This window comes from Zingiber officinale, chromosome 4B, assembly GCF_018446385.1.
Source record: "Zingiber officinale cultivar Zhangliang chromosome 4B, Zo_v1.1, whole genome shotgun sequence".
In the NCBI taxonomy this organism is placed as follows: Eukaryota; Viridiplantae; Streptophyta; class Magnoliopsida; order Zingiberales; family Zingiberaceae; genus Zingiber; species Zingiber officinale.
In genome coordinates this window covers 110,901,899-110,973,987 of record NC_055993.1, presented here as the reverse complement: position 1 = coordinate 110,973,987, position 72,089 = coordinate 110,901,899, and the positions used below count along the sequence as shown (strand labels likewise).

Here is a 72,089-nt window from a genome sequence, read left to right as displayed (position 1 = left end):
GGTCCCCAAACCGATCAACCAACTCTCTGTGAGAGTTGGCTTCGAAGCCTGATCGGTCTATGGACCGATCAGGCTATAGGTGGATCGATCCACAGACCGATCCCCCTACCTTTTTCTGCCTCCTGATCGTTTCCTGATCGGTCTGGTGACCGATCAGATACCTTACAGTGAGCCACTGTTTGGTTACTGATCGGTCACCAGACCGATCAGATAACCCATAGTATCACTGGATCGGTCTGCAGACCGATCTAATTTCCCAGCCTTAAACCTAAAGCCTTCCCGGTCTAGAGAACGAGCTACCGAGCCCTCTCTGATCTAGTCCGGAGAACGAGCTACCGAGCCCTCTTCGACTTCCTCATCCGGTCCAGAGAATGAGCTACCGAGCCCTCTCTGACCTAGTCCGGAGAACGAGCTATCGAGCCCTCTCCAACTCTGTCTGGTCCAGAGAACGAGCTCCCGAGCCCTCTCTGACCTAGTCCGGAGAACGAGCTACCGAGCCCTCTCCGACTTCGTCCGGTCCAGAGAACGAGCTCCCGAGCCCTCTCTGACCTAGTCCGGAGAACGAGCTACCGAGCCCTCTCCGACTTCCACGTCCGGTCCAGAGAACGAGCTCCCGAGCCCTCTCTGACCTAGTCCGGAGAACGAGCTAACGAGCCCTCTCCGACTTCGTCCGGTCCAGAGAACGAGCTCCCGAGCCCTCTCTGACCTAGTCTGGAGAACGAGCTACCGAGCCCTCTCCGACTTCGTCCGGTCCAGAGAACGAGCTCCCGAGCCCTCTCTGACCTAGTCCGGAGAACGAGCTACCGAGCCCTCTCCGACTCCATCCAGTTCAGAGAACGAGCTACTGAGCCCTCTCTGACTTCCCATGCCAAGCTTCCATACTTGGACTTTTCCCCGTGCCAAGCTCCCTGCTTGGTCTTTTCTCGTGCCAAGCTCCCTGCTTAGACTTTTCCGTGCCAAGTCTCCATACTTGGACTTTTCCCATGCCAAGCTCCTGCTTGGACTTTTTCGTGCCAAGTCTCCATACTTGGACTTTTCCGTGCCAAGTCTCCATACTTAGACTTTTCCCGTGCCAAGTCTCCATACTTGGACTTTTCCCGAATCAGGTCAACTCAAGTCGGGTCAACCAGGTCAACCTTAACCAAAGGTTGCACTCACACTCCCAAGTTCCTATTCTTGTCAAACATCAAAATAAAACTTCTCTATTCTTGTCAAACATCAAAATATACCTCGAGTCAGGTCAACTCGAGTCGGGTCAACCAGGTCAACCTTGACCTAAGGTTGCACCAACAGGGAAGATATTACATATCAACAAGAGGAAGTTGTAAATATATTTCAGACTGAAATATATATTATTCAAACATTACAAGATCCTAGCGGAATAGTGATAAATATGGATGCAAGTAACATTCATGAGAATGATGATGATGAGGAGAAGGATGAGGAGGAGATGACGACAAGGATGAAGATGAGAATGACAATTATAGGACCATTGAGAACGAGAAAGGAGGGTTGAATCTCGTTGCTTTAAATCTGTAAGTACCCCGTGGTAGTTTTGATGTTATCAACCAAGTCAAGTTAGGTCATGTTGTATTTTAATCCTTGTGTCTAAGTGTGCAGAAACTTAGGAGCACAAGAAGTCGATCGAAAGATGTAGTTAGCGAGAAGGATAGCATGGAAGAGAGTCAACGGGCTCTGTGCGTCCGAGGAATGAGGTGCTGCGGAAGAGTATGCTGGCGGACGAGAAGGAGGCATGCGGCGTTTCTGAGCGATGAGAAGCCAGAGCAGAAGACTGCTCGAAGGTCGGAAAATGGGTTCACCTAAGTGAACGAAGCTAGAAAAGGCCCTATTCCGGACGATCAAAATCACCTAAGCGAACGAAGCTGGAGCGGAAGATTCAGACCCAAGTGAGCGGAACCGGAGCGGAATACCCGGATCTGGTCCGGGCGCCCAGACTCCGGGCCCTCGGAACCCCTTCGAGCGCCCAGACCTGAAAATTTAGCCAAACGCGATGTGACATATTCTGTTGTGATGGGGATAAAATTTTATCCCCCTCCAGGTGCCTGAACCCTTCCAGGCAGCTCGACCAGGGCTATAAATACAACCATGGTCCTGGTAGCTTAAATCAACACTTGTAAATGCTTCTAATTTAGTTTAGCTTTATAGTTGTTAGATTTGACTGCTGTAAGAAGCTTCTCTGCCTGAAGGAAATTGTTTAGTGAGCTTCAACTTCCTTGGATTAGCAATCCCCTGATTGCAAACCAAGTAACCATTTTGTGCATCTTCACTCTTTAATTAATTTGTATTACTTTTTATGCAAGTGTTAATAAAGTTAGTAAAGTTCGAGAAAGGAAATTTTGTTTGTTTTTATTGTGCAGGCTATTCACCTCCCTCTAACCAGTCGCTAAGGGGCCAACAATTGGTATCAGAGCCCAACAACTTCAGGAGGACTAACAGTTGAACGAAGTACAAGAGATGACCGGACCGAGCATCAACCCTCCGAAGTTCGAGGGGGATTTCGTGAGCTGAAAGTAAAAGATGGAGGTATTCTTTAAGATAGATTTTGATTTACTATTAATCATGAAATTTAGTTTTGTAGCACTAGAGGGAAAAGAAGAATACCAATGAATGAAGAAGGAGCAAGCTGACTTCGTGGCAAATGGTAAAGTAGAGTTTCATCTACTGAGCATCTTATCACCACAAGAAGTCAACCAGATCGGAGCCTACGAGTCAGCTAAGGAACTCTAGGAGAAATTCCTGGAACTACACGAAGGGACCTTGGAGGCAAAACTCGTGAGATGGGATCTGCTCAGGAACCAGATCAGTAATATCAAATTAGAAGAAGGTGAAATCGTTGCACATCTTCACTCAAGAATAAAGGAACTCATCACCGGACTCACGAATCTCGGAAAAAAGGTAGCCAACCAAGATTCGCTAAGGTACGCGCTTAACGCATTTCCTAGGACTATTGAATGAGCATCATTAGTATATACTTATTATATCTCTAAGGATCTAGAAGTAAGTACTTTAGAAGAGTTATTTTCAACTTTTAAAGTTCATGAAACGAGATGTGCAGATCTGAAAAGGAGCCCAAGCGCAGCATTACCTTAAAGGAAAAAATGGACAAACCAGATTCTGGAACTTCTCTCGATGATGATGAAACGACGTTCATGGTAAGAAAATTTAAAAAGTTATTTAAAACTAATAAATTTAATCAAGTGCAGCATAAAAGAAGAAGAAGAAAGATAAGATACTATCACTGCAATGAAGAAGGGCATGTGAAAGACAACTGCCCTAAATTGAAGAGCAAGGACAATAACAGGGACAAGAGCAAGGACAAAAGATCAGTCTAGACAAAGCATCAAAATCTAAAGGCGACGTGAACATCGTCCGAATCGGAGATCGAAGCTATCGCCGAACTTGTGTTAGTGGCAAGTCACCAAGAAGAAGAAGATAAAGCAAGCTCATCCTCAATGCGTATTGAGAGCATCGATGAAGGGGGAGCATCGTCAGATGAAACAACACTACAGGGGGAGCATAAAAAATCGACAAGTTAAGCCAGGTACGACCCCTACCTCCTGACCAATTATTTAAATTTACAAAAATGCTATTGAAGAGTTCCTATAAATTAGAGATAGAAAATAAAAAATTATTAAAAGAAAATGAAGAGTTAAAATTAACCTTAGCAATATCTTGTCGACTAGAAGATTTTGACAAGATAAAAATAGAAAATGAAACTTTAAAAGAACAAATTTAAAATTTAAAAAATTATGCATGCTTAACTTTTATTCCTTCGAATTTTAGAAATAATTCAGGACTTAACTAGTATCTCATATATCATAAAGGCCAAGTTAGAAAGTTGTCACCAAAATATATGCCTATAAAATTTTTGATTAATCCAGTAGGAAGGAATCTATTTTGAGTTCCAAAGTCATGTTTAAATTAAAATTATCTTTTTATTCATTTTTTTTTTGAAAGTTAGACCTTGGGTTTTTAGAAAGAAATTAAATATTTAATTTCTTTAAGAGACTTTGTCTAGAAGTGGTTATTGTTCTAATAATCAAGAAGGCTTAGTACATCGCCACAGCTTGGAAGCCAATTAATGAAATAAATGTTTAATTGACTACCTGTTAAAGCATTTAACTGTTATAAAATTATCTAATACTTTCAAATAAATTATTCTACATCATTTCTGTTAGAAATTAATCAAAATTAATTTTTTTGAGAAATAAAATTTCCTTACTCATCTATAGATTTTTTTTCTCATTGTATTATTTTTTATTCTTAATTTAAAAATATCTTTCACTATTATTTTTTGAAAAAATTATTATTATTTTTCTGTAGAACTTTATCATTTTCTCTATCTAATAGAAACTTAAAAAAAAAAACGGTTCATAAATTGAAAAATCTAGATTTTCAAAACTTAATACTTCTTGATTTTATTCCTTAGACTTTGCATACATTATCCCATTTTAATGTGATCAAAGGAGGAGAATTAGAGATTAGGTTTAGGGGGAGATAGATTTTTATTTATTTATATTTGCATATTTTGTACTTACAAAATTCATTACCTTACTGTTAGTTTTGTTTGGTTTACCCTAACTTAACTTGGGTTGCTCATATCAAAAAGGGAGAGATGTAAGTACCTCGTGGTAGTTTTGATGTGATCAACCAAGTCAAGTTCGGTCTTGTTGTGTTTTAACATTTGTGTCTAAGTTGCAGGAACTTAGGAGCACAGGAAGTCGAGTGAAAGACGTAGCTAGCGAGAAGGATGACACGGAAGAGAGTCGACGGATTTGGTGTATCCGAGGGATGAGGTGCTGCGGAAGAGTACACTGATGGACGAGAAGGAGACGCGCGATATTTTAGAGTGATGAACTTTCTGTGAGAAGTTCGAAGAAGAAAAGAGACGAAAAAGAAGAGGTGGCGTTGTAAAGAATCTGGAATATTATTCAGATTATGTTTTGTTGTACATGCCAACATATATATATACCATAGGTATATAACAATACACGTGGCAATTTAAATAAATAAAACAAAAGAATAAAAACTAATATAAGACTTATTCTATATTTTATCAATATAAGACTTATTCTATGTTTTATCAATATAAGACTTATTATATACTTTATCACGGAGGGACAAGAAACCGGAGCGGAAAATTGCTCAAAGGCCAGAAAATGGGGTTAGGTGAGCCCTATTTCGGGTGGTCAAAATCATCCAAGTGAGCGGATCCAGAGCGAAAGATCAGAGACTCAAGTGGGCGGAACCGGAGCGGAAGACCCAAAATAAAAAGTCAACTGGATAACGACGGGGATAAAGTTTTATCCCCCTCTAGGCGCCTAGAATCCTTCCAGGCGCCCTGACCAGGGCTATGAATATAGCTCTAGTCCCAGTAGCTTAAATCAACACTTGTAAATGCTTCTAATTCAGTTTAACTTTGTAGTTATGAGATTTGAGTGTTGTAAGAGGCTTCTTCGCCTGAAGGAGATTGTTTAGTGAGCTTCAACTTCCTTAAATTAATAATCCCTTGATTGCAAACCAAGTAACTCTTTTATGCCTCTTCTTTCTTAAATTAATTTGTATTACTTTTTATGCAAGTGTTAATAAAGCTGTAAAGTTCGAGAAAGGGGATTTTGTTTGTTTTTATTGTGCAGACTATTCACCCCCTTTAGTCGATCGCCAAGGGACCAACAAAAATTTATCTTTTCTTTTCAAAAATCTTTCGAAAAACTCGAGTATGCAGTGGAATAGAAATAAGGAAAAATAAAAAGAGAAAATACAATTGAGTTTTTTCTTGGTTCAGAGCTCAGCCGACTCCTACTCTAAGACCCACGATCCTTTGAACCTTATACATTGGAAAATTCACTATAATCTCCTTTAAAACTTCAAAAGGAGATATCGAATACAAAATGGAAGAGATAGTAACAATTTTTTACTACTCCTTGATTATATAATAAAAATACAGTTTACCAACAATAGTAGAGTGGTGATTGAAGCTTGTTGTCGGCGTTGCTCATGACGTGAAGGTTTGCACAAAGATGATCTTAGCGCAGAGAATGAGAGAACGGAGTACAAGAGTTGGTTCATAAAAAAATCAGTGATGAGCCTCTAACCTCGAGGCTTCTTATATAGCTAAGCCACCACCTGATTAGATCACGCTGATTCAACAAACATTTCAAAATTTTGTCTATTCCGTTGATTGATCCTTCTAATCAGTCCACGAAACCTAATGTATCTTCCCGGGTTCACATCCTGCTTCTTGATCACGAAATCAGGTTGATCTGTTGACTGTTCAACTTTATCTATCAACTGATCTCATTTTTTCCTTTTTGCAATCTGGCAGATCGAATCTGATCTTGGTGGAATCTGATGATTCATATTTAGTTTTAGAAGTAACTTTGTCTAAGTGTTCACGTGTGTTTAAGATGTACATTACATTTATACTTTAAAGTAAGGTGTTTTATTTTGTATTTTATTTATTGTAATTCTATTTTGGATGTAGCATGCCATGTTAATAGCTTCAGTCCAAAAATAGTTGGGTAAGTTAATTCATTTAATATTGTCCTAGTAGCTTCTTGAAGCGTGTAATTTTTTCCTTTCTACTGTGCCATTTTGTTGAGGTAATTTGGGACATGAGAATTCTCAATGATAACCGTTTTCTAAATAAAAGTTATTAAACCTATGATTTTTGAATTATCCTCTGTTGTTACTCCTAATTCTTTGAATTTTTTTTTTGACCTTTTTCATTTTCTACTTGTTGAGAAATTTTTTCAAACATTTCAAAGGTTTCGTCTTTATGTTTTAAGAATTTTATCCATGTATATCTAGAGTAATCATCTATATAACTAACAATATAAGTTTCCATTTATAGATTTAATTCCATGTGATCGAAGAGGTCTAGATATAGCAGTTCAAGTATATTATTGGGTTGATTTTGGTTAGTTAGTTTATGTATAGATTTAGTTTATTTTCTTTGTTGACAAGCATTACAGAATTTATCTTCTAAGTTAGTTACTTTTGATAACCCTCTAACTAATCCAGTGAGTTTTGTTTTGTTCCTAAGATGAGTGTGCAATAGTCTCCTATGCAACAGTCAGGGTTTCTCTTATTGTGTCAAGCGACACTTGATTAAGGATTTTGATAAGTCTATTGTATAAATATTGTTATGTCTGAAACCCTTAAGTTTTATGTTAGAGTTTTTAGTATGGTTTATCGAACATTCAGAGGATGAAAACTTGATTTCATAATTAGCATCACACAATTAGCGAATGAATAGTAAGTTAAAATCAAAGTTTTGAACAAGTAACACTTCACGAATAACAAAATTTGATTCAAGTTCAATATTATCTGAACCGATTACCTTAAGTTAGCCATTATTTCCAAAGGCAATCAATCCTAAGCTCTTGAGTTTAAGTTTGATGAATTTGGTGTGATCTCCGGTCATGTGTATAAAGTAACCACTATCTATAATTTACTTGGATTCCTACACATAAAGTAGGAATTGATAATTAGTTTAAGATTTGTGATTTGATTTGATTTAAGTTTAATTTTAATTTAATTTTAATTATAATTTAAGTTTTAATTTAATTTTATTTTATTTTATTCATCTCACCCGGCCTAAGTTTTAAACCAAGGTAATCCTATAGTTTTTATGAGATGAGTTGTATTAATTATCAGTTGTTTTTAACTTGTATGCGATTTAAGTGTAGTTTTGGATTCTCTAAGCAAACTTCCTTTGAATAAGCTTCTAGACTATGATGAATCACTTGTGCATCATTAGAGTAACCACGTGTCTTAGACAAAGTTTTTCAATTGGTCTCACCCAAGGAACTTAGTGCTAAACTTTGATCTTAATAAGTTAGAACTGACCCTGACTTATCTAGTCCTAGGTACCTAATTGGACAGGTTTTATTTTTGAGGTTCCAATTATTTTGGTGCCTACCCCTGAATCATATATTCTTAGTTTTGTATTTATATAATAAATTTTATTTTTAGGTACATAATATTGGCTTATCCCTACTTGATTTGTTAGGTAAGCTTTCGGAACCCATGCTTTGATGTGTTTCTTATTTTAGTTAACAAGTGATAAGTAGGATTTGTTTGTTGATTTTGATTGATATATGAGACCGAACTTTTTGTACACGACCCTCTGTAATCTGAGCATCATGTCAAGATTCTTGGATCCCAAAGTAAACCTTTCTAGCATTCCCTTGAGTCTCTCAATTTCTCCTTTTAATATGGAATTCTCCTCCTCAAGTCTTGCAACTTGATTTGGGTTTCCATTTTGAACTTGGTTAGTTGAGAGTTTAGGGTTAACTTGCTCCTTATGATCTTTTATTTCTTAAGGAGCAATTCCACTTGTTTCTCAGATTTAAACTTCCTATTTAAGAATGTGATAATTTTAAAGAATTTAACTTCAAAATTAGATGTTACCTTATGGGAACATTCGAAAATGACTTGATTCATCGTTAGAGTTGGATTTGTCTACTTGGCTCGACTTTGACTGGTATTCGAACTCAAATTCGTCAGGTTACTTTCTTGCCATTAGTGCCAAGAAGTTCTTTCATCTTGGTTTGTCTATGTTTGATTCCTCTGATGACGACTCATCCCAAATTGCCTTTAATACTTTCCTTCTTCTTGATTTGGGGTTTCCTTCTTTAATATTTGATCAATTAGACTTGTAGTGCCCTTTTTTGTTGCATCCATAACATGTCACTTCGGATATGGATTTGGTTGGTGTAGATTGCATCACCTTTTTAAGATCGTCTTTTGAAAATCTTTTCTTCTTCTTGGTAAACATCTTCCTTAGCATACTTATTAGTTGTTCTTCGGTTGAATCAAAGTCGGACTCATCTTCGAACTCATTCTTGAATAGGGCTTTTGATTTTGGCTCCTTACTTTGTTCTACAACAAGGGCAATACCTTTCTCAGTTTGACTCAAGTTAGACTACTCGTCTAGTTCAAGTTCACAAAAAAGTTCATCTAATCGCATTTTAGAAAGGTCCCTTGAGACTTTATAAGCATCTACCATAGATACCCATAAAAAAATTTGAGGGAATGAGTTAAGAGTACATATACCTGATTATGTCACGATTCTCAAGTTGGTGGTCGATGAAATGTTGTCTGTTGAGAATATTTTTTTTATCCTTGTGTGTAGTTGGTTTGCTGACTCTCCATTTAACATTTTAATATTTAATAAAGAATTCAATAGAAGGTCACATTTATTACCTTTGCATCGTTTGCCCCTTCATGTAGTTCAACTAGTTTGTTCCATAATTCTTTTGTGTTGTTGAAGGGGCTAACTCGGTTGAGTTCCTCTTTTGTTAAGCCGCATTGTAGTGTGTTGAGTGCCTTCGAGTTGGTTTGTACTTTTTTCTTCATTTCATCTGTCATTTTTCTGGGTCAAAAATTTCTCCAATTTCATTGGTCAATGTTGTGTAGCCATGATGAATATCAAGCCATTGGTCAATGTTAGTCTTGAGGAAAACTTTCATTCTTCTTTTTCAATATGAGAAATCATTGCCATTGAAGAGGGGAGGTTGGATGGTGCTAAAACCCTTTTTTTGAGACATTTTTCTTGCAAAGACAATTTTATTAACAGAAAAATTTCTAAGACATAATCTTAGGGCAAGTTATACGATAGAAGGAAAAATGAATAATAACTTTGAAAAGAAAAAGAAATTCTTGATTGGTGGTTGCACCAAATTCAAAAGCCCTTAGCTCTAATACAAATTGTAAGACCGTTGAGAGTGAGAGAGGGGGGGTGAATCTCGTCGCTTTAAAACTTATCTTTTCTTTTTGAAAATCTTTCAAAAAACTTGAGTACACAGTAGAATAGAAATAAGGAAAAAAGAAAAAGAAAAAGAGAAAACATAATTGATTTTTTACTTGGTTCGGAGCCTAGCCAACTCTACTCCAAGCCCATAACCCTTTAGACTATATATGTTGGCCAATTCACTATAATCTCTTTCAAAACTTCCAAAGGCGAGATTGAATACAAAATAGAAGATAGTAACAATTTTAATACTCTTTAATTATGCAATAAAAATAAAGTTTACCAATAGTAGTAGAGTGATGATTGAAGCATGTTGTCAACATTGCTCACGGCGTGAAGGATTGCTCAAAGATGATCTTAGTGCAAAGAATGAGCACAGAGTAGAAGTGTTGGTTCTTAAATAAAAAATCAATGATGAGCCTTTGACCTTGAGGCTTCTTATATAGCTGAGCAACCACCTGATCAGATCCCACTAATTCAGCGAATATTCTAAAATTTTCACTGTTTCGTCGATTTATCTTTCTGATCAGTTGATGAAACATAATGTATCTTCTCGGGTTCACATCCTGCTTCTTGATCGTGAATCAAGTTGATCTATCGACTAATCTCATTTTTCCTTTTTACGATCTGGTGGATCGAATATGATCCGGGTGAAATTCGATGATTCATCGACTGAACATACTTATCAACAGATGGAATGCATCTTCCTTCCTGAGTCATGATAGACTTCTATTCATCGATTGATCCCTCTTTTTTGTTGATGGAAAAAACTTAGGATCCGTTGACTAATCCTATTTTTCAGTCGACGAAACACCTATAAAATAGAGTTAGAGCATTTTACCCTAACAAGGTTAGAACAAATATAACATTTACCTTACAAAACAAAGTTTATATGCATGATAAAATCCTAACTAGGATTTTAGTTTGATCCAACTTAGACTTCCAAATTTGCTAAGTTGGATCAATGTCTAAGTCTCAATAGAGACTCATCCTCACTGGTTCTCTCTACTCCAGTAACTTATCTTACTTACCATATGCTTGACATCTGATATACCGAAGTTTCGGTATGAATTTTTGGTATATTAAATTTTCAGTATGGTATCCTAGTCGCTAGGACATGGATGAGATACGTTTCCGAATACATTTAGGTTCAATTACAAAAAATTAAAAATTACAAGGGTTAAATTGATTGATGTAATATGATTTTCTATTCTAGGATTTTTAATTTTTAATACTAAAGTTCACATAAAAAACTATGTTGTAGCAGCTACTGGTTAATAGCTACTATAACATAGAAAATTGTGTTGCAGTAGATATTGGTTAGCAGCTGATACAATATATTTTCTGAGTAAATTTGGAAGAGTCATAACTTTTGACTTAGATTGAATCATGAGACACAAAATATATCAAATTGAAACTCATTCAGAGATCTTCGATTTAATATATTATGCATTATATTGTTCATCTAAAATCAAAATTTACGACCTCTCAAAATTTACTCGATAAACATATTGTAGCAACTACTAACCAGTAACTGCTACAATACAATTTTCTCTGTTGTAGCAGCTATTAACTAGTAGCTATTACAACATAATTTTTCTTGTGTTGTTGTAGCATCTACAAGTCAGTAGCTGCTACAACATGAGAAAATTATTTTGTAGCAGCTACTAGTTAGTAGTTACTACAACGTGTTTGTTGAGTGAACTTTGAAATGTCATAATTTTTTACTCGGGTTGAACCATAAGAGACACAATATATCATAAGATGCAAAATATAATATCATCCTATTAAAGCCCAAAACCCTAATTAACAATAAATAAATAAATTATAAAATAATTTATTCAGTATTTTGGTATATATCGAAATGCCAAAAAATAATAAATTTTATACGGATATCGATACTGAAAATTTTGATATGAATGGTATATATCGGTATAGTATGTATGGTATACTAAAATTTTCAGTATTTTTCTCACCCCTATATACTAGCACTCAACACCCACAAAAGATCTCTGATGGAGCGAGTTTAGGGTATATCCCTTTCATTTTATATATAAAATAAAAGTAAATATATAATCAATTATTTTTTTTCCATTGCAGCGCTGATTCACTTGGGATCTTAATGAAGAGTTGGAAATAAAGAGGGTTTTCAAGAAATAAAATGTGATGATCACATCCGGCATGTACTGAATCATACTAAGACTAGGGAGAAAATGCCACCTTGCGTCACTGAGGAAAAGTGGACTAGGATCTCCAATTTTTGGATAATCGAGGAGAGCAAACAAAGAAGTCAATAGAATAAAACAAATCAAGCTTATAATTCTGAAGACTCGTCTGCGACATATGCGGGAGGTTATATTAATATCAATAGAAGACATGCAGATTAGTAATTTTTTAACCCTCCCATTAATTTTTTAATATATTTTAGATAATTTTATTATTTCTAAAATAGAGAAGGAGCTAGCATTTATAGACACTTTCACTCGCATATTTTTTTTAAAAAAGACAAGACTTGAAGTGGGGAGAGAGTTAAATCAATTAAAGTTTGGATTAATCTTGGATCTTAATTTATAACTTAGATTTTATTAGCTATGTACTTGTTCTAATTTTATATTATATGTGTCTATGTTACATATAATTAAGATTATATGTGTTTTTAAAATATTATTATTGTAAATTTATTTTAAATTTTCTCATTGCAATATAGGAGAAATATAATGAACTAGAGCTAGCACATAGAGTTCAAGTACGAATGATGATAATGAGGCATCTGAGGCTTCTATTGGTAATAAATTGGATTTATAGCTAGAGACGAGTGGGGGACAGAAAGGGGAAAGGATATTGAGAATAAGTTATTTGATCAGAACTCATAGAGTTGCTCGTACATCTTTTCCACCCCACCAACAGTAACAACACAAATACATAACTTGACTAAAAATGTTACCCATTTGAGGGGGATAATAGAACAAAATAAACATGGAATGAAGGAAATAGATCAAATAATTGATGATTTATACCTACAATATAATTTCATAATACAACATCTTTAGTTAAACTCCACTCCAAGTCAGATTCCTCCCGGTTCTGGTGATGATGATGATGACGACGAAGACGATGATGGTTCTTCATGATTTTGTTGTGTATGACTGTTATTTGTAATTAGTGTTTTTGAAATTTGTTATTGAATTGAATTTGTCAATCTTCCATTTTTATATTTTTTTTATTAGTACTGTTATTTTTATTTCAAATAGAATTGGTGAGATCAAGAAAGATAGTGGTTGTAAATCCACGTCGGAAGAAGTAAATCTTTATATATTTATTTTTGTATTAGTTTATAAGATTTTTTAAAATAAAAATGATAATTTTTGTTTGTTTATTTTCTGATACAAGAAAAGAAAGTTTGGAAGGAGAAGGAAGTGTCTGAGGAATTAGAGGCCGATGATTTTTTTATTTTTATTTGGTATCTTTTCGACGTTTTGAGATATTTTGATATTGGATATTGTAAATTGGATATTATGACTTAGAAGAATGTTTGGAATGTTTTGGAGGAGCATGCATCTAGAGAATTGGTTTATTAGATATAAGATTATAGAAAATTGGTTTATTAGATATAAGATTAGGGATGAAAATGAGACCCTAATCAGGTTGAACTCTTGGTTGGGAAACAGTAATTGCATAGAACCTTCCATGGTGATAAGAGGGATTGGATTTGTCCCAATTTACACTTTCGAGCTACAATTTACCATTCACGAAGGTGTTGGTGTAGCAGGACCGACAAGAGAGGGTGAATTACCTGTATAATAAAATCAAATCTTTCCCGATCTCTCGATTTAGATTAGTAGCAATCGCATAATTATAACATGTTAATTGAACAACTACAAAATGAATTAACAACTTAAAGGAAAGAGGCAAAAAGAGTTACTTGGCTATAACCTATGTGGTTGTTAATTCAAGGCAAATACAAGCACAAAAAAAAATTCTTTCGTTGAAGGCGGAGAAGCCTCTTACACTTGTTGAATGCTCAGAAAGTTGCTAGAAAATTAATACAAAAGTTGATTATTATTTCCTAGGTCCAGGGGTCTTTTTATAACCCCTGGAAAACTCTATCCGTAGCTTGAAGGCGTCTCCAAAGAGGTCCAAGGTGCCCTCTATCGGATAAGTTTTATCCGCTGTGGGTAAAACTTTATCCACGGTTAACGGCTATCTGAAGGCGCCTTGAAAGGCTGGAAAGCGCATTCGTATTATTCATCGAAGGCACCTTCCAAGCCATGGAAGGCGCTTTCCAAGTGGCATTGAAGGCGCCTTCCAGTCCCTGGAATGCACCTTTCATAGGGCAACTCAGCTCAATAGTTGATTGCTTCGCGTGGGTGATTCTCTAGCTAACCGGAGTTGAGCTCACCCGAACCCAAAGTCAACCTTCTCCTCGAGCAGCCTTCCTCCCCGGCTTCTTGTCCCTTGGACCGCTGCGCATGTCCTTCTCATCTGTCGATGTACTCACTGCAGCATTTCATCCTAAAAATGCACCGAACCCGTCAACTCCTTTCCCGTTCCATCCTTCTCGCTAGCTGCATCTTTCGCTCAATTTCTTGTGTTCCTAAGCTCCTGCACACTTAGACACAAGGATCAAATACAATGACTCAACTGAACTTGGTTGACCACATCAAAACAACCACGGGGTACTAACAATCTCTTGCTTTTTAATGTGCATCAACCCAAGTTCAAGTTAGGGTTAAACAAAAAAAATAGTAACATGATGAATGAATTGTAATTAGAATGAATTACGCAAGTGAATGAATTAAGCAAGTCAATAAAATTACAAACAACTACTCCCCCTTAACTTGAACCTGTCTCCCCCTTTGATCACATCAAAAAAATTTAAAAAAAATAATATAAACAGTTAGAAAATTTTGATATAAATTTCTAGGAGTACATAACAAGAATTTTTTGTAAGCTGATATTATTTCTGAAAATTTTGCTAATTTATTAAGATGTGGAAAACACATAGTTTGATGGTAGAAAAAGTTTTCAAATATCTATTTACTTTGAATTTTTAATTTAAAAACATGATTTTTGCAAAGTAATTCGTAATATTCAAAAAATTTAAAAACATTTGTAAGGATAGAGAATATCATATTTCATCACAAAAAAGTAAAGTTTTTAAAATTAAATCTATTTTTTTAAAAATTTTAATATACCGTATTCGTTAATAAATTTATAGAAAATAATTTAACGGTAACAAAAATTCAAATACTTTTCTAATTGAGACAAAAAAATAAAATTTAGTCAAACAAAGATTTTGGAACCCAATATAGGTTCCTACCTACTAGATTTATTAAAAAATTTTAGAGGTACATAATTTCTAAGGATTTTCCTGATATGTTCTGGTGATTTCTAATTTACCAGTTGATTTTACCATAATTTCTATTGTTATTTGTAAATTTTAATTTTTGGCAACTGTCCAAATTCAACCATGTATAGTCATTTTTTAATTTTTCTATTCGTGCTTTCAATTTATCATTCTCTATTCTTAGATTATCATCATACATTATTATGGGGCATGAATTAACTAAGGTTAGTTTTATCTCAGCATTTTCTCTTTCTAGTTTTATTAAATCCTTGGAAAGTACTTTAATAAATTGAAAAGACTTTTTAGGAGTTAAGGCGCGTACCTTACTTACCTCGTGTTCTGATATTTCCTCTTCATCGCAGCTTTCTTCTAATGATCCTCCCCCTTCATCAATGTTTATCTCTGAGCTATTTTCATCTTCCCCTTGGTGGTCAACCAGTAGGACTAGTCCGGCGTAGGCCTCGATCTCAGACTCAGAGGATGAAGATTCATCTCATATTGCCTTTAAATTCTTGAGTTTCGATCTTGTTGGTCTTTTGCCCTTTTCTTTCTTCAGTTTGGGGGAGTCGTCCTTGATGTCTTTCTTCTTGGCAGTTGTAACATCGAATCTTCTTTGGTAAGAACTAGAAAATTTTATTAAAAGAATGGAATGCCCCCTTTTGTAAAAGTATGCTGGCTACTCTTGATGTTAAGAGGGTGTACCACCTTCAATTTGTTAAAAAACAAATCAATATACCACTCTGCAAAATAGAGACAGCTAAGAAATAAGGATTCCTTTTCTCTTCAATAGAGATAATAGACGTAGTGCTTACCGATAACCTGGATGTACTGAAAAGTAAAATAAAATAAAAATCCATTATGGATTTAACAGTATCACCCTTGATGATAGGCCAACATTTTAGAATGCCATAAAAATAAGAACTAGAATCACCTAAGGAAATAACTTGCTCACCAGATTTCTGCTTCATTTCAAACTCTGAATATTATAGACAATCCCATTTGAAGAAGTTGTTCAGCCAAATGCAACTCAGTATTGAAAGGATCTGCCACAATTTAATGAATTGAACCAAGACAATTGTTGTGCTGCCCAACAAACTACAGGTTCAGCCTAACTTAAACTTTGCCAATAAAGTGAAGATGAGGGTTGGCTTCCTTCCACATTTATTTTGAATACTCAAGCTTCATACCCTATTGAGAATGTCAAAAAAATCTCAGCATAAGAAAACCAACAGTTAAAGACCATGAAATTGAAGTTCAATTCATCCAAGGAACACTAAACAAGAGCACTACAATAGTCTGAATGGTCCGAAACATTTGCACTCTTAAGCAAAAAGAAAACCTCAGAATCACCATACTAAGCCCAGCTTCAATTAACAAATACATGATAAAAGCGTTTCCATTTCACTTCAATTCCTTAAAAACATAGATGATTAATTACAGCTTGTACTTCCTGATTTTATTGATATGAACAGGGGCACCACCCATCTTATTCTGAATACCTAGTTCGGGGTAGGGTTGAGTTGGCTAGTGCGGGACAAAGTTGCTACCATAAGATAAGGGTTCGAATCTCAATAAAGCCAAGGAAAAAAAAGCCCTCCCTAGCCAACTACAGTTTCTTGATTTACCTCCTCATAAATGGTCATGACTCATGAGGTCGACCATGTGGGGCCACTGGGTGGTGGATTCCACCTTTTGCTATCACTAAATACTGAGTCAAAGTCGAACAATGTGACAGATTATTAAATATCCAAGCTTGACCAAGGACCTCCCACAATGATCTCCATTTCTCAAATTTATATAAACCACATAGAGCTAAAAATCTAGGTAAGCACAAGGATCATGATGGATATTTCATCAGAAATAACCTGATTAGAGACTCCAAAATTTAACATCCACCATTACCAGTTCTGTAACACCTAAATCCTCTGTTTCTGGTTTGAAAATAGGTTCCCAAGAGTCACCAATCAACCCATGTGCATACCCCAGATTCTCATCAGCCACATGAGTCTCCAGAATAAAGAAAGATACAAGCAATAATATACTGTGAAATAAAAGCTCACACGACCCTTTGTTTAGAGGAAGAATTAACCCCTTAAATGTTCCAATATGCTAGGCTCGTGACAAAAAGATGGGAGTCCCGCATACCTTTTGTTTACCTTTTTTTTATTTCCACCCGAGCTATGTATCAGCTGAAACATCCCTCTTCCATAACGAATACCACAAGATACTCCAGGAGGTCTTTTAAAGCATGGAAACCTTTTGAGGGCTGCACAACGTCTAGAGAAAGCTTTGCACAGGAAAGAATCGGAGATTTCTCATGAGCAAAACTAATTTTCAACATGACAAAGAAGCTCTGAGCAACCCTATATACTGACTAAAACCAACAAAGACTCCATAGGTATGTCACAGCCAGCAAATCTGGAGGTTAAGAGAAACATGGCATAAGCAAAAATTGCTAAGTGAATAAAATAGGAAAGATATACATGAATTTTATCTTAATAAAGAATCCAAATGAATTATAATTATAATTTAAGCTTTAGAGTTTCACCAGAACAAATATAGTCAAGTTTCAATCTTTATATTGATTATTAATAGTATTTGAATACATCTGCAACTACTTCACATTTGTTTACAGCGCATACATCAATTAAAAAGTGAATTACTAGAGTAAAATTCTCATCTGATATGTGTTGGTGCAACCTTAGGTCAAGGTTGACCTGGTTGACCAGACTCGAGTTGACTTGACTCGAGTTGTGTTTTGATGTTTGACGAGTTATGTTTGACAATGTTTGACGTGAACAGAAAAGTTGTACCTTGATGTTTTACAAGGATACAAGCTTTGGAGATTGTGGGTGCAACCAAGAGATCAAGGTTGACCTGGTTGACCCGAGGTGAGTTGACCTGACTCGGAAAAGTCCAAGCAGGGAGCTTGGCACGGGAAAAGTCCAAGCAGGGAGCTTGGCATGGGAAAAGTCCAAGCAGGGAGTTTGGCATGGTGAAAAGTCCAAGCAGGGAGCTTGGCACGGGAAAAGTCCAAGTATGGAGACTTGGCACGGAGAAGTCCAAGTATGGAAGCTTGGCACATGGGAAGTCGGAGGGCTCGGTGGCTCGTTCTCCTGACGTCCGAGAGGGCTCGGGAGCTCGTTCTCGGACCGGATGGAAGTCGGAGAGGGCTCGGTGGCTCGTTCTCGGGGTGAGAGAGGGCTCGGTGGCTCGTTCTGGACCGAATGTGGGAAAGTCCCGTGAGTGAAGTCGCGGTGAGAAAGTCCCGTGAGTGAAGCGGGCGGTTGTGAAAACCCTAGTGAGTGAAGCTAGGTGAAAGTCCTGGTGAGTGAAGCCAGGCAGTGGGAAAGTCCTGGTGAGTGAAGCCAAGCAGTTGGAAAGTCCTGGTGAGTGAAGCCGGACAGATTGGAAATCCTGGTGTGTGAAGCCAGGTGAAAACCCTAGTGAGTGAAGCTAGGTGAAAGTCCTGGTGAGTGAAGCCGGGCAAGGGAAAATCCAGATGGATCAAGGGTGATCGGACATCTGGTGTTGAGAAGGTCAAGTAGGTCAAGGGAGTGACCGGATACTTGACACGAAGAGAAAAGTCCAAGTGGGTCAAAGGGATTGACCGGACACTTGGTGGGGAGTCTTAGCGGGTCAAGGGAGTGACCAGATGCTAAGCATGATGTACCAAGAGGTCAAGGTTGACCGGATATTGGTTTGGACTTGGTTTGGGCAAAAATCAAGACCTGGATCGGTCTGGAGACCGATCAGAAAGCGATCAGTGCCTCTGTGAGCTTACTGATCGGTCTGGGGACCAATCAGCATGAAGCCTGATCGGTCCCCGGGACCGATCAGGGTACGCACAGAGAGTTGGGCAACTCTCTGTGAAGCCTTCTGATCGGTCTAGGGACCGATCAGCATAGAGCCTGATCGGTCCCCATGACCGATCAGCAGCACCCTGGACCGATCAGGGTGGAGCCTGATCGGTCCAGGCCTAGCCGTTGTGACTCAACGGCTAGGTTATTTCGGGCTTCTGTGTTCTGGTCTTTTTGCTTGCAGGTTCGCAGGTTGGCTCAGGATATCAGAGGTTATAAGAGAAGTTCAAAGGCTTGTGTCTCTTTCTTCCTTCTTCTTCCTCTCTGTTTCTTCTTGCTGCTGCAAGTTCTTCTGCGAGCTTTGCTGAGCTCTTCGTTCCTGAAGCTTTTTGTGAGCTTCCACTCGGCTGGGACCAACTGATCAGTTGTTGTTGCTGTTGTGGTTGGATCCGAGAAGCTGCTGCTTCATCCAGTCGAACAGAAGGCAAGTAAGCGAAGGTGTTTCATACATTTGTATTGTATTTTGCTTCTTGCTGCTTTCTACTCCTGTATTGCTTTTGCAAAATATTGTGGCGAGGTTTCTCCACCCATAAGGAGTTTATATTAGCCGGTTCTCCGGGGACTCATCCACCGACGGATTGATAGGCTTCGTCCACCTTACGGACACACCGAGGAGTAGGAGTTTCATCTCCGAACCTCGTTACATCGTCGAGTTCGAGTTTGAGGTTTGATCTTTCCTTTTTGCGTTTCTATTTAGTTATTTCCGCTGCGCTAACCCTAATTGTAGAAAGAAACGCGAAGATTTGGGGCGGCTATTCACACCCCCCCTCTCTAGCCGCGATCATCGATCCTAACAATATGTGTGATGAACCTCATCAATAATGGATAGCAATATATCATTACACGCAAAGGACTAACTGGATGAAAACCCATTCTACCATGCCCCTATGTGAAGCTAAAACTTTGATCATAAGAATAAGTTTGAAGTTTTGACTTTTAGCATTTATTCCACTAGTTATATTAGTTGCTCGTTCCCTTAAGGGTTTCCACATTCAAGTTATAGTCAGATTTTGAGTTTACACAATTTGTTGAAATTTCACAGTTAAAAAGTTTGGTAGTCTGAGGGACTAACTTATATCATTGCTTAATATAAATTGTGCTAATTTAATGGTGAATCAAAAGAGGGTATTTAGAGCTACATCATAACAAGTATATAGCATGCAAGTAACTGAATAAAATCAATCCCAAACATAGAAACTGAAGCTGTTTAAAGGATAGGTATTAATAAAAAAGTAATCAGAATATCAAGTTATAGCTCACAAACTCGTGCCCCTCCCTGCCCCCTAATTTTGATGGCACACAAAAGCTCACATTATACAAAGCATGGAAAGTTAGGAATTATTAACCAAATAGTTAAACATATTATAATTCAGTTAGAATTCGTTTCATTAGTTAAGTATCATTTAGTCCCCTTTTCAAAAATATTTGCAACAAAATATTAAACCATATACTTAATCTTTCTCTTTTTAAACTCATACACAAAGATCTATTTTATAAGATATCAAGGATTTCCTGACAAATATGTACCAAGGAAAGAACCAGAAGTATACGAGGTTAGTATGCTTCTCTTTTATGAGTATCTATTAATATAATTATAAGAACTTAGAAAAGCTCAAGATAAATACACTTAATCTAGGGATTAGATTAAACTTAAGATCATTGGACCTGATCTTAATCCAATTATCATACCATGACTCAAATTAAAATAAAATAGAACAGCCATAACAAAACAACTCTTAAACAACTTACGCCAACATTAACATCAACATAATACCAAAACAAAAATGTAATAAAATAAAACTCTTACCTGACAATTCTCCCAACAAGGAGGCAATAGAAGAGAGTACGATAGCATGAGACTCAGATCAGTCCAAACAAATCACAAATAAGAAAGGGTACAGATTTGGATGTTCATAGCTAAAAAAGGGCATGAATAATGTTTAACACCAAGGAACCCTTGCCAAATTCGAACAAATCCTAAATGACCTCCAATCATGAAATTTGATGGACAAGAAATCTACGCAATACGCAATACAACACGACAAGATCAACAAAAGGAATACATTGTGATTAACACCAAGATAAGAGATCAACTCCACCACACTACTTTTTGATCTTGGGTGTGGTCATTGCCACCACACAAAGGGCATGAGAGCAAGAAGATAGGGGTTAGAAGAGAGGAAAGTGGAGAGAGGGTTGGTGTTAGGTTAAAGCGGGATTGTACCAATGGGTTTACCTAGGATAGTTAGACACCGACATAGTATTATTTTGACTAAGGACAATACATCAATTTTGAATCCTTGGATAGTTAGATGAAGCTACCTAAGATTAAATGATAATTAATCAAATTTTTTATAATTTAGCCTCCTAGCATTGGCATTGTCATGGACTCACTTCATGCATAAGATTTGTGACCCATCTCGAAATAAAATTTATAAAACAAATTTCATCCAAACTGATAATGAAACAACGAACTTCTATGTAACCAAGTCTTATCCCATTAGGTGGAGTCGACTATATGAATTTTTTGATGTCATTGACCTCTATCTCCTACTATATTATCATTTATACTTAAATAAATTTTATCTTGTTTTATTATTGCTAACCAAGTCTTTTTTAGTTTTCCTCTTCCTCGATTGATATGCGTGTTTGTCATAATTTCACATTGCCTAATAGGAACACTTATTGGTCGTCTAAGTACATGTTCGTACCATCTTAAACATGTCTCTCAGAGTTTTTCTTCAATAGATGCAACTCCAACTTTCTCTCTAATCCTCTCATTTCTTATTCTGTCTATTCTCGTATGTCCACATATCCACCTTAACATCTTTATCTCCACAACTCTCATTTTTTGCTTATGTGTTTGAGTCATACCTCAACATTAAGCTCCATATAACATAGCAGGTCTAACTGCGATTTTATAGAATTTTTCTTTAAATTTTAGAGGTGTTTTACGGTCATATAAAACACCCAACGCTCTCCTCCATTTCAACCATCCTGCTTGTATTCTATGTAAGACATCTCTCTCAATTTCTCCATCATTTTGCAAAAATAATCCTAAATATCTAAAGCCATCGATTCCAGGCAATTCGTCATCTCTTATCTTAACAATTATCTCATTATGTATAATATTGCTAAACTTAAATTCTATATATTTTGTCTTTACTCTACTAAGCCTAAAACCTTTCCTTTCTAGTGTTTCCTGCTAAGATTCTAGTTTAGCATTTACTCCTTCATACGTTTCATCTACCAAAACAATATCATCTGCAAACAATATGCATCACGATTCAATGAGTTTGTCCATAATTAGTGTAAAAAGATAGAGACTTAGAGTTGATCCTTGATGTAACCCTATCTTTATTAGAAATATTTCAGTTACTCCACCTGAAGTCTTTACTTCGATCGTTACATCTTCATACATATCTTTAATTAGTTCAATATATGTACGGTAACATTACTCTTTTCTAGAATTTTCTATATAATTTCTCTTGGAATTCTATTATAAGCTTTTTCTAAGTAATGGATATCATGTTTATCATCAATTTTAATGATGGGGAAAAACTCCTATGACAAGGTCTGATGCTTAAAATGGCTTGTAATACAAATCCAATTTGAATACTGCATCTAATCCCACCTCCTGAACTTTATATATATATATATATATATATCCAGCTAACATGCCTGATATGTGAGAAGTACAAAGATGTGTTCTCAATTGAAAAGCTACTACAGCATTCAAGTTTCACAAAAACATCAGTTACAATTTTTCCAATGCAGGGAAGCATCAGTAGCCTAATCCTTTTGGTCATTATTACTCATTTCTCATAATTATCTTGATGAAGACAAAAAAAAACTGATGTAATCATAGCTCTCTGCTAACCAAAGCAAGATGTCACTCCACCATGATCTTTACAGCATTCCAATATCTGATACAAGACTTTCAAAGGCATATTTTGTGTCTGTCATAGTTGAAATATACTGTGCTGCCATCCAGCCAGCAAGGTTTCTCTTTGTCTGCAATGTGCAAGGGCTTCCTTTATCACTATAAATGTGAGGAAAGGTAAAGGGAGACATGAGCCAAGGCTTCTGCATAGAGAGAAGCTCCCTCCAATCAATGACACGAAATGCAATCTGAGGCTTCTTCTGCAATGTGCAGACTCCCTCCAGCACCAATGATGCAAGATGAAGTGATGTGAGATGCTAGCTAATTGGTTTCTCCTACATGTAAGCTTCTCTCTCTTACTCTTTTTCTTTCCCAAGTTGATTCCTGCCTACTCTTAATTGGTGCCACCAGCACCATTTCTGAGACATCAACAAGGTACGGTATTGTTTCAGATAAGAACTAATACCTAGCTCAGGCCAGTATTTGAAACCTTGATCTGGGAAACTTAGACATAAGGATAGTTCGGCATGGTATACCAATACCGAAATGGTATACCGTATATACCGAAAAAATTCTGTATAAGAAAATTCATACCGATACAACAGTCAACACCAAAATTTCGGTATACCGATATTTAACTAACAACAACTAACAGCGTTGCTGATTTCAATCTCTTACACTAACAAAAACCTTAATACTTAAAGAGACATGGATACCTAAATCATTGCTTCAAATGCTTTTCTTCAATAAATGAGAAGCTTGGACATCCAAAGTAAGTGTATAAATTTCATTCAAGGAGCTATACTCAAAGAAAACACAAAGTTTATCTTAAATGATCAAAAATCAAAATTGCACCTATTGAGGAAAACTCCAGGACATGTTTAAGATGATACGGATAAGTACATACTAAGATGATCAATAAAAGCTCTAGTTAGGTGATATAAAATTATGACAAATGTGCACATCAATTGAGGAAGACCAAAAAACTTAGTTAAAGACAATAAAATAATATAAACTCTATTTAAATATAATTAATGATATAGTAGGGAATAGAGCCCAATGATATAGATCAAAGCTTGAAACTATAATATATAAATTTGAGCAAAAAAAGATGACACAACCTTCTATTCAAATCCCTAAACTGCATTATATAAATTCAATAAGAGATGCATACCTTAGAACAATCTGAATGCAGAGAAACCTTGATCACCTCATAGAAGGGCACGAAGTAAAACACATACTGGATTACCATGTCAAAGGGCACTATAAGCGCCTGTTATGCTAAAGAGAAATACATACCATGTCAAAGGCTGTGCTGGATTACCATTTAGGTAATGCGATTTCAGTAATTCAGATTGTTCAAAGTTGCATGAATTCAGATCCAGAATAAAACAAATGAGTGTAAAGACTATGAACCTAAATGGAAAGACTTGATTAGTTATATGATAAACTAAGAGAGTTGTTTACCAATATCAAATAATTATGAGAAATTTAGTATCGCCAGCACACAGAGAAGGCAATTCATAATAATTTAGTTATTTTTATTGCTTACTGGCTCAATGAGCCATATGTCCATTCTCAACGCCTAGCCCATACAATACCCCTGCATATTTCTCAGTGGAACCATTAAAGAAAGACTCCTTCAATTTTCTAAAGGCGCAGGAGGTGAGCAAGCTGTCTGAGCCAGCCTGGTGGCATATTCCTACCCTCTGGACCTCGAGCAATTCAGCAAGCTTGTTAAGTCCACCATGGAGGCTATTGCAGAATTTCATGAGGTGCTTGATGTCATACACGGTTGGGAAGTAGATCTTAATGAACTTGAAGAACCCAACCTGGGTGTCAGGGAGGTTCTGGCAGGTGAGAATCTTAAGGAGGTATCCAAAGTCGTATCCGCTGTGGAAGGTTACCCAGTGCACGGAGTCATTCAGCACGACGCCAGACGACATAAGAAGTTCAGCGAACCTCTGAGCGTCGATGCCCTCCTCGACATTCTTCTCGAAGTCGATGCCGCTCACGCGAAGGAGATTGATGGAATCAGAGGCAGAGATGTCACGCTGCACATCAAACTCGCGAAAATTGAACTGCCAGATACATCCACGGTCAGTGCCACAGGTGGGGAGGTTGCCGAGGTCGTCGGAGAACGTGAGGCCGAGCTGGATGAGTTTAAGCATGTCGACGTTGGCCTTAAGCGTAGCATAATTGAATTCGGAGTTGGAGAGGAAACTCCCGAGCGGGCGGCAGACGATGCCGGGGAACTCAGTGTCCATGGCAACGTAGGGAAAGTCGTCGACGATCTCGCGGATCAGAGAGAACTCCGACTCGAGGTTTTGGGTCCAGACCTCGCGGATCTGAACAGTCTCGGTCCTGGGCACGATCAACGACATCGCGCAGCATCAATCGAGGTCAAGAACCCTAGCGGAGGGATTTGAGGTAGGGTTCTAGGGATTGTTTTGAAACGGAGGAAGGAGGAAAGATTGAAGAGGGGAGGATTCGATATCCATCCGTTCAAGGACACGGCGAGCGCCGTTCAGGAAAGGGTTCCGCCATGGGAGGAGGAAGAGAGAGAGGCGGAGGAAGGGGCGGGGGATGGGGAAAGGGATGAGGTCGGACTAAATATATAGGGGGGAGTACTCGTTTCCGGTGCACCGCTGGCAATTCTTACGCTTAAGCAGTCAAGTGTCATGGCAGGATGTTATTGGCTGTTGTGGGAAGAATACGTTTAATGTTTTCTTAGTTTTTATCTAGTTCTCGGAGACATATTTGTATGGGGCCCACGAAGCAGGATTTGATGTTGGTCCGAGCCGGCTCGAGACTGACCCTACGAAGACGACGAGATGGTTTCATCCGTACTAAACCAACCGTAGGAGGTGATCCTACGTTCCGTGTTTCAAGGAGGAAAAACAGAGGTCCTACGGTATGAGTTAGATGGTTATGGGGGCGTTGTCATAGATCTGAAAATTAATTTTTGATCGTGAAAAATATTTATCAAGTTCTTATCCTATAATCACTATTTAAAAATAAAATAATCTATAATTGAGATCTCTACAGATAATTTTAGGATCGATTGTGTAGGGCACTTGAGGTCAACATAGTACAAGCAGATAGTTATGGGACGTTTTCATCAAGAGATTTAAAATTAATTTTTGACAGTAAAAATATTTGTAGGTTCTCCCTCATACAATGATTACTATTCAAAAATAAAATTATTTATGATTTATTTCTCTGCAATTAATTTTAGGATCGATCATATAAGACGCTTGGGATCAATGTACTATCTTTTAACATCAAAGAGAAAAAAGCCAAAGAGATTTTTAAAAAAAAATACACTTATCCAATTTACTAAATCATATATCTCATTTTGTATATTATTCAAATAAACATATTTATTTTGAAATTACTCAATCATATATTTTTTCCCCCATTTTCTTTCCCACAATACATCTCTTCCTTTTTATTTTATTTTTTTTAAAAAAAAACTTAATCTCCTAGTTCTTCTTTTTCATCTCTGTTAGGATGACAATATGACAGATTATTTTAACAACAATGTGTTGCTAATCTTCATAAAATTAGTAACAATATGTTGCTAACTTAAATTTTGTGATACTATAACTTTTAAATGAGATTAAACCACGAGACACACAATATATAATTTGAAGTTCATTCAGAGATCTTTGAATTGATGTATCGTGCGTCTCTTAAATTTTAAGTCAGCTACAACGTTGTTACTAGTTTTCTAAAGGTCAACAACCTATTATTGTTGGTTTCTTAAGATCAATAACACGAAAAGTCATTGGTCTTCCAGAGATTAGCAACAAATTGTTGCTAACTTAAACTTTGAGACACTATAATTTTTGACTGGGATTGAATCAATGGACACACAATATATCAAATTGAAGTTCATTCAAAGATCTTTAATTTAATACATTTATGTCTCGTGGTTTAAGACAATTCAAAATTTATGGTATCTCAAAGTTTAAGTTAGCAACACATTGTTACTAATTTTCTGAAGATTAGCAACACGTTGTTATTTTCTTAAGATCAACAACATGAAGACCAACAATAATATTGTGATGATTTAAATTTTAAAAGACTATAACTTTTGACTGAAATTGAATCACATGACATATAATATATCAAATTGAAGCTCGTTTAGATATATTGGATTTGATATGTTGTACGTCTTGTGGTTCAATCCAAATCAAAGGATATGATCTCTCTAAATTTTAGTTGGCAATATGTTGTTGCTCACTAGAAATAAAGTTCGAAGCTCACTATAAATGGTATGACGATGATACTCATTATTTGACATCCCAAATAAATAGGTCTTCCTTATGTTAGACAAAATTAAATTTTTTTATTATTAAATTGTTTTAGGTCTATTAGTCACTTTTGGGACAAAAGTAATTAATGGACCTAGAGATGTCCAAATGACTTTAAAGAAACTCAATAAAAAATAATTATCATAAAATAAAAAAAATCAATTTATAATTGTCATAACATAAAATTATAGCAATAACAACAATAACAGTTTTTATTGAGTTTTACAATAATAACACATATTATAACAATAATATACAAGAAGAGTATAATAATTTAGACAAAGCAACAATTAATAGTATACATCAATAATAATTATGTTGACGACAATAACAATAACAATAACAATAAAATATTATAAATATTCTTCTTCAAGATCCACAACAAACTAGCATGCTTGTGATTATATTGCGTAGGAAGAGCAAAGTTCTCCATATCATCCAATGAAAAATTAAGTTTTTCAATCTTTTCAAGTATCATAGATGATTTCCTATAGATACCTTAAATGGTCCTCCTTGGTATGCCCTTACAAATTCAACAGTCAAAGATCAGACCTAGAAATATGGAAAGATAATTAAAACATAAAGAAGCTCGAAATAACTTACTAGAAAAATTCATAATCAATAAAAAAAACTCAAAAAATAGAAATAGAATGCTAATTCATATATAGAAAATTGATTATTTTCCTTGTTATGAATATCATAATAGCTAAATATTTTAAAAATTACATAACTTTTAGGTAAGACAAATGAAATTTATTAGTTTCACTACAACAAATTTGACTTTATGTAGCATGTAATTATGCTATCTGTAGCGCGCATCGTATGTTGCACAACTACAAGCTGTTGAAAGACATGGACAGCGCGTGCTGCACGCTGCGGTTAAGAATATTCATAGCGCGCACAGCAAGATGCAGTTAAAAGCATTCTCAGCTCGCACCGCACGCTGCGGTTAAGAGCATTTGCAGCACGTGCCGCGCATTATAGTTAAGAGCATTCGTAGCACGCGATGCGTGCTGCAGTTACATATAGCTATCAACATTATATAATTATCATTAATTTTTATTTAAAATATATAATCTAAATTTAAAATTTAGACATCATCAAAATTCATTTATCACTCAAAATATGAATTTTTATCCATCTAACAAATATCTGGGTCAATTTTACAAATGAAACACTAATGATAAGTCTTTTACGTCCAAAGCTAAATACAACATTAAAAATAACTGAAAAAGGAACCTACTCTCGCAGTTCACTAAAAAGATTTACTGGTGCACATGATTTTCTACCCTCCCTCTGCTTAAATTCATCACACGCGGGGGAAAGTCTGTGTTATCTTTCTTTATATTGATTGCTTTTGATATTAGGTCCTATAAATACATGAAGGTCACTTTGATAGGCATGACTGAATTCAGGCTTATTTGGAGAACGGTTGTGAGCTTTCACCCTTACCAATGCAAATCGAAAGAAAAATTAAATGAACTTCCACAAGTAGCTTCTCCATGAAGATCAATAGCTAGATCATCCACTTGGTTAATTTCTTATTCTTGGAACAGCTGAAACGTTAGAGAGTAAAATTGAAACCTTCTTCAATATGCTTTGGCTCAATAATTCGCCAAATCTAATATACAACGGTGAACGCAAGAAAGTACCTACCAGTTTACTCTCATTGAGCAAAGCAAACAAAAATATAATATACCTTCCTATGTATTGGCCAACAAATTCTAGGTCTTCCTTCATCTTGCAAGATATTACATCATCTTATGATGGTTCGAAAATCAACCAAACTTAGCTGCAAGAAAACTAAATCAGACTAAATTGGTATTAGTTTGCATATTGGTATCAGCTTGCATATGTTGCATAGAAAAGCTAAATATCTATGAATAGATAAAGCGAATGCATTCCAATAAAAGATAGATAGGAAGTTTGTTAAAGTCTACAACCCAAATGATCTACTAAATTGATCATCTAAAACATAATTAGCAACTAAAACAAATTTCATATGTAACAACCATTACTTTCTTTCAAAAATTATGTTGGATAGAAACTTTCATTTAAGGACACCTCCTTCAATATCATGTTAGTATTAGCCCTACTACCAATTATGAGATGATTGTAAATGATTCATTTTATATCATACATCATTATTAATAAAAAGCAAAGTTGGTTATTATATTTATTTCAGTTCAGTACCGATTGAATAAATATAATAATGTCCTTGAGTAGTAGGTTTTTATATATAGTATATCAATTAGTTGAATTGATAGTGAGATATTGTAGAGAATACTACTCTTAATTATTCCTAGCCGAGCATTAATATACAAGGACAATGTTAATGCGTTGAGACTAGCATGCAGGTCAACGGATGACTTAATCTCACAAGTTATGGATATGAGATATCAGGTTGACACATGGGTATATATTAGAGAATATATACTGAATGACCCGCCGTGAGAATGTTTCATGGATCGTCGTATGAGTGTCATAAACATTCTCATGTGACTATTGGTATAAATAATCCTTAGACTTGAAGTCACTACGGTTCCCTACATAAAGAGTTGTATACTTTGGTATCGTCAAACATCACTCGTAACAGGGTGGACTATAAAGTTGATCACTAGGTATGCAATAAATTATACGGAGGGATGTGAATGATGTAGATGAGATCTATCTCTTTCATATGACGAAAGCGATATCTGTGGACCCCTTGATTAGTAGGACACAAGAAAGTATGTACATGCGTAAATGAGTCAATATACGATATTGAGCTTATTTGTTTGAGTGTGTTTACTTAGAGATCAAGAAACACAAAGATTGATAAGAGGATGACACGGTCTATGCCTCATTGATCAATCTAGATATCAAGGGTAGAGGGACCAAGTCATACAAGATAATAGTCACGGACAGGTTAGGTCGGATCTCGACTTTCTCGTCACTTAGGTAGCAATGATGTCTTGCTAGATGTCACTCATTGCTTATGTATTTAAATGTTGATTTGGGTACATTGCCAACGTTACGAGAACCTATAGGGTCACACACAAAGAACAAGTTGATATGGAGATGGGTTCATGTGATGAATCATTGATTAAATGTAATCCGAATTGGACTCATTGAGTTAGACTCAAATGGATCCAATTGTTGGATTGAGTCGAGTTGCATGAGAATCAATGGGTTGGACTCATTGGGTAAACTTGAGTTCACCAAGGAAGTTTAATGGTCAAAATTGAACCACTGGATTGAATAGTTAATTTTGAGTCATTGGATGGGAAGATAAAAGGGCAAAACCCTTGGTATTCATGTGATGAGTATATATATCATTTGGATGATATTTTTGATGAGAAGAGACTTTTTGCATTCTTTTTCTTCCTCCTTGCCTCTCTTGGCCGAAACTCCTATTTGAGGTTGCTAGCACAACCTTAGATGTTTTGATCTCCATCTTGCTTTATTTATGAGACAATCAAAGACAAGGCTTGTTCGTGTGAATACCATAGAGGCGCGGACGTGTGATCGTGCTGAGATCCGAGCTGTCGGGAGATCGTGTGTACACATCAAGGGTATAATCCTATCATGTAACTTAGTATAGATTGTTTGTATGCAATATTTCTTCCCTTCGCATGGATCTGCTGAATAGAGGATCTAGTTAATTTCTGCTACGTTTTCGCGTGTTTAGTGCGCTAGATCCCACCATATCATCCATAGAAAGTAGAAGTAACTATAACAACCTCAATTAAAAAAAATGATAAACTCAATTAACCTCATTCATTATCCCTGGAGGTATCCGGTCCGGTCCTATAGAAATTTCCCACCAGCCACCAGGATAAAGTGGAAAATGCACGCGGTTCGATCCCTAGTTATTGTATATTTGTATAAATTTTTTCTCCAAATAAAAAACGTACTAGGATGAAGGAATTGATTCTATTAAATTCCCGAGTCCTTCCAAACTCAATATCATTACTTTTATACACTAAAAAAAGTTTAACTGTGGTCCATTACAAACTATTAGCAAGCATAAAAAAAATTTAAAGATAATAGTTTTATGTATGATATTTATACCAAACACCACAATTGCTATTACATGCCAACATTACTAGATATTTACAACGGAATCATTCTCCTTTTGAACCAAACACAACAATTGCTATCGACATGTTCTAAACAACCTTTTGGAGCAAAACATCAGGTAAACAAACACAAGTTAAATAGAAAAAAAAAAAAAAACAAACCTTTCTCTGCAGGCATAGGATCAGCGTTAGACTCGATGCCAGATTCGAGTGGAAGAGAGAGGGGAGATCGCACGACGGTGAAGAGCTAAATGGAGACTAAGATGCGGCGGAGTTTGGCAGGGCCGACGTCAAAGGTGGTCACGACGAGACGCTTGTGGGCGGCGAACAGCCCATGGGGCGAGTCGAGACTAGGGTTACGGCTGGGGTCGGGGATTGCAAAGTGTGAGAGCGCTGAAATGAGGGAAGAGAGGGCTAGAGGGCTCGCACGGGGTGGCGAAGGTTTCGGCGATGGATGCTTTCGAGCGACGAAGGTTTCGGGTATGGAGGTCTTCAAGCAATGGACGTTTTGGTGATGCGGGTTTTCGACCGATGAAGGGTTTTCGGGTGTCACCGGGTTTGATTCGACGCAGGATAAATTAAAAAAAAAAATACGCAAGACTTTTAACAGTGCTTAAAAAGGAAGACGCGCTGTCCCAATTTAATTCAATAAAATTATGCAATATTTTTAACAGCACACTTTCCGTGCTATTAAAATTCTAATTCTTAAAATTTATAATATTTTTAAGAGCATATAAAAAAATGTATAAAATGTATGGTTAATAATTAACTTTAAAAGTGTATAATTTTTTATAAACCGTTATTTTAGTTGCATAAGTATAACATTATCCATAAGTATTTAATTGATTGTGCAATAAAAATTATTATTTTTTCTAATTATACACCGTTGATGATATATTATGAGAAGTCATATTTATTATAATGTTTATACCTTAAATTATCTGATACTTCATTACTGATGAACACCAAGTGACATGGACTCATAATGTAAAATTTAATATGCATTTTATTAAATTACTTTGATCAAATGTATACATAGCTTTATTATTTTCTCTAAAAAAAAATATAATTACACATCCATCCTCTTTCATTTCGTCTCAATGAATTTTTTTTATATGTTGTTTCTTTTTCATCAATCAAATATATCTAAAAAATAATTATTTTAAATATAAATGAACATAAATAAATATTTAAAGTATTATTATTTATTTTAAAATTATAACGAATAAAGATAATAAATTGACATAAAACTTACCTTGCACATATTTCTTAATCCGCGGGTCAACCTAAGCTCGTCGCGGGCTGACTCACGCGGGTCGCGGGCCTAGGCGGGTCGGCCCCGTGGTGGGCTTGGGTTGATAAAACTTCAACCCAATACGCTTAAATTGTTTGACAGGATGGATCAACCCGACGAACCGAATCCAAATTGACGACTCTATCAATGAGTTTCCTGTGTCGTTGTCTGTTGGCATTTCATCAAATAACTACCAGTAAAAAAAATAGAACATTTCTCAAATATACAAAATTCATATCTTTAATCCAAAATTAAAAACTTACTTGACCACCGAGGACATATCGACACTCTTATAATTGAAGTCAACCTCTGGTGCAAAATCAACGAAGTCAGTCTCATCTTCTAGAAGCGATCATTTTCCTCCTCTTGTGGCCTGCTTCTTCAACTCGTTGGGTTTTATTTCTAATAATAATCAAAAACTCAAAAAAGATACCAAATACTAAGGAAAAAAATGCAACGCAATGACATGAGAATAATGAAGAGAGAATGAATGGGGTTGTGATGGAATGGTGATGAAAGATCACTTGACGCCTCTTTTAAAATCGACTTGCTTGGCCACCATGAATTGGTCTAAAACTTAGCATTGATCTCAAATTATCACCGACTCGTCGTGTCTCTTTGCACTACTGGACAAAGGTGAAGGGATAATGAAAGGCAACAGCCGTCGATGATGCTCCAATGATGGAGGAAACAGAGATGAAAGAGGGAGTTTAGATCTTCTATCCCGAAATATCTCTGTCTCCATATCCCTTTGTCGATCAGACGAGCCAATTATATTTCAAGGATGTTTTGCACATCACGAAGATACCGTATACATCTTAAAGATATCATGACCGTCCGATCAACAAGGAGACATAGGAATAGAGATAGACAGAGTATCCGAACTATGAAAGAGGAGGGTTAAGAGATTATTTTTCTTTTGAAAAGAATAAAATAAAAATAAAGAGGAGTACTATGATAAAAAAAATGGGAAGAGACATAATTTGGTCAACGTTCAAAAAAAGATACTTTTTAGATAATATACCAGACCAAATACATGATTCGATAAATCACCATTAATTTTTTACAGAAGAAATTATCTATTTAATTTTTTTCTATTAAATTATATCCCTAAATCTCTATTCAATGCGCACTTTAGTAATTTGAATCAAAATTCATGCATTGTATATTTTTTTAAAAAAATATTAAAAATTACAAAAATAAATAAATAATATCAAGAGTAAAATAATATAAAGTTTTAAAATTATCAGGGAAAAAATCAAGATGACACCCTTAATAATCAAAATCATTGAAAAAACATTTTAAAAAAATAAAATAAAAGAGCAACTACTGTATTTTTTGTATTAAAAATATTCTTATTCTTGTCTTAGCAATAACTCCGAGCTGCTATAACATATTAAACATAAATACTTTTATATTAAATTTTTTTATCAACTTAATTAAAATTACTTAAATGTGATTAAAATGGTTTTAAAAAATTAAAATGATTATAGTAGTCATTTAGTGATTGGTACAATTGTATTTCAACTATTACAACTTTATAGCAGTTATTAATTAGTTGTTATAATAATTTTTTGATACTTTTAATATTATTAAAGCGATTTTAATCAAGTTTTAAAAAATTAACCAACTTGGTAAAGTATTCTTTAAATTAAAAGTGTTATATGTATATTTTTTTAATCAAGTTGAACTAAAAATATAATTTATTTTAACACGTGGCAACAATTACGGTGCAGCTGTTATGGCTACTCTCACCTCTACAATATAATTGGAATAAAGTATTTTTCGTATGAGAAATATATTGGGCACTCTTTTGATGATCTAATGATTAGGGGTGCCTTTTGATGTTATATGAGTTACAAATTTATAAAAATATATATTAAAAATATTTTTAAAAATATATAAAATTTATATATTTTCAAAAAAATACTTTAAAAAAATAAAGAATAAAATGATATAAATTATGTAAGTGTAATATAAATAAAAATATGATAATTTTGATCAACTAACTATATTTGCTCATCTATATAAATATTTTTTTTAAAAAAAATAAATTTAAATAGATAGATACATTTTAGAAGACAATCAGACTCCCATCATGCTTCCAAAGTGATAAATGACTAAAAATATTATGTAATAATTTTTACCAAAATTGTTATAAGGTCAATATTAAGTTGATTTTTTTAATTTGAATGCATGATAAATACAGTCAGTCTTATTGACTAGTCTTAAGGTAATTAGTATGATCTCATAAAATTTTTTATTGACCATCAGAATAAATCAAAAAGCGCTAGCAGTGGACAGTTCAGAAGTTCAACATCTTTTGATTACATCCCCTGAAAACCTATAAAATAATAGCTTCTTTATAAGATATAAAAATTGAAACTGTAAAGAAGATTTTACCGGAGAAACCTTAGAATGAACGCTTTTAATGTATATGAGTTGTGTATTCAAAGGCGCCTTTTATAGTAGCAAAAAAGCATTCGAATAGAGGATAAAATTGCTCATTTGATTAGCCTTCAACTAATATCATGTTAAAGAAACTTATCTACTAATGACTAATATTCAGTTTACTTAAATTGCTTCTGATATGGGTTATAAGGAGCGGATCCCATGTAATAATGTGAAAAGGGATATAAGGAGAAGAAAGAAGAAATAGGAAGACTCGGGTAAAATAGATACGCTTGGTAAGAAAATTTCGGTCTAGAGAATAGGACCGACTGGGATAAAACCAACTAAAGGCATAATGCATATAGATATGCTTGGCAGGCAAAGCTCGGCCGAGCATGGAGTACCGGTTGAACCAAAACAAGTGAAGTATTAGCACGTGCACATACGGTCGACAGGCAAGCTTCGATCGAGCATGTAATCCCGACCGGGAATATAAACTCGGTCGAGAATTGATAACCATGATTTTGGCTATATTATCTCGATTCATAATGCATGTTTTTAATGATATTTTCATAGCTTAAGGTCATATTTACTCTACATTTCATAATTTCATTTTATATTGGACTTAATTGTAAATTAGCTTATTTTCATGGTATTTGATGCTAATATTTGTTTATTATTTTGTAGGCATCAAAAGGGTCATGAACCTGATCAGATCAGGTCATATTTGGGCTCAAATCTAGGGCTAAACGAAGCGATCAAGCCTTGGAGTGTTTTGGACCGTCCATTGAAGATCAAGCAGATCGGAGCCATCCATTGAAGATCCGGCTCATCCAACCTAATGAGGAGTAGATCTGGACCGTAGATGAAGATCAGTACTTCTGGATCATATTTTAGACTGTTTTCCACCGTTGATCAAGCTCCGAGTAATATCAGCCGCCCGATCAGAGAGGGGAGGATTTAAATAGCCGCGAGAAGCTACAGTGAAGCGGGGCTCGGTGTTTTCGCGATCACTGTGCATCGTCTTCTTTCTTCTTCCGCGACGCCGAGACTCCGCACTCCACTTCTAGATCTGAGAGCAGCATTCTTCACCGACGACGATCTCCAAGCTTTGGTGTTCATCTTCCAAGATCGAAGAGTGGCTGAGGGAGGTTTCTCAGTCGTGACTTGGGTTCTGTTTCAACACCGCGTTCCAGTTTTCAGGGAGGTTTCTGGACAGCAATCTTCGCATCCACCAGAGCTTTGAGGGAGGTTTCTCAGAGTTTCTGATCTTCTTCCGATCTCCATTCCGCAGTGAAACTTGGACGATCTGATCAATCGACCTGATTCACAATTCACAGATCCTATGCTTTGTTCTTCGGCTGATGAGATTACCAGTCGGGTGTGAGCTTACGGGGAGGTTTCCAAGAGCTGTGAGCGTCACCTGGTAATAGTTGGAGGCTTTTACATTGCTCGTCGGGTGCTTGAGGGGAGGTTTCCGATAGCAACTCTGTTTCGGCAGAGAGGAGAAGGTTGAGTTTGGGATTTGAGTTGTGGAATGCTTTAGGTTTAGGTTTTACTTTGAATTGTTCATGTTCATGCTCAGATCTTCAGATCTGAAACGTTCTCTTGCAATCTCATTCTTGCTTGAATTTCTGAAATTCCGATTTAAATTTCTTGCTTACAAACCCCAATCTTAGATCTATTTTCTGATTAGTTTTGCAATACTGATACTAACAGTTTGTAGGGTTTTGTGATTTAGTTAGCAATTCAATCTTTGTGACTATGATCTTGTCTAAGTGTTGGATGCTTAATTTGATGTTTTGATTGGTTACCTCTGATCATTGTAATTGAGAATGAGCTTTTGAGTTTAATTGTCAAATTAGATTGTAATTGTGAATTGGATGATATTTAGGTACCTACAAGTTTGATTGAATCTTTGAGTTTACTTGTTACTGTGATTAAGAATAGAAAAGATGGAGTTGAATTGTTTGATTCAATGGTGCATTAGAATCTAAATTTAATTGATGCTAATTTGATGAAATGGAGGTGATAATGTTTAGAGGAGATCAACCTTACTTGAATCTATTCTTGATTTTATTAGAAGAACTCAATCTGAATTGCAAGTTAAGTGGAAGTGCTAGTTTGACCTTGTTGATGTAATAACTCAATTTGAATAAATTCTAGAGTACTCACACAACTCACTAGTTTACCCTTGAAAAAATATGACTTGGGACTCCTTACTACACGTGTTATTTTAGTTTACAAATGGATTCCAATCTTTATTAATTTGATGTGCCACATGACATGCAAAATGGCCAATACCAAATTTTGGCGCTGTTGTCAGGGAAAATAACTAGTAGTGTGTTTATTTTAGATTGTGCATTGATTGATTTTATTTTGTTAGCATCTTTCTTGATTTGATTGCTTATTTCTTTTTGTATTTTCATGTGGGCTTGTTCTTGAATTTTTAAGTGCTTTTATTGTTCATAATTTCATGTGTTTGAAACTTTATGCTTTTAAGTCTTCTAACATCGATTTCAAGTGTTGTAGTGAAGAACAGGAGATTTCTTTAGCATGGATCCATATTTTCAGAATTTTGGAGGTGGAATGGAGAATCAGTGTTTTCAGCCTGAGTATCAATTTTACCCAAACATGGATCAACAAAATAGGTATGAGTCATTTTCAAATGGTTTTAATGCTAATTGGGTGGATAATTCATGTTTCAGGTATGAAAGTGCACAAGGACCATTTATTGAACCATATCCAGCTTACCAAAATTCATATGGATTTCAAGAAGTTTCAACGTCTTCTATGCCTAATTCTTTTCAACAAAACGAACTTCAAATGGATGAGTCAACATGGAAACTCATGGAGATTATGCAACAAATGAGCGAACATCAAGAGCAACAAATCTCAAGGATACAGTATATACATAATCAGTTAGACCAAATTGCATCATCCATTAACCAGTTACAAACACAAAGCGCCAGTGAGGAGATAGATTGTGGAGCTCTTGTCAGACCTGACACTGCATCTACTTCTTCACTAGATACTTTAAGTATTTTTTATTGTTGTGATGATGTAGTTGAACATACTTTTGATTCTACTAATGATGTTGCTCTAGATGTTGTGAATGATGCAGGTATTGATGCTGAAGATGATTTAAGTATAGGGGAATGCTTACTGGAAACATTATCTCAAGAATCACCAAGAACTGAAGATGTAAGTGTAGGGACTTGTGCTATGGAGTCAAGCACCCAAGAATCACTACATGAGGATGAACATTCACCAGAACCAGAGCTTGAGCCATATCATGATAAAAAGGAGGTAATAATCACCACTCCAGGTATTTTTCAACAAGACAAGGTGAGTAATTTTTGTGATACATCAGAAAATTTAATTGAGGTACCATTCATTGATTTGGTTAGATGTGAATCATTTCTTGAAATATTTTTTACCCACACTAATATTCTCCTATTTTCTTTTTATCCCACATGCGTGTGGGAGGTTTTTTCTTTTAATAATGTTGTAGGAGAATACAAGCTTCCGGAGTGGATGCTTGAACTGAACCGCCTCAGACCTCTAGAAAGAGTTTGCAATAGAAAAATGGTCAATAGAAAGAAGTTAATCGCAACCAAGGATACTCCACTTCCGGCGTGGCTTCTTTTGCTTAATCTTCTTCAACCGCCAGGAATCTAGGGGAGTTGGTTCTAATTTCACTTTCTTTTGCATTTTAATTCATGCTTTGTTAATAAATTCTTGCTTCATACGTTTCTTTAGTTTCATACTTAGCAATTGCATTTTATTTTCATACTTTACATTTTGTTTAGTATATAGCATTTCATTTGAATAAAATTCTTCATGGGAATTTTCTAGTAATATTTTTAAGATGGTAAAAACTTCTTAAATTTTATCATCAATTTTAGGTCATTTGACATGATTGGATGCTTTTCTCACATGATATTGGTTAATGTGTTGGTGGATTCCATTTTGATCAATTGAGCTTGATTGCATGAAAATACCTAGAGAGGACCACTTTAAGCCTAATCACTATTATATTTTTGTGTGACATGTACTCATAGCAATTGAAACTCTAGAACTTGCTTAGTTTCTTTTCAAAGTCACAATATCATAAGTATACATGGAAATGAAGGATTGTTCTCATTTTTGTTTCCTCGTAAATTCCAATTTCTTATTTCATAATTTTCTTAAAACATTTTCCTCTTGCATTTTTGACCTTTGATTACCTTTGCTTGGTCTATTTCATTGAGGGTTTTGGTTGAATATCTTGATGAGTTAGATTGTTTGATAATGGACAAAGTTTTAAGTGTGGGGGAAAATTAGTTTATGCTTAAGAATTTTGAAGAAGAGGGATGGTTTCATAAGTATTGAATTGTGATTTTTGAGAGTGATGTGGGAGTCTCAAATATGGACCTTGATTATGGTTACTTGATATAATGTGCAGTAATTGGAGTTCTTATTTAAGTTTCTACTTTTGTCTTGGTTAAGAAGCTACTTTTGGTTTGTATGTGCTACTCTTAAGAATCCAGGGAGCTGACATTTGATATTGCTGAAAATCTATTGTGCTGTTATTGCCAGTTTAGTTACTAAACTTGATGCTGTGTGCCAATTTCTCATGATGTTTTTGAACAACAACATTTAAAATTCGAGCTCCTATTAATTTGGTGCTAAATGATGCACATATTTCTGAATCTGTGCTTACAGATTTAGCCAATGATTCAACTTCAATGCTGAAGATAATTGAATAGAGCTGTAATTCTGAACTTCTTAAGCTGGTTATTGAAATTTGACTGTTATCACTGATAAGTTTTGGAATGATAATTGAGTGCCTAGTATATTTGATGATAGCACCAAATGAAGCTGGTGGAGTTTGCTAATTTCTGTAATCAGATTGTTGATGAAGTCGGTAAAATCAAGAGCTGTTAGTTGCATAAGTGGTTGGGAGTTGAGTCTAAAAATTGCTGTTGGAGTATTAAACCATGTTTGGGTCTCTTTACTGGTAAATGAAGGAAGCAGGAAGATGTAGAAGTGGGAAAATATTCAGGAAATGAACAAGTTCGTGCCAGATTTTAATAAATAAAATTATGCAATATTTTTAACAGCACACTTTCCGTGCTATTAAAATTATAATTCTTAAAATTTATAATATTTTTAAGAGCATATTAAAAAAATGTATAAAATGTATGGTTAATAATTAATTTTAAAAGTGTATAATTTTTTATAAACCGTTATTTTATTTGCATAAGTATAACATTATCCATAAGTATTAAAAATTATTATTTTTTCTAACCATACACGGTTTATTATAATGTTTATATCTTAAATTATCTGATACTTCATTACCGATGAACACCAAGTGACATGGATTATGAAAAATTTAGTATGCATTTTATTAAGTTACTTTGGTTAAATGTATACATAGCTTTATTGTTTTCTCTAAAAAAATTATAATTACACATCCATCCTCTATCATTTCGTCTCAATGAGTCATTTTATATGTTGTTTCTTTTTCAACAATCAAATATATCTAAAAATAGATATTTTAAATACAAATAGACATAAATAAGTACTTAAAGTATTATTATTTATTTCAAAATTATAACAAATAAAGATAATTAATTGACATAAAACTTGACTTACATGTGTTTCTTAATTCGTGGGTCAACCCAAGCCCCATCACGGGCCTACTCACGCGGGTCGCAGGCCTAGGCGGGTCGACCCGTGGTGTGCTTGGGTTGATAAAACTTCAACCCAATCTGTTTAAATTGTTTGGCAGGACGAACCAACCCGACAGACCCAATCCAAATTGACGGCTCTATCAATGAGTTTTCTGTGTCATTGTCTGTTGACATTTCATCAAATAACTACCGGTAAAAAAAAATAGAACCTTTATAAAACACACAAAGTTCAGATCTTTAATCCAAAATTTAAAACTTACTTGACCACCGGGGACATATCGGCACTCCTATAATTGAAGTCAACCTCTGGTGCAAAATCAACGAAGTTAGTCTCATCTCCTAGAAGCGGTCATTTTCCTCCTATTGTGGCTTGCTTCTTCAACTCATTGGGTTTTATTTCTAATAATAACCAAAAACTCAAAAAGAGACCAAATACTAGGGGAAAAAAATGCAACGCAATGGCATGAGAATAATGAAAAGAGAATGAATGAGATTGTGATGGAATGGTGATGAAAGATCACTCGACGCCTCTTTTAAAATCGATTGGCTTGGCCACCATGAATTGGTCTAAAACTTAGCATTGATCTCAAATTATTGCTGATTTACTGTGTCTCTTTGCACTACTGGACAAAGGTGAAGGGATGATGAAAGGCAACAGTCATCGATGCTCCAATGATGGAGGAAACCAAGATGAAAGAGGGAGTTTAGATCATCTGTACCGAAATATCTCTATCTCCGTATCCCTTTGCCGATCAGATGAGCCAATTATATCTCAAGGATGTCTTGCAAATCACGAGGATACCGCATACATCTTAAGGATGTCATGACCGTCCGATCGGTAAGGAGATATAGGGATATAGATATTTTGGGACAGAGGATCCAAACTATGAAAGAGGAGGGTTAAGAGATTAATTTTTTTTTTGAAAAAAATAAAATAAAAATAAAGAGGAGTACTATGATAAGAAAAATGGGAAGAGACATAATTTGGTCAATGTTCAAAAAAGATACTTTTTAGATAGGGTTGTAAACGAGCCGAGTCGATCCGAGCTTTGGGGTGTTCAAGCTTGTTTGATAAGATAACCGAGTCGAGCCGAGCCAAGCTTAAAATGAACCAAGCTTTTGAAATGAGTGTTCAAGCTTGACTTGGTATATTTTTTATGAGCTTGAGCTTGTTTGAAGCTTGCCTTGAGCTTGGTTCGTTTAGATGTTATCAAGCTCTCAATTCAAGCTTGGCTTGAGCTTGGTTCGAGCTTGACTTGAGCTTGGTTCGAGCTTGGCTTGAGCTTGGTTCAAGCTTGATTCGTTTAGATGTTATCAAGCTCTCAATTCAAGCTTGGTTGATTGTTTGAAACTTTTAATTGTTTGATTAGTTATTAAGATTGATAATTTAAATTTATTTATTTATTTATTTTATTTTATTATTTATTTAGCATATTTAAAAGAGTTTTATTAATAAATGTGGTTCATGAATATTGTTCACGAACACGTGAATAATGTTCATGAATATTGTTCACGAACGTTAACGAACTGAACACATATGTATTCAAACTTATTTGTTTAGCTTAGCAAGCTGTTTAAGCTTGTTTGTTTAATTAATCTTATGTATATTGAACGAATATAAACAATCTCTTACTAAGCCGAACACTAAGCTTGTTCACGAACGCTTAGTTCATTTACAACCCTATTTTTAGATAATATACAAAACCAAATACATGATTCGATAAATCACCATTAATTTTTTACAGAAGAAATTATCTATTTAATTGTTTTTCTATTAAATTATATTCCTAAATCTCTATTCAATGCGCACTTTATTTAGTAATTTGAATCAAAATTCAGTCATTATATATTTAAAAATATATATTAAAAATTACAAAAATAAATAAATAATATCAAGAGTAAAATAATATAAAGTTTTAAAATTATCAGGAAAAAATCAAGATGACACCCTTAATTATCAAAATCATTGAAAAAACATTTTAAAAAAATAAAATAAAAGAGCATATACTGTATTTTTTGTATTAAAAATATTCTTATTCTTGTCTTAGCAATAACTCCGAGCTGCTATAACATATTAAACATAAATACTTTTATATTAAATTTTTTTATCAACTTAATTAAAATTACTTAAATGTCATTAAAATGGTTTTAAAAAATTGAAATGATTATAGTAGTCATTTAGTGGTTGGTACAATTGTATTGCAGCTATTACAACTTTATAGCAACTATTAATTAGTTGTTATAATAATTTTTTGATACTTTTAATATTATTAAAGAGATTTTAATCAAGTTTAAAAAAATTAACCAACTTGGTAAAGTATTCTTTAAATTAAAAGTGTTATATGTATATTTTTTTTAATAAAATTGAACTAAAAATATAATTTATTTTAACACGTGGCAACAATTACGGTGCAGCTGTTATGGCTACTCTTACCTCTACAATATAATTGGAATAAAGTATTTTTCGTATGAGAAATATATTGGGCACTCTTTTGATAATCTAACGATTAGGGGTGTCCTTTGATGTTATATGAGTTACAAATTTATAAAAATATATATTAAAAATATTTTTAAAAAATATATAAAATTTATATATTTTCAAAAAATACTTTAAAAAAATAAAGAATAAAATGATATAAATTATGTAAGTGTAATATAAATAAAAATATGATAATTTTGATCAACTAGCTATATTTGCTCATCTATATAAATATTTTTTTTAAAAAATATAAATTTAAATAGATATATACACTTTAGAAGACAATCAAACTCCCATCATGCGTCCAAAGTGATAAATGACTAAAAATATTATGTAATAATTTTTACCAAAATTGTTATAAGGTTAATATTGAGTTAATTTTTTTTAATTTGAATACATAATAAAAATAGTTAGTCTTATTGATTAGTCTTAGGATGATTAATTCGATATCATGAAATTTTTTTATTGATCATCAAAATAAATCAAAAAATATTGATGATAAACAATTTAAAAAATCAACCTCCTTTGATTGCACTCTCATAAAAGCCTTTAAAATAATAGCTTCTTTATAAGATATAAAAATTGAAACTGTAAAGAAGATTTTACTGGAGAAACCTTAGAATGAATGCTTTTAATGTACATGAGTTATGTATTCAAAGGCCCCTTTTATAGTAGCAAAAAAGCATTCGAATAGAGGCTAAAATTGCTCATTTGATTAGCCTTCAACTAATATTATGTTAAAGAAACTTATCTACTAATGACTAATATTCAGTTTACTTAAATTGCTTCTGATATGGGTTATAAGGAGCGGATCTCATGTAATAATGTGAAAAGGGATATAAGGAGAAGAAAGAAGAAATAAGGAGACTCGGGTAAAATAGATATGCTTGGTAAGAAAATTCCGGTCGAGAGAATATGACCGACTGGGATAAGACCGACTGGGATAAAACCAACTAAAGGCATAATGCATGTAGATATGCTCGGCAGGCAAAGCTCGGCCGAGCATGGAGTACCGGTTGAACCAAAATAAGTGAAGTATTAGCACGTGCACATACTCCCGGCAGGCAAGCTTCGGTCGAGCATGTAATCCTGACCAGGAATATAAACTCGGTCAAGAATATAAGTCCGACTGAACTAAAACAGACAAAGGACTAGCGTATTCAGATACGCTCAGTAGTCAAGGTTCGACCGAGCATAAAGTACTGGGCAAACTAAAGCAAGAGAGGACAAATGAACCTAAGAGCGCTTGGCAGGCAAAGCTTGGTCGAGCTTAAAAGGCATTTAGGCTTAAGTAATCTCTATCATATAACCGCCCGGCCGAGCTTAAAGGTATGCATTCCTAAATAATCTCTATCATATAACTGGCCAAGCGAAGACTGATTGTGTATCATAAGGCTCAACATGATTCGGTAGGCAATGCCCGGTCGAGCATAAACACAATATAATATAACACACTCGGTAGTAGAAGCCCGGTCGAGCATAGGCATAATATGCTTGATAATAGAATCTTGGGCGGACACATAGACACACACTTTTCTAAGGCTATTGGTATAAGATCGACCTGGCAAAACTCGGCTAGGCATAAACAACCTTGTTACATCCTTTACATATACCTGACCAGAATTAGCTTAACAGAAAATATTCTCAATATACAAATACATATGTTATATTAATGATATATGAAAAATATGTGATCATATGACAGCCTGTTTCATTTGATGAAAAATATTTTCTAGAGATTTCTGCAGGTGAACTAAACGACAAAGAAGGTACATCTGGGGTACAAAAAAGATTCCTTGAACTATTATTGCAAATGATGTCATCTCATAACAAACTCTAACGAACCGGGATCCATCTCATGACTACGGAGGTTATATAAGGTGGTATAAAAAGGAAAATTCTGTCCGAGGGCAAGGCATCTCATTTGAGAGGATCATTGAGGGATCAGTAAGCAAACTCTAGAGAAAACTCTCTTACTGTTCTTCTTCTTCCTCTTCTTCCATCTTGAAAGGAGGGAACTGACTTGAGCGTCAGAGGGCCTAGCCAAGGATTTCCACCCCGGTCCTAGGTTACTAACGCTTTGTTGGCGGATCTTGTGGTGCGCAGGCGAGGTTCTCTCTAGCAGATCTACTTCACTGGAGTTCTTCTTCACTGGATCTACTTCGTCGGACTTCATCCTCTTCAAATCTACTTCATTGGAGGTTTCATTCTTCAAATCCACAGCACCAGGATATTCTTCATCAACCTTTCTAGTCATCCCTCAGAGTCTTGCCGGACATCCTCTGCATCGAAGCTTCTTTAGATCCTCGGGACTCATCTTCTTCACCATCTTCATCCACCAGAACACCATCACTTCATCTCGTCAGATTTAAACAGGGTCAAATTTGGCGCCGTCTATGGGAACTTTCACCTCAATTTAAATCTTCGCGATGGAGGACACTGGAAAAACCCACACCGTCACTTTAACACAAGAAGATCTAGAATTCCTCATCGCTGCAAGGGTACAGAAAGCTTTGCAACAACAACAACAAGCTAATACGGAACGCTGCCCATGGCGATAAATCTGGCCATCTCTACAACCAATCCTTAAAGGGAAAGAGGTATGGATGAGGAAGATAATACTTACATACCTCCTGCTATTGTTTCTCCCACCCATCGTCCTCGGACTTTTTTCCATACTCCTATCGAAGAAGGAGGACGTCGACCAGTGCTTCAAGAATCCTCTGGTGAAGCACTAGTAAGGGACAAGCGTAAGGGGAAAAATGGTGGCCAACGATAGTTCCCCTGAGAGAATAGTCACTCCTTTCTCTCAGAGGGTACTGGATGATACCTTACCTAAACATTATCAAAACCTAAACATTGGAGAATACTCTGGAACAACAGATCCAGAGGATCATCTACTCAAGTTCGAGAACGTGGCTCTGTTACAACAATTCACTAATGAAGTCAAGTGCCGAATATTCCTAACCACTTTCGGAGGTGCCGCTCAGAGGTGGTTCAAAAGGTTGCCAGCGAACTCTATTAGGCGTTTCAAGGATTTCAGGAAGGTATTTCTCCACCATTTCTCTAGTAACAGGAGATATCAAAAGACTCCATGGAGTCTTTTCTCTATAATATAAGGGCTCGAAGAAAGTATTAGGGCTTATATTAAAAGATTTAATCAAGTAGCTATTGATGTTCCTTCTGCCACTATTGAAATTTTGGTGAGTGTCTTTTCTCAAGGTCTTAATGATAGTGACTTCTTCAAGGATCTGACGAGAAATCCTCCCACCAATTTTGATTTATTAATTGAAAGAGCTATTGAATTCATTAATGTTGAGGAAGCTCAAGCTGCTCGTAAGAAGGAGGGCATTCAACCTAATCCTACTCCAGTTAATGAACGTCCTATGACTCCTGTTCAACCCCCCAGAGGACTGTGAGCAAGTCCTCCACATCGTCCACCGAAGCCATGACCACAAGTAGTTTAGCATGTGGAGATGTCCGGTTCTGACTTCGAATTTCTGATCGAAAATCCTAGGTCGAACCGACGCCTACTGTTCCATCCGCGGGGAACGCGTCCTCACCTACTCCACTCAGGAGAGCATAATTGTTACCTCCCCCTAGGACCTAAGGTTGTCGCCCCTTAGGGTTTTCCACCACCTAGGGTTACCACCCCCTAAGACCTAAGGTTACCGCCCCTTAAGGTTTTCCACCACCTAGGGTTACCACCCCCTAGGACCTAGGGTTACCACCCCCTAGGACCTAGGGTTACCACCCCCTAGGGTTTTCCACCTACCTAACCGTAGTTAGGACTTTCCTGCAACCTCATTCACACATAATAGATAACTGTAAAATACCGAAAATGAGCGAATAACCATAAGAGAATTTTCCAAAATTTTTAGAATTTTTTCGGGAATTTTTCGGAGACCGTATGGCTTCGGTTACGGGGATAAAAACTGGGCCCCTGAGAAAACCTGTTTGGGCTATCCCGTTTTAACGAGGAAATGTTTATAATTATATTTCTTTTTCCATTTCTTTTTTTTCCTTTTCCTTCGTTTTTCCCTTCCTCGCGTGCCCGACGCCTCCTCCTTTGCGCCGAGCCGTGCCCTAACCGCTCCGAGACGGTTTCTTCTCCTCTTCCCCTTTTTCTTCCGTAACGCCAAGCCTTCTCTTCTTCTTCCCGAACTCGACCATCTCCCAAACCTCGTCGTTTATCCCCTTCTCTTCTCCTCTGCGGGTCGACACCGACCCAGCGCCACCGCCGTCCCGACGCCACCTCCTCTCCCTCTGCCCTAATCTGGGTTGCGCGCACGCCCTAACATCTGCCGACGCCGCCCCGATCTCCGACGCCACTGATCGCCGGTTGCCGCTGTCCAGCCCTAGCGCCGACCAGCCCGCGACTCCCTTCTTCCCTCTATGTTGCCACTGGCCACCACAGACGACGTCGACTTCACTGTGCCTTGTCATCCCATGCCCTAGATCATCGGAAGCTGAGAGCGTGGGTAGGTGACTGAGGTAGGTTGATTGAACCCTGTCCTCGCTATTCTATCCTTTACTGATCTCTCCCATATCTTTCCTCTGTTGGTTGATACTTGGAATATCGTACTGGTTCCTTTGTACAAAAATTTTGTACAAGTCATGAACTATTCCTAACAACCTATTGTGTTCTTTAGAAATTAAATTAGGAATCGCAAACGGAACTTAACATTATTGATTCCAAATTTAACTTATCTGTTCTTAGAGGTTTAGATTTGGATCGCAAATGATATTTAACATTATTGATCTAAATCCACCCATGTTACAAATTTAATTAAATATTAATTTCAAAGATTGACTTCCAAGTTAAACATGACGAGACACTAGGCCTTCTTGGATATGGGAGCATCTACCACTTCCTAGACAAAGCCTTTCAACGAAATTTAATATTTAATTTTCTTATAGTAACCCTAGGTTTAACCAAAAGGAATAATCGAATCACAAGATAAAAAAAAACAAAAGAACACAAACTCGAATCACAAATTTGAAACCTAGAATCATATGCCTCTTATGTTTGGTATTTCAAAATTTATACAAAGAAAACTAGTATGATGCGGAATAGAATTACTAGTTATACCTTTCTTTGTAAGCAACAACCTCTTGATCTTTTATCGTATTGCTCTTCTTATCTCGGATGTCGTGTGGGCGACGATCTACTGAGACGAGAACCACCCAAGTTTCCTTCTTCTCCAAGCAAGTTTCGGCCACCACAAGAACTCCAAGAGAAGATGAGGTTCGACCACCACCAAGCTCCAAGGGATGCTAAGAAACAAGACCTCCTATCTTTTCTTCTTCCTTTAGCAAGATCTGGCCACCAACCAAGCTCCTTGAGATGAAGATGCTGCCTGTCAAGGAAGAAGAATAGGAGAGGGAGAGGAAGAGAAGGGCCGACCACCAACCAAGGAAGAGAGGAAATAATAAAAGAGATATTGTTATGAGATGAGGCACCTCTACCATCTCTTTTATATTCCTTGGTCTTGGCAAATAAGGAAAGTTTTATTAAAACTTCCTTATTCTCTTTGCCAATGAAAGAAAAGTTTAATAAAATTTCCCTTTCAAACTATATATGGCCGACCACCTTAATCCCTCCAAATAAGGAAAGTTTTAAACATAAAATTAAAATTTCCTAATTTGTTTCTAGAAATTTTTAAATAAAAAATTTCTCTTTTGAAAATTCCCTTCATGGTTGGTCATAAAAGGAAACTTTTATAAATTAAAATCTCTCTATTAAAACATGTGGATGATTTACAAAAAGGAAAGTTTTCTCTAAAATTAAAATCTTCCTTTCAATCTACAAATAAGGAAAGATGTTAAATCTTCTCTTAATCTTTTGTAGAAACTATAAAAGGAAAGATTTAATTTTAAAACTCTCTTTTAAAATCATGAGGATGGTTACAAAAAGGAAAGTTTTATAAAAAATTAAAATCTTCCTTTTAACTACAAATAAGGAAAGATATCAAACCTTTCACTCAATTTTTTGTAGAAAACTATAAAAGGAAAAAATTTAAATTTTAAACTCTCTTTTAAAACCATGACTTCCACATAAGAAAGATTTTAAAAAATAAAAACCTTTTAATTTATTGTGGCCGGCCACACTAAGCTTGGGTTCAAGCTAGGGCCGACCACCTAATGAAACCAACTCACCTTGGTTTGGCCGACCCTAGCTTGGGCTCCAAGCTAGGCTTGGCCGGCCACCTTAAAGTGGGTAAGAAGGTGGGTATAGGTGGGTATAATACTTTATAAATAAGATACTACGATAGGGACCGAGAGGAGGAATTGGTTTTGGTCTCCCGATGAAATTAAGCTTCCCGTGTTTGCCTCAAACACCCAACTTAATTTCATCAATAATAATTCATACCACTAAAGAATTATTATTGAACTACTGCATCAATCTCAAATTACATTTTGGGCTCATTCTTATCATGAGTGTGTCAGTCTCCCTGTGTTTAAGATATAGAATGCCCACTAATTAAATGAGTTATTGACAACTCACTTAATTAATATCTAGTTCCAAGAGTAGTACCACTCAACCTTATCGTCATATCGGACTAAGTCCACCTGCAGGGTTTACATGACAATCCTTATGAGCTCCTCTTGGGGACATCATCAACCTAGATTACTAGGACACAGTTTCCTTCTATAATCAACAACACACACTATAAATAATATCATTTCCCAACTTATCGGGCCTATTGATTTATCGAACTAAATCACACCCTTTGATAAGTCAAAGAAATAAATATTAGATATATGTGCTTGTTATTATATCAGGATTAAGAGCACACACTTCCATAATAGCAAAGGTCTTGTTCTTTTATGCAGTCAGTATAAAAAGAACTTACCTTAAATGGTCCAGCTTAATGCACTTTGAGTGTACTAGTATAATTTTATAGTTAAGATAAACTAATATCAAATTACACTACGACTATTCCAATGGTTTGTTCCTTTCCATCTTAGTCGTGAGCTACTGTTTATAATTTATAAGAAATTGATAACATGATCTTCTGTGTGTGACACCACACACCATATTATCTACAGTATAAATTAATTAAACAACTACACTTAGCATATAAATGTAGACATTTGACCAATGTGTTTCATTATTTCAAAAATAAATAATTACAAAAAGCTAGGCTTTTAGTATACACTCTAACAACCTCCTCCACAGAGAAGACACAGATTCAAGGACAGAGAGCTGTGTGCCCTAGCCGATCACCGCTGACAACAGTGAGCTACTACCACAGAAGAAGGTCAGTGGGCAGTTGGTCTGGAGTTGCTATTTTTTTCTGGCCACCACAACACTGAATGCCTGGTTGTTCCCGTGATACCCATCTTTGATCCGATCAGTGCAAGTGAGTTTCTATTTTGTAGATTTGGTAAATATATTGAATTTAGGTATGAAATTTGGTTTAAGAAAGGTGATGGATTTATTAGGGTTAAACCAGTTTAACTCTAGCCTGGGTGGTTAATCAATAATCGTATTCGATTATGATTATCCTAAATAGGCTTGGGGATTTAATTTAGCTATTTAACTCATAAGTAATTAGCTAAATCTGTATGTTTGACATAGGACTTTGAAGCGGGACGAGCACTTCGACATAGAGGTTGTTTAGCTCGATTTATATTGAGGCGGGTACCTTGACTTATCTTTTAGATTTGTCATTTGATGTGCATATCAGTTTTTTAACAAATACTAATGATTATGTTTTATATCTACATCGGTATGTCATTATCCATTACCTGTGTATGCTTTGATTGTTTCCTGTTTGCATTCATGTTTATACCTTCAGATTACTTATGATCATAAAGGTAATGACATATCATGCCATAGGATATATCGGACTTATTTGATACCATATCTGACATGTGTACCTAGATCTTCTGATTTAATCCATATATATTTTTGGTACATATTTTATGGAGGTAGATATGGTCAGGATCAGGATATTTCCATGCTTAGTGTCATGCACCATCTCGCATGATTGCATGTTGTGCGATAGTCGGCTCCATTATTGTTGAGTACATCGCCAGTTACATATATCTGCACACACCACCACTCATGGGTTAGTGGTATGTCAGGCAGGTGTGTAGCAGTTCTACTGTTAGGCTCCGCTGGTCTGGTGACTCAGTGTGGTAGCTGACAGACAGTTCTACTCTGTTATGCTCCGTTGGTTTGGAGACGCAGCGTGGTAGCTGGCAGACAGTTTGCTCTGTTTGGCTCCGTTGGTCCGCTCATGGGTAGTGTGACGCAGCGTGGTAGCCGGCAGGGATCCCTCCTCTGGACTTGCTCAAGGAGATTAGAGCATTAAGCTCCCCCACTTATGATTTGGGGTAGGAGGATAGGTGTACTTTGACAGCATCCCGTCCACTCGGTCACTCATCAGGAGTAGTGATGACAGAGTGCACGATTGTCACAACCCTACCCACTCGGTCTCATCATTGTGTGTGAGGCGACTAACTGGCAGTAGGGGCGACCAGGACATGTCATTGGCATTATACGCATTGATGCATTTATTGCTTGTGTTTGCTGCACTTATATGCTGCATATTGGATGGATGCATTTGTTTGACATGCATACAGGATTTCTATACCTCTCAGGTTATTATCCATACACCAGGTCCTGGTTAGTACAGTTGTTCTCCTATTTATTTCAGTTTGCATTTATCCTTCTTATATTAGGATACTGTACGCATGATTAGTTCTATTTGTTATTTTCTTTATTATGCATATCAGTAGTTACCCGCTGAGGAGTTGACTCACCCCGTGGATATTTACTATTTTCAGGTTGAGGTTGTCCGGGAGAGTTCCAGTCGCTAGTCCCCTGCAGATCGCGAGGATGTGTGTTTTATCTTTTGGCTTTCTTATTACTATCTAGATTTGTTCTGGTTTCTGACATATGGATATTGTGTTATCTTTATTGTCGATGAGTTTTATTTGGATGTTTTTTTTTTCTACATGCCTGCTTGGATGGCAGAAAAGATGAGTTTGTTGTGATTTGTGTTTTATGAGTGTAGTGGAGTAGGATATTGGATTTGAGCTTTATGGGTGTAGTGGAGTAAGATATAAGTTTTGAGCTTTATGGGTATAGTTGAGTAGGATTTTTGACTTGGTTTTTCCTTATCATTGCATTTGTTTAGTTTTTACTATTAACTGCGTGGATGCTTACTTATTTTACTTTTATGTTATATGTATGTTCCGGCCGTGTTGGCTGAGATATCTGGATGATGTAGTAAAGTTTCAGATTGTCATCCGTACAGGGGGATACTGCCGAAATTTATTTTGGCAGGAACTCCCCCGGGGCGTGACAATAACAAACCAACTTAACTTGAACCCTTTGACATAATCAAAACACTGGTTCGATCATCGGATGCTTCTCGCACCAACAATCTCCCCCTTTTTTTATTATGACAACATCGTTCAAAGTTAAGCAAAAAAATATGACAGTAAATACAGAAAGTTAAACATGAGCATAAATGAAATAATTTGAAATCAATGCCTATGCTTCCTCTTTTCATGTTTAAATTCTTAATTTACTTAACTTTGACTTTTCTCTCCCCCTTTGACATAAATCAAAAAGAACAAGTAGAGAGAAAAATATAAAAAAATATTCTATGTAATCTTAAGTTCCCCCTGAATAGTAGCACTTAATGTTTAATTTTAAGCAATAAAAAACTTAGCTGAATTTAATAAACACTTAGGTTTTTAAAAAAAACTTAATTAAATTTTTTCTTTGTAAGCACTTTTATCAAAGACTTAGCAAAACTTTTGAAGATAATTATTTTGTCAAGTATTTTGTCTTAAAAAAACTTAACATTAAAAATACTTGATTAAATGCTTAGCTTAAAGGGGGTTTTCATAAAAGCATAATTAAGTGCTTAGCTTAAAAAATACTTAGATTTTAATAAAGACTCAACTAAGCTTTTGAAAATTATTTTCTAAAAAGAATTAGAGAAAAACTTAGTTAAGTATTTTGTTTAAAAAAAATGATAAAAAGCTTAGTTTTAAAAATAATTCCTTTTTTTTTAAAAAAAAACTTTCTTTTTCAGAATACCTTAGCAAAAACTCAGAAGAATTTAACTTGACTCCCTTCACTCCCCCTTTATTAATGCCTTAATGAATTCTTAGGGTCATAGAGTCCAAGCATGAAAGAGAAACTTAAAGATTACTATTTATTTTCATAATTTTCAATCTCACTCATTCTAGGTTATCAAACATGTTCAGCTTATGAGTGAGTATGAGACGAAGTTGTCTTTATTTAATTTTTATCAATATTTAAAATTGAGGTACGTTTGAAAATTTACTGAGTTTGAATTTCAAATGAGTAAACATTTAAAATTTTGACGATTTTGAAAATATAATTAATTCAGTTTTAAATCATAATTTGAAAATATGATTTGGGAATTAATTAAGATTTTAAAAATTAATTATCATTAAGATTTTGACTTAACTATAATTTTGAAAATTAATTATTATATGATTTGAAAATTAAAATTAAGATCTTAAAAATAAAAATTAAGTAAGATTTCAAAATTAATTATGATTTGAAACTTAGGATTTTGACAATTATGATTTCTACCTTAATAATAATTAACTTTTTGAAAGTAATTTAAGAAATAATTTAATTATGAAAATTTAATTATACATTAAGTGAGATTTCGAAATTAATTATGATTTTAAATATTAATTATAATTTTAAATTAATAATGATTTAAAAGTTAATTAAAATATGAAATTAATTACGATTTTAAAAATAATTATGAAATTAATTATGATTTAAAAATAATTATGAAATTAATTATGATTATGATTTGAAATTAAAGATTAAGATTTTGAAAATTAAATATGATTTAGATTAATTTGATTAAGTTGAATTGATTTAGATTAATTAAGTTGTTAAATTAGATTGTTTCATTAAGTTGTAATTGATTAAGTTTATTAAATTGAGTTTATTAAATTGATTATATTGAATTAAGATTTAAATTATATTGAATTAAATTGAATTGAATTAGTTTTAATTAAATTCGACTAAGTTCATCCTAGGTCCATCTCATCCAATTCTAAGTTATCAATCAGGAAACCTTACGTAGTTTTGTGATATGGTTAATTTTAATGTTCAATTTAAGTTTTATCTAATGATTGATTTACATTTGAGTAAAACTCAGGTTTTAAAATAAGTTAATTAAATATTTATTTCAGAGATCGGCTTCCAGGCTATGGTGAGACACTAGGCCTTCTTGGGTATGAGATCATCCATCACTTCTAGATAAAACCTTTCAAAGAAATTGAATATTTAATTTTCTTATTTTAACTCCTAGGTTTAACTAGTCAAGTGTAAATCACACCTAAGTCCTTACCTATCCTAGTCTAAGCATGTATAATAAAAGTATTAAAAAGCAAGCATCAAACAATTCTATTTTATAATAAAAATGGTCTTTTTATTTGCTCCCCTGGATCATAGCCTCGATAAGGTCTATCAAGGTAGTGAATTTGATCCTTGGGGACCCAATATTGTCGAAGTCCAACTTGATTAACCAAGTTCGACTTGGGACCCATGCTTGGACTATGTTTCTATTTGATCTATTTATGATTGATAGATATGATTTAAATTTATGTTTATGCTTAAATCCAAGTCCGGATCTAGTGTAAACGGCTTTTTGTTTTCCAAGAATCAGATTAAGATTCTTGGAACCCAACGTGAACCGTTCCAATGTGTCTTTAAGTTCTTTAACTTGAGTTTTCAAATTGAAATTTTCTTCCTCAAATTATTGGACTTGAGTTGAATTTCCAATTTGAACTGGCTCAATCAAAGGACTTGAGTTAGTCGCTTCCTTAAGGGTTGTTACCTCCTTTTGGAGTGGCTTGACCCGGACATTGGATTTAGCCAATTTCTTTAACAAATAAGAAACTAAGTTTTGTAAATCGTTTACTTGAGTCCCGGCGAATAGAGAACTTACAGTGGGGTTAGGTCTTTCGGAAACGGATACGGATCCGTGGCTTCGCTCGGACTCGATTTTTGATTCGCTCTCGGTTTCAAACTCGAACTCGGACTTTGTATCGACAATATTTGCTTGTACCGGTAGAGCGAGGAAGCTTGCTTGTTCTTCTTCGTCGAATTCAGATTCGTCTGATGACTCAGACTATGTTGCCTTCAGTGCTTTCTTCTTTCTAGCCTCCTTTGTCTTGCTTGTACTTGCAACCAACGCAATACCTTTCTCGGCCGGAGTAGTATTAGTATGCTCATGTAACTTAAATAATTCATCTATTAAATTATGCTTACTTACTTTCGTCGGAAGTACCTTCGTGTAACTCAATCAACTTCTCTCATAGCTCTTTTGCGCTTGAGAATATGCCGACTCGGTTCAGCTCCTCCTTTGTTAGTCCACATTAAAGAGTATATGTTGTTTTGGCATTGACCTCGACCTTCTTTATTTGACTTGTGTCCCAGTTCTCGCATGGTACCGATTTTCCCGAGCCGTCGAGTGGAAGAGTGATCCCAGTCTTAATGATCATCCATATCTCAAATTGGATTTGTAGGTATGACTCCATTCGACCCTTCCAGTAGCCGAAGTCCTTGTCGGAGAAGAGCGGAGGTCGGGCTGTGCTGTAACCTTCTTGATGGGTCATTGATGAAAATATCTCGCACACACAAAAGGGAAAAGAAACAAATGTCCCAAGACTTTGTCTTGGATTAGTTGTGTGGGAGAAAAATAAAAATAGCAACTTACTAATTTCGGGAATAATAAAAAAATATTTTTAAAAAATTAAAAAAAATATTATTTCAAACTTTTGAAAATACGATATTTCGTTAATACCGACCAAAGGTGAAAAGATGAAAATGAATTTTTCAAAAATAGTTTTGGAGGGAAAAAATGAAAGACATAAGGTTTTATTTTGAACACAAATGATATCAAATTTTTTTTCAAAAAAGAAACCCCCTACTTGATTGTTGGTTTCACCAAATCAGAACGGTTGACTCTGATACCAATTGTTGGATTGATAGAGTAATATAATACAAAAGACTTTGACAAATTTAAATAGTGGTACAATTAAAGAAAATATTTATTTTACTATAATACAAAAATTATGAAGTTATATAAATAACTTACTTCATCAATTAATATAACTTGTGAACACGAGCGGAGTCAACGTAGGCCCAGTGTGGATAGTGGCCCATACTAGGCCACAAAATAAAACAAATGATCAGTTACTTACTATAGCCGGATCAATCCTTCGTCATATAAAATTAAAAAAGGATGAGTTATCTACTTAGCCGAATGAATCCTTTGTCACATGCCACTTTTTAATCTGCACATGAAAGGTATTTGATCTAAGGCACACTATTATATTTGTTGTGTCAATGAAAACATACAAGTAATGTTTACTGACCACACTTATCTATACTATCCTATCAGAATGTGGGCTTCAAGCATGGCCGGAGCCAAATTGGCCCTAGCAATTGTCCACACAGGTAATAAAATAATAAAAAATTATTACACATATTTTTACCCCAGCCTAAACTATTCATCTCATTTCCCTCTCCGCAGGGAATAACCCGGCTTTGTCTCCTTCCAACCTTCCCTACTCTTCGCAGTAAGCCTACAAGCGATGCCTTTGGTCTAGACCGTCTTCTTTCCTCTCCACAACAAACAACCCTCCATTTCCTTCTATCTCCGCAGCAAACTAGCAAACAACGTCCTCTGTTTGGACCGTCTCTTTCCCTCTCTGTAGCAAGCAATCCTCTCTCTTCTTTCCTCTCCGTACCAAGCAACCTTCTATCTTCTTTCCTCTCTGTAGCAAGCAATGCTCTCCTTCTCCTTCCCTTTTTGAAGTAAGCAACACTCCTCACACAGCAAGTAAGGAATTATGCTCAAATGTAATCCTAATTTTTTTTTCATGTTAAAAAAAGGATACAAGACGGCGGTGATGCAGCCGCTTGCACTGAGGCAGTGACATGGCAACCTCCTGAGTGGTTGCTATCCCACCAAGGCTTCCACAGGCTGGATCAGCTGGTTAAGTACCTGCAGCTTATCATTGAAGTCGTGGGGTCGAAGATCGCCAGTTGTACTCAGGGATAAAATCCTGATCTGCTGCACCAAAAATTCCTTCGACTCCCAGTCATCTATCCTGCCTAGCATTAACCGTGATTTACTCCTTCTGAAATCTTGTGGGGTCGGGGCCAAGGGACCACTAGGATGACGATTCCCCCTTTTACCGCTATCCCACCAAGAAGCAATGTGGTTGCTGCCTTGCTAGGCAAGGCAGCAACACAGTCGCTTGTGAAATGGCCATTGCCTATAAGGTAGTGGTGATGTCACTACTTGGTGTGGCCGCTCGTGAAATGGTTATTACCCCCAAGGCAGCAGCGTGGCCACCTCGCGAGCGGCCACGACCACATCGTTACTTGGTGGGGCAACCACCGCTTGTGATATTGTCACATCATTGACTTGCCGAATAGCACGGGAGATCGCGCTTATACTAAATTAATATCCTACTCCGGCCTTGCCTATGAAGTCATATATGCACAACTACTTTAGTACTTTTATGGAACTGATGATGAAGTAATGAAGTCTTTTTACTTCGAAATTGGTTCAATTGAATGTCCCCTAAGTTATCTATGTAGTCCACCTCTTATGATTATTGTCAATGTTAGTGAACTAACTCCCTGCTCTTGTTACTATGGTCCCTAGAATGTCTCATCGCATCTTTTGTTAATCTCCAATGGAGCTCTAGTTAACGAGCCAAACCATTTTAGATGTGTCAAGTTAACAACTAACCCATCTTTATAAGCATTCGATTATGTTCTTACAAACTTCGTGCACACTTAATACTATAGAACTTAAATAGTTTGGAAAAACCATCAAAATATTTTAGTTTAACATGACCATTTACGATACAATTGCAGCAACAATCTTCTCATCTTAATGTTTGACATTATGTTTAAATCAACAAGAATACAATTTTAGCAGACTGACAAGGCCATCAGCAAAGATCGGCAATGGAGAAGGAAAAAGGCAGACCTTTATATCCTACACAAACAAAGGACTAGCCTGCAGATTCTGGGAGCAATTGAGGCCTGAGGTCGATGACACCGTAAATGCCAAGGATCAATGTCATCGAAACTGCTAATCAAAGAATCATGGTTTACTCAATAATCTTTGGGTGTCCATTGACTCCTACGTAGCCTCTCCATCGCCCTCATCAGCTCCTTGGGCGATAATCTCCTCAAGACCTCCACCATCCACAAAAGGGCAAGACCGTTGCCCCTTCCGCCTTCTCAACACTATTCAAAATCTCCACAATGCCCTCCTTCTGAACCATTCCCTGGAGACAGGATCCTCTTCGAAGGATAGGGCATGACGGCGGTGGCTACGGATGCATGGGGCGGATACGAGGCTGCCACCATCGAGGTAGATGTGACCCTTCTTGGGAGGCTGCATCGCTCACAGTTGTAGCTTCCCTGGTGCAGGGCCGGTTCAAGGCATAGGATATTAAGGTCTATACCTAGGGTCTTTATTATATTGAGGTCCAATATATATATATATATATATATACACAAGGCCATTAAGGTCTATACCTAGGGCCTCTATTATATTGAGGTCCACTATATATATATATATATATATATATATATATATATATACACACACACGAACTTCTTATCCTGCGCGACGCCACAGTGCGCGACTGTGCGCGCCGCGCAGGATAACAACTGTTTTTTATTTTTTATTTATTTATGAATTAAAAAATAATTAAAAAATAAAATATAAAATATTATTTAAAAAATTTATTTATAGGATTCAGGCTTTGGTTATAGTGTTAAAGTTATTTTTTTTTTAGATTTTACCTCTAGGGTTTAGGCTTTTCAATTAGGTTATAGTGTTTGGTTTTAAAAAAAATTAAAATAAAATTAATTTAAGCATTTATTGAGTATTGTAATATGTTGAGGGGATATATTAAGGTATTAAAAAATTATATAAGGAAATGTTAAATTTTTTAATTGATTTTTTAAATTTTAAATATTAAAAAAAATCAAAAAAATGAAAAAAACCGAGCGATCTCCTGCTCGCGCACTGTCGCGCGACAGTGCGTGCGCGCAGGAGATCACTCCTCATATATATATATATATATATATATATATATATATATAAAGTTGTATATTAAATATTTAAAATTATGATTAAAATAAAATTAGTCGAGATTTATTTTCATTGATAATTTTAATTTTTTATTAGTCAAATTATATTTAGTCAGTAATTTTAAATTTTTTAATTTAATCAATAATTTTTAATAGATTAAAGTCTAGATTATTTTTATTTTTTTACTCTTGTTAAATTTAATTGATAATTTTAATTTTTTACAATTAAAATTAGATTTGGTTAATAATTTATTTTTATTTTTTTTAAAATTTAATTAGTAATTTTTAACTTTTTACTGGTAAAAATTTAATTTACTAATCAAAATTAAGTTTTGTTAATAAATAAAAAATATTTATGAGCATTTTTTTCTAAATTTTAATTTTTTTTCTATCTACTCCTACGTTATCATTTTTTAAAAAAATTATTTTTCTTTCAATTTTTTTAATAATTCACCATTGATATTTATTAGTTAACTATTTTTGGTTAAATAAATTTTCTTAATAATTTATCAAAATTAAAATTGATAAAAAGATAATTTGGTTTATAAAGCTCCCTCCAATACAAGATTTCAAGAAAGAGTCTATTTTAAGTAATGACTATATCCAGTACGCGAACTTATTTCTCTAGGTTACATACAATAATTTTATTGTTGTGTCAAGACTTTTTTTACTCAAAGTTAAAATTGATTGATATTTTTTAAATAGCAATTAAAATGGATATTAATAATATTATAATAATTTATTATTCGTTTCCAAATTAGTTAACATAAATATTTTTTATTTTTTAAATTTTACTAATAAAGAAGTGAAGTTTGACACAAGATAAAGTTATTGATATGTGGCATAGTCTGTCACTACTTTCAATTGTATAAATTATTATTGGCAATATATGAAATTGTTCTTTTAAATTTTACTAATAAAATTACATGTGACCCCACGAACATGGTTGAGTTGGCTAATGCACAATGGGCCATGGGTTGAATCTCGGTAAAGTCGAGAAAAACACTCTTCCCACAGTAGTAGTCAACCACAGCTTCCTAATTTATTTTCTCATAGATGATCGTAAGATTGATCGTGTTAAGCTGTTAGGCTAGCAACTTCTACTTTTTACTACAACTAATAAAATTAAACATCTCTAATAATATTTATTTTTTAAAAAAATATTAAAACCTTATTTTTTTCTGCCTAGGGCCTCAAAAAGGGTTGAGACGACCCTGCCCTGGTGCCGGATCGCCAGGGCAGGGGTGGCAGGGGTGGGATGCAAGAGCATGTTGATCGAAGCGGAAGTGGATGTGAGATATGAAGGCTCGGGGTCGCAGATGGGTCATTGAATCCTTTCCTAAATAGTAAATGGGAAAAATTAGTTCAAACTTATTACTTGGAGATCCATCTAAAATACTTATTACTTCATCAAATATAATACAAAATAAAATATTAGATAGAATTAGAAGTGAGGAACATATTTTTTAACCTATAGAGTTTAAAACGATATTTATGTTATGAAATTATATAAGCAATTGATTAACCTTTTCTTTTTCTTTTTCTCTTATCTAAAAAGAATACATTCATGGATATTTATATTGAAGTAATCTAGATGTCCCACGTTTTGATGTTTGTATAAAAATTTAAGTTAGATTTATTATTATATTCGATATGCATTGTGAGTGTGTGGGATACAAGTATAACAACGAAAGCTCAAGTGTGATTTTGACAAAGGAAAAAAGTCCAAGAGGAGTTTTAGCGGTATAAGTCTAAGTATGTAGTTGGAATGTAAGTCCAAGTGTGACTTAGCAATAGTTGAAGTCCCAGAGGTGAGGAATCTCTTGGCAAAAGAAGACCCAACAACAAGGACAAGGTCGAAGGAAGCTCCAGAAGGCAAGGCGATAGGGAGACATCCGAGGGACGCGAGGTTGATGGAGGAGGCTAGAAAGCTAGGTTTGTTGGTGCAGGTTGCACTAATAATCTGATTTTGATGTATGACAAATAGGTTAAAGTTAGATGTGATGTTTGCCTAACTTTTTCTATCAAGTGTGTAGGAGTTGACTGACATGAGGGACATGACACTAGGCTAAAATCCAGCTAGGTCTATGAGCCTGATAGTGGGTGGGAAGTCCAGATAGGTCTGCGGGACAAGATATTTGGCAGGAAATCCTGTTGGGTCTGCGGGACTTGACAACCGATCGAAGTCCAGTTGGGTATACGGACCTGACAACTGGCGAAAAAATATGGCGGGTCAGAGGCAAGTCGAGTGATTGCAAGTGGTAAGTGAAGGTAAGCAGCTGGAGGAGATATCCAGTGAGGGTGCACTCCCCGTTGAGGGAACTGTAGGCGTCGATCCAACTTGGATCCATTTGAGAAGTCTAAGTTGAGATCTTGACTAGATTCTAGTCTCAAAGAGACAAGATAGAATTACTACCCTATCTGCTATGTTGTGCTAACTCTGTTTTGTAAGATAGATATAATTTTTATTGCTCGGACTAACATTTTCTTGCAGGTGGAAGCTGCTGAAGAAAAGGGTTCAGGCGCCCAGAAGGAGTCCGGGTGCTCTGAGCAGGTGCCCCCAGCGGGTGTCAAGGGCGCCCATGCGGTACGGGTGCTCAGACTCAGTCAGGTGCCCGGACCCGAAAACTCATCCACAAGTTGACATGAAGCGCGTCAATTGGCTGAGTCACGTGGTCTAGACGCCCGGAGGGGTTCCAAGTGTTAGGATCCTTCGTACGGAGGCTAGAGAGGGGGGTGTGAATAGCCGCCCCAAATTACTCGTTTCTTTCTACAAATCAAAGTTAGCGCAGCGGAAAATACAACAAAGAAACGAAAGAGAAGAAAACCAAACCTTAACACAAGGATGTAACGAGGTTCGGAGATTAGGGCTCCTACTCCTCGGCGTGTCCGTAAGGTGGACGAAGCCTATCAATCCGTCGGTGGATGAAACCCCGGAGAACCGGCTAATGAAAACTCCTTCTGGGTGGAGAAACCTCACCACAAATCCTTTGCAACAGCAATAAGGAGTACAACAAAATAGAACAAGAAGAACAAGACTAACAGAAATGTGAACAACACTTGCTTGCCTTCTCGTCGGAATTTGTTGATGAAGCAGCAGCTTCACGGCTCCTAGAATCGCTAGAAAACCAGCACGAAAGCTCACCCGAAGCTTCAGCACAATGAGAGCTCAGCAAAGCTCTAGAGAAACAGTAGCAGCAACTAGGAACAAAAAGGAAGAAGAAGAGTGGTTCACTGTAGAAACCCTTGAACTCCTTTTATAACCTGCGAAGAAGACACAGCAGAAACTAGCCGTTGCTACGCAACGGCTAGGACCTGGACCGATCAGCCACCGATCGGTCCATTGACTCGGACCGATCGTGCATGCCCGATCGGCAGGCTTGCCGATCGGCCGTGGGGACCGATCAGGTCGATCGGTCCCCGCACCGATCGAAGGCTTCACGAGAGTTGCCCAACTCTCGTGGAATCTGATCGGTCCCGGACCGATCCCACCTCGTGGTAGCGTCTCGATCGGTCCCCGGACCGATCGGAGGTTCATATCATGATCGCCTTCTGTTTGTTATCCGATCGGTCACCAGATCGACACTAAGGATCACTGGATCGGTCTGCAGACCGATCCAGAGCTTGGTTTTTGCCCAAACCAAGTCCCAAACCTTCCAAACCAATATCCGGTCAACCTTGACCTATTGTTACATCATGCTTAGCATCCGGTCACTCCCTTGACCTGCTAAGACTCCCCACCAAGTGTCCGGTCAATCCCTTTGATCCACTTGGACTTTCCTCTTCGTGCCAAGTATCCGATCACTCCCTTGATCTACTTGGACTTCCCAACACAAGATGTCCGATCACCCTTGATCCATCTGGATTTTCCCTTGCCCGACTTAACTCACTAGGACTTCCAAACTGCCTAGCTTCACTCACTAGGACTTTTACCTGGCTTCACTCACCAGGGGTTTCCCTTTCACCTAGCTTCACTCACTAGGATTTTCACAACTGCCTGGCTTCACTCACCAGGACTTTTCCGTCTGCCTGGCTTCACTCACCAGGATTTCCACACTGCCTAACATCCCAGTTAGGACTTTCTCACGTGCCAAGCTCTCTGCTTGGACTTCTCCGTGCCAAGTCTCCATACTTGGACTTTTCCAGTGCCAAGTCTCCATACTTGGACTTTTCCCGTGCCAAGTCTCCACACTTGGACTTTTCGCGTGCCAAGCTCCCTGCTTGGACTTTTCCAGAGTCAGGTCAACTCACCTCGGGTCAACCAGGTCAACCTTGACCACGGGTTGCACCCACAATCTCCCAAGCTTGTATCCTTGTCAAACATCAAGATACAACCATTGTCAAACACAACTCGTCAAACATCAAAACACAACTCGAGTCAAGTCAACTCGAGTCTGGTCAACCAGGTCAACCTTGACCTAAGGTTGCACCAACAATCTCCCCCTTTTTGATGTTTGACAAAACCCATAATCAAACCCATAATCAAGTTAGGTTAACCCGATAACCTAACTTAGGTTTTCCAATATTCTTTCCCTAAACATTCTCTAGACATTCTCCATTCTCCTTTCTACTCTCCCCCTTTTTGACACACATCAAAAAGAGTGAATCAAGGTCAAGAGTTTCTTCCTAATGAAAGTCCCATACCTTTCATTGAAACTCTTAATCTCCCCCTTGACACTAGAGTTAATAATTAACTTAGTGATAATCCCATATCACTTAAGTCTTTTAGGAGTAAAAAACTCCCCCTAAAAGTCAACTCCCCCTTGACTAATAGGTAAAACTCCCCCTAAAGGTTAACTCCCCCTTGACCATTGCACCAACAATGTCTTGGTGAGTTTCAAACCTTTAGAAATCCAAAACACCAACTCCCAGCTGAAATTTCAGACAAAACAGTCGAAAAATCAGCATTTGGCACGCCCTGATCGGTCACCAGACCGATCAGGGATTCCCTGGATCGGTCACAGTGATCGATCCAGCATCCCCTGGACCGATCAGGCAACCTCCTGATCGGTCCACAAGTCTGATATCAGATTTCTGATTTCTTCTCCCGAAATTCAGAAACCTCTAGAAAATCACAGAAAATTTTAAAAATTGTAAAATTTTGAGGATACATTCCTCATAACATACATTATCATGGAAAAATAATTTTCGATGAAAATAACTTCCATTTTCAAATCTTGATACAAAGTTCAAAAACTTTGAAATAGTTCAAGTTTAACTCAACTTTGTATCACAATGTTCAATGATGAATGCAATCACTAAGATGGGCTTCATCAAGGTTTTCCAAATCAATTTCAAAATGATTTTAAACCTTTTAATTTAGGACCATAATCTTAGGGCTAAATGTACATGACTTGTACACAAGCTTTCCCTATGATCCTTCATTTCTTGAATTAGGCTCATCTAGGTACAAGAACTATGCACCTTGATCCTAATTCATGATCCTAATATCTCACACACATCTAAAGTGTATCAAACACATCCATGGCAATTATGATGTGAGATATGGGTTTAGGTATCTTAGACTAAGGTCTCATGCATTTTCTAAACACAAATTTGATCTCAATATCAAAATGTGTTTTTCATCCTTAAATCAATTCAATTGATTATTAATGCAAGAGATGATGACATGGCATAAAATGGTATCATAAATGAAGACATGTGCCAATGTCATGATGTCATGGCATAAAGTTTGAAACTTAAATAAACATGACATAAAAACTCGCCTAAGCATTATCATGACATTTCAAATGATAATAAAACTAAACATGATGTCATGACATGTGAGGGCAAACAATCATGGCAAGATTTAGCATAAATAAATATACCTAGATTACCTATCTAAGTATCCTTAACCACTTGGCTAACTTCAAATTTAATCCTAGATTGCCCCAAAATGCCAAAATCCTAATTTTGACACTTCTTGAACTCTAGATTAGTTCATGCCACTTAAAGATCAAATTTATCCTCAAAACTTGGCATGTTTCATTTTTCCTCGAGAGTTCTCTAGATTTTCCCAAATTGTGCCAATTGAGATTAAAAATGAAATTTCCAATCTTTTAGGCACATTTAACTCTTTAAAGGAGTAAATGATAATTCCATTTCATTTTCAAAAGTTCTCAAAACCTTGAAAATGTTCCTTGAGTGTCAATTTCCTCAAAGTTGGGTTAACTACCCTTCTAATCGGAGTTGATACTCTCTAACCCATCTATGGGGTAGAGAAGATGCTCCTAGGAACCCAATACCTATTAGAGCTCATTGGGTTCACTAAATATTCACTAGGGATAACTTCCCTAGCAACCCTCCTAATGACCCTCTTAGGCTTTAAAGCCTTGGTCATTTGGGTCTCATCAAGGTCAACTATAGGGGTGACTCCCCTTGTGACCTTGGTAATGGTCTTCCTAGCCCTAGGTTTTGTTCCATAATCGAATGAAACATTATGATAAGTGGGCTTGACCAATTGGGACTTAGGTTTGTGACCCAAACCTTTCTTGTCCTTGGACTTGGGTTTTTGACCCCTAGACCCTAGAGTCAAATCCTTAAGAGCCTTTTCTAGAGAGTCAAGTCTTGACCTCAAGACTTGATTTTCTTTCTCTAATACCTCAAGTTTTGATTTATCATTTTTCTTTGAGGTATTCCTAGGCATGTGTCTAGATGATTTGGGATTTCTATCTAGATTTTCCTTAGCCTTAGATGAGTTAATTCTAGGGTTAGCATTTCTAGAATTGTTCTTATCTAGGCTAACATGCTTGGCTCCTAAGCACATGTATCGATTTCTAGTGTTAACATGCTTATCATTCTTGACAATTGCAATAAGACTACTAGCATGTATCTTATTAGAAGTGCAAGAATGAACCTTAGAGGATACCTTAGGGTTTGCCTTCGCTCCCCCTTTACACGTGCTTGGTCTTTTGTCCTTGTGAGATTGCCTCCCCCTTGGACATTGACTCCTATAGTGTCCCCGTTGCTTGCATTGGAAGCACACCACGTGCTCCTTGCCCTTGCGTTTTGGGACTCCGACTTCCTTGATCTTTGGCGCCGGTGGAGTCCTCTTAATCTTCTTTGGACATTTACTCTTGTAATGTCCAAATTCCCTACACTCAAAACACATTATATGCAATTTACTTGAACTTAAAGTGTTTGAGTTACCTAGGGTTGAGGATGGATGGATGCTCTCTTCTTCATCCCTCCCGGAGGTAGAAGCTTCTTCTTCGTGCTTCGATCTTGAAGAAGAACTCACCTCCTCTTCTTCTTTAGATGTTGAGTAGCCCTCAACTTCTAATTCCTCACCTCCACGATGTGAGCTACTTGGCTCACTAGGCTCCTCTTCATGGCTTGAAGTGGGGCTCTCCTCATGGAGTTTGGCCAAGTTGTTCCACAACTCCTTGGCATTGTTATAACCGCCTACCTTACACAAGATATCACTAGGTAATGAAAATTCAAGGATTTTCGTTACCTCGTCGTTGATTGTGGATTGGTGGATTTGTTCTTTTGTCCACTCCTTCTTCTTGATAGGTTTTCCTTCCTCATCTATCGGAGGGGAAAACCCTTCTTGTACACAAAACCAATTTAACATATTAGTCCTAAGAAAATACATCATCCTTACCTTCCAATATGTGAAGTTGTCGTGAGACTCGTAGAAGGGTTGAATCGTAACATCTTCTCCATAGAGATCCATCTCTAGCCCGTGCTCCCCCGGGTGTTGATCTGTCGAAGAGCGGCCTCGCTCTGATACCACTTGTTAGGATCCTTCGTACGGAGGCTAGAGAGGGGGGTGTGAATAGCCGCCCCAAATTACTCGTTTCTTTCTATAAATCAAAGTTAGCGCAGAGGAAAATACAACAAAGAAACGAAAGAGAAGAAAACCAAACCTTAACACAAGGATGTAACGAGGTTCGGAGATTAGGGCTCCTACTCCTCGGCGTGTCCGTAAGGTGGACGAAGCCTATCAATCCGTCGGTGGATGAAACCCCGGAGAACCGGCTAATGAAAACTCCTTCTGGGTGGAGAAACCTCACCACAAATCCTTTGCAACAGCAATAAGGAGTACAACAAAATAGAACAAGAAAAACAAGACTAACAGAAATGTGAACAACACTTGCTTGCCTTCTCGTCGGAGTTTGTTGATGAAGCAGCAGCTTCACGGCTCCTAGAATCGCTAGAAAACCAGCACGAAAGTTCACCCGAAGCTTCAGCACAATGAGAGCTCAGCAAAGCTCTAGAGAAACAGTAGCAGCAACAAGGAACAAAAAGGAAGAAGAAGAGTGGTTCACTGTAGAAACCCTTGAACTCCTTTTATAACCTGCGAAGAAGACACAGCAGAAACTAGCCGTTGCTACGCAACGGCTAGGACCTGGACCGATCAGGCCCCAGTCTGAACGCGAAAGCGGTTTTCACGGCCCGAAAAACCCAACATCAATGCGTACCAAATTGTCCTGATCGGTCCCCGGACCGATCAGGGAACTCCTGATCGGTCTGTAGACCGATCAGAGAATGATCAGTAGCGGGCTCTCGTCCCAGGCTTACCTGATCGGTCCCCGGACCGATCAGATTACACAGACGGGTGCAGAGATCGGTCCGTAGACCGATCAGTGTCTGATACTTAATTCGATCGGTCACCAGACCGATCAGATACAAAAACGTATCACTGGATCGGTCTGCAGACCGATCCAGAGCTTGGTTTTTGCCCAAACCAAGTCCCAAACCTTCTAAACCAATATCCGGTCAACCTTGACCTATTGGTACATCATGCTTAGCATCCGGTCACTCCCTTGACCTGCTAAGACTCCCCACCAAGTGTCCGGTCAATCCCTTTGACCCACTTGGACTTTCCTCTTCGTGCCAAGTATCCGATCACTCCCTTGATCTACTTGGACTTCCCAACACCAGATGTCCAATCACCCTTGATCCATCTAGATTTTCCCTTGCCCGGCTTAACTCACCAGGACTTCCAAACTGCCTAGCTTCACTCACTAGGACTTTTACCTGGCTTCACTCACCAGGGTTTTCCCTTTCACCTAACTTCACTCACTAGGATTTTCACAACTGCCTGGCTTCACTCACCAGGACTTTCCCGTCTGCCTGACTTCACTCACTAGGACTTTCACCTGGCTTCACTCACCAGGATTTCCACACTGCCTAACATCCCAGTTAGGACTTTCTCACGTGCCAAGCTCCCTGCTTGGACTTCTCCGTGCCAAGTCTCCATACTTGGACTTTTCCAGTGCCAAGTCTCCATACTTGGACTTTTCCCGTGCCAAGTCTCCACACTTGGACTTTTCGCGTGCCAAGCTCCCTGCTTGGACTTTTCCAGAGTCAGGTCAACTCACCTCGGGTCAACCAGGTCAACCTTGACCACGGGTTGCACCCACAATCTCCCAAGCTTGTATCCTTGTCAAACATCAAGATACAACCATTGTCAAACACAACTCGTCAAACATCAAAACACAACTCGAGTCAAGTCAACTCGAGTCTGGTCAACCAGGTCAACCTTGACCTAAGGTTGCACCAACACCAAGTACCCGGAATGGACCTATTTAAAGGCTTTTGACCCGGAGCTTCAAGATAACAACTGTAACAAGTTTCCTTCTTGCTCGGTGCTCCGAAAAGGCTCCCGTGACGCTATGAAGCTCTTCCGACAACCGGCGACCAAGATTTTCTCATTTTTTTTATTGTTGGTAACTTTTATTACCAATTCTTATACTTAACTCCTGTAAACTTTTTGCAAACTGTTAGTAGATTGCCCAACGAAAGTACTCGACGAGTGCGGGCCTTGGAGTAGGAGTCGTCGAAGGCTTTGAACCAATTAAAACTCGGTTTGTTAGCATTGGTTCATTTTTTTCTTCCATTACGTACTTCGATTAATCCATTATCGATTTTCGACGATCGCTAGGAAATGCGCCTCCAGCGAGGCACGGTGGATAAAAGTTTATCCACTACCAACGGCAAACTCTGCCTGGTCGAAGTCGCCTTCCATGGCTGGTTCAAGGCGCCTTTATAAGCTTCCAACAAGTGTAAGAGGCTTCTCCGCCTTCAAAGAAGGAGATCTCTAGTGCGTTTACTTGTCTTGAATTAACAACCTCCCCGATTGTAACCAAGTAACTCTTTTGGCCTCATTTTTTTTGGTTGTTTATTTATTCTGTTTACTTTTAATCTGAGTTAAAAGTCGAGGAAGGTTTTTCTTAACATCCAGTTCACCTCCCCTCCCTTCGACCTATCTTGGACCAACATCATCCACCGACGGATTAGGATTGTCCACCTTATAGATAGCCGTGAAGTAGGAGCTCTATCTCCGAACCACATTACATCAACGTGTTAGATTTGTTTTCTCTTGTTAGTATTTATTTTTGTATTCCGCTGTACATACTAACCATTATAGGAAGCGACGATTTGAGTGATCGACTATTAACCCTCCCCTCCCCTCCCCTTAGCTGGACGTCAAGGTCCCAACAATTTATAGGTACATAACCATCTTGAAACTCCCATGCTCATGTATTTACATAAATTAGGACGTTATAAGAAATGATGAGTTATGAAGCAATAAGGGAGTTTATAGAATATTGGGGTTTCATGGGCATCTACATACATGTGTTATTTTACAACACTTCCCCTTGGATGTCCATAATTAAGGAATTCACCTCATTAGGAAAAACCTGATGGAAAAAATATAATGAGGAAAAAGAATACATCATTTTGTAATCATATCACTATAAATTTACCAAATAACATAATATGGCATAGTGAGAATTTACTCCTCTGTTTGAAATATCATTTGAGATCTCTGAACCGCCTCATTCCAATACCATGTACTAATTTCTCAAATGTTGTTATAGGTAATGCTTTGGTGAATAAATTTATCAATTTATCGCTAGAATGAATCTGTTGAACTTTAATATCGCCATTCTTTTATAGATCATGAGTGAAGAAGAATTTGGCAAAATATGTTTAATTCTATCCCCTTTGATGTATCCTTCCTTTAATTGAGCAATACATGATGCATTGTCTTCATACAATATTGTTGGATTTTTTTTATTAGTAACTAAACCGCATTTTTTCTTAATATGATGAATCATTGATCTTAACCAAACATATTCTTGACTTGTTTCATCTATTGCAAGTATTTTTGAAAGATTCGATGATATGGTGGCTATGTTTTGCTTGGTAGATCACCAAGATATAGCTGTTCCATCATATGCAAATAAATAACCAGTTTGAGAGTAACCTTTATGTGAATCAGATAAATATTCTGTATTTGCATACTAATTAATTCTGAAGTAGACATATTAGAAAAAAAAAGCCCAAATCGATGGTACATTGAAGATACCTAAATATATGTTTAGTTTCATTCCAATGTCTATGTGTTGGAACTATATCTTGCTAATAAATTTATAGTAAATGTTATATTTAGTCTTGTATTATTAGCAAGATACATTAATGCACCAATTGCACTTAAATATGGTAGTTTAGGACCAAGTAGTTCTTCACCATTTTCACTAGGTCAAAAAGGGTCTTTGTTCATATCAAGCGTTCGAACAACCATCGGGGAACTTAATGGATGAGCTTTATCCATATTAAATTGTTTTAGAACCTTTAGTATATAAGCTGATTGATGGATAAAAATTCCATCTGCAAAATGTTCAATTTGCAATCCAATACAAAACTTTATTTTTCTTAGATCTTTTATCTCGAATTCTCTTTTCAAGATATCAATTATATATATAAGTTCTTCAGGACTTCCAATGATATTCAAATCATCAACATATATAGAAATAATGATAAATTTGGGTCCATACTTTTTTATAAAAACACATGGATATATGAGATCATTTTGATATTTATATTACACCAAATAATCACTTAGACGTTAATACCTCATACATCCATATTACTTTAATCCATACAAAGATCTTTGTAATTTAATGGAATAAATATGTTTAAAATTTGAACTTGATGCTTCAGGCATTATGAGTCCTTTAGGGATTTTCATATAAATATCATTATCAGGTTTTCCATACAAATAAGCTGTTACTACATCCATCAAACGCAGTTCAAGCTTTTCTTGTGCTATCATACAAAGAAGATACCAAAATATGATTGCATTCAGTACAGGGGAATATGTTTCTTCATAATCAATACCAAGTTTTCGAGAAAAATCTTGTGCTACTAAATGAGCTTTATATCTTATGATTTTATTTTTCTACTTTCGTACAAAAATTCATTTGTACCCTATAAGTGTTACACCTTTTGGTGTTTGGACTACACATCCCAAAACCTCATGTTTTGCAAGTGAGTTTAATTCCTCTTGAATTGCATCTTTCCATTTTGGCCAATCATGCCTACTACGACATTATTCAATAGATTTAGGTTTTTGATCCTCATTTTCATAAACAATATCAAGCGCTAGACTGTATGCAAGTTTATTATTGACAACTAATGTTATTTGATTCAATTTCTTCCCTGTTCTGACATAATTTATTGAGATATCTTCATTATTTTCAAGTATCTGAACCTTTTCTAAAGTTTTAGCAATAGTTATGTCAATCATCTCTATAGGAGATTGAGCCTTTTCAAAATGAACATCTTGTTTAGTTGCTCCTTTTCTTTTTGGAGGTTGTTTATCTTTAGAACTGATCGATTTACCACACTTCAGATGAGTAGTAGTCTCATTAATTGATTGTCCAATTAATACATCAATATGAGCCAGAGCATTAATAGCTGGTATATGTGATTTAGTCACTCTTTTTAGATTAGTGAAATGCATCAGGTAATTGATTTGTAATATTTTGTAAATATATTATTCTTTGAACTTCAAGTTCACATTGATTTGTACGAGGCTCAAATTGAGAT

At 36.2% G+C, this 72,089-nt stretch overlaps 1 protein-coding gene and 1 long non-coding RNA gene across 2 annotated transcripts; both read right to left on the bottom strand.

The window, feature by feature from the left end:
• Nucleotides 1-14,536: 14,536 nt before the first annotated feature.
• Nucleotides 14,537-17,890, bottom strand: LOC121977842. Its single transcript, XR_006111053.1, has 2 exons — nt 16,078-17,890; nt 14,537-15,830 (listed from the first exon to the last, which is right to left on the bottom strand). It is a non-coding gene; the product is annotated as an uncharacterized LOC121977842 (long non-coding RNA).
• Nucleotides 17,891-24,388: 6,498 nt separating this feature from the next.
• On the bottom strand, nt 24,389-25,453 carry LOC121976049 (probable CCR4-associated factor 1 homolog 7). Its single transcript, XM_042528036.1, has one exon. The coding sequence runs from the start codon at nt 25,250-25,252 to the stop codon at nt 24,425-24,427; it is 828 nt and encodes a 275-aa protein (XP_042383970.1). The 5' UTR covers nt 25,253-25,453; the 3' UTR covers nt 24,389-24,424.
• Between the last annotated feature and the right edge of the window lie 46,636 nt (nt 25,454-72,089).

Excerpts from the sequence above, each read along its gene's own strand:
- LOC121976049 (XM_042528036.1), bottom strand. The coding sequence starts at position 25,252 with ATGTCGTTGATCGTGCCCAGGACCGAGACTGTTCAGATCCGCGAGGTC.